The sequence below is a fragment of the Salminus brasiliensis genome, chromosome 4 (genome assembly GCF_030463535.1).
Source record: "Salminus brasiliensis chromosome 4, fSalBra1.hap2, whole genome shotgun sequence".
Lineage (NCBI taxonomy): Eukaryota > Metazoa > Chordata > Actinopteri > Characiformes > Bryconidae > Salminus > Salminus brasiliensis.
The window spans coordinates 24,453,659-24,525,747 of NC_132881.1; the positions used below are offsets into that span (position 1 = coordinate 24,453,659).

The window sequence follows — 72,089 nt, forward strand, 5'->3', positions numbered from 1 at the left end:
GAAGACAAGAGGTTGGACTTCCAGTTGAACCTACTGACTCTTAAATATCAAAGGCAAAAGAAACCTAAAGTATGTGTCATGGTAATGAAGTCCTGTCAGTGATAGTGATCAGTACAGTGGCCTCTCTCTCCCACTGCAGTATTTTATAAATAGTCTCAGAAAATCAATCAAACTATTAAACAAAAAATGCAGATAAATGACAAACATATCATCTGCGTATAAAAATGGACAAGGAAGCTAATCAAAAAAAAGGCCCAGCCCTTTACAAAAACACTGGTTGGAGAGAATTTAATACTGCTGAATTCAGCACTTAATGCACTCTGAAATCCTTTTCAAGAATGTCAAAATAATCTGTAGTTCCAGTGTTTGCCCTTATGCTTAATCCAAACAGGCCTTGGGTACACTACAAGACATTTGAAATGGTATTGAATTCGTAAAGACATAAGTATCTTACACTTCCATGGTGAATGAAAAACATCTATCGCACACAAAATGATTAGGGATCATACACTACACAACTTTAACCAGCTGATCCAAATGACTTGCGTGCCTTTTGTTACATAGAAGACATAGATTCACACAGTGTATTTTTTTTTTTTTTTTTGCTTCACTGGCTAAAGGTGCATGCAAATGTGAGAAATGGGTGGTACCGCCAGTGACCAAACAAACAGTAAAACAGGGCAGTAATCATTTGTGAACGTGGAGGTCATAAAGAGGTCTTTTAAAAATCTTGTCATCACTTTTCACTTTTCCATTGATTTCAATGACCAAATCCACTGGAGAGCAAACAGTGGCCTGTCACTAACGTTTTATTTATATATTATTATTATTATTATTATTATTATTATTATTATTTGGGCAGTAAATTATCCCAGACACAATTACAATAGACTTCTATACAATAGAGCAATAGGCAAAGGATTGTTTGTTGATGGGCTCTCCTCACCCATTTGCCTTAAAGCCAAAAATGTCCCCACACCGCTTTGAAACCAAGTCCATTTCTAGCTGGAATCCATGGTTCACATGTGTGTCGAACTATGAAGTGGTGATACATTACGCTGCTACCCGTCGCTGTCTGCTTTGTGTGTGTGTTGAGGTCTCCTCATTGATGTATTGGTCACTGCATGCACTGCACCTTTTTTCTACACAATAGACATCGCTGTCTGCTCCCAAACATCTAAAATCCACGCAATGGCATTTTAATGACTGGCCTACATGACACACCAGTTGACCTGAGGTGAACTTTTTTTTTGATGGAATGTGCTCTGATGTACCCATGCATCAGCAAGTGGGAGATGTGGTGTGGGCCAGGCTCCAATCAGACACGTTAATTTTAAATCAAAGGAAAGAGACACTAATTGCTACTCAAAATCCAGCTCTTATGACCGTAGGAGAAGTAGGACAGCAGATGGTTTGATTAAAACACTTACACACACACACACACACACTCTCACACACATCGTCTTTGCTTCCTTTGTTGAACAGATCAGCACTGGCAGTTTTTGCTTATGATCTCCTCCCACAATGTGTAAAGATGTTTTGTTTTATTTTATGGATATCAAAAATGTCTTGTGAACACCGCCTTGGCCTTCGGGAATTTTTTCAGTGTTCTCAGTTACCTCGTCAGTCATGCATGATGATCTCCAAAGTCCAATAAGCCGGCCTTGTGTTCACTGACCTTTAAAACACATCACGCTGACCCTGAACAAAGCTTCAGACTACTTCCAGAACCACACAACCTTGAGTAAACTTTGCATTCGACCTCTGTGATTTCCCTTGGATGTCCAGAGGACTGTCCAGTCTTGTCGTTTTTGTTTACGGAGATGCTGATGGCTGAGACGAATGCAGGGTCCCTGTGGACCGGCGGTTCGATTTAGCCGTCGCCCAGTGCAAATTAAATCTGCTCTCTCTTCCTAATTTCACATGAGCCATTGATCTCCCCATCAGACAAGATGTACTGTATACCACTGATGGGCAAGAAGTCGTGGGGTGTGAGCGAGGGCTTGCAGATTGGCGGAAACCGGTTAGGGGTTGAGTTACAGCTTGTTAACTGTGCAGTTTAGAAGAGAAGAAGGTTACCAGAGTTTAAGAAAAGTTGGAATAAAAAATATAGAAAGAATTGAGATCCATCCATTCATCTCTGTGCTTTTTATTGAACCGCTCAGTCGATGCAAGTCTAAATGAAATTCCAGGTAGACAGGATGTAAATGATGGCTCATTCTTTGATACGAAGTTATAATAACACTCTTCATAGCCGCATTCAGTGTTTTATTCCCGCTAGAGATTAAATCCTTTTGTTGCCTTGTTTTAGTGTTCTGCCTTTTTCAAAGGCCTGAGAAGAATTTGTTTCAGCAAATCTGAGCATGCTTATTTCCAGAATACTTAAACAGCGACCTTCAATGTGCTAAAAGCAGAGTGTGTGGGTTTCAGATCAGAACTTCAAGATCACATTCTTCTTCAAAAAGCTCAATTAAAATATGAAGACTGTGCTTTGACTGAACTACATTTAGGAATGTGAAGAACTGACAAAATAGTTCTCTGAAAGGCATGTGAGACATGCAACATCATGATCTTTCTGACGGATCCATCTTGGCATAAATACAGGACTATATCTGAACTGCTTCTCAGCCGCCACAGATGGTTGTCAGCGCAGGTTAATTGTACATTCAGTATGGTGAAGAACGCCATTATGGAAGTGCTCCACTGGCAGGATTTCTGTTGGTAATTAAGGTATTAGTAATTAGGATTTGATTCAGTGGTCACTGTGACCAGGTTCTTTGTCAAAAACCTGACCTCCGCTCATCAGCTCAATCATGACTGTGACCTGCTAGAGTGATTAAGACCTATCCTAATCTTTACACAGCTTTCAGATGTTCTGGTCCTGGCACCAGATGTCAAGTGTAGCCTGTTTTAACATCATTATTTTGTGATTTAAGGTTTAAGTGGTTATAATAAGTCCCTAAAAGTGATTTACTGCCTCTCGTGTGTTCAGAGGAGACAGCTTGGAACAGCAGGTGCTGATTGTGAGAGCATCCAGCTGCTTATTCAGCCTCATCATGATGGCTGTAAATCATCTTGGATGATCAGGAGTGCATGATTAGTCTGGTAATGTTTTCCTGCAAAAACATGTTCTCAAGCCAATTTCTTTCTTTTTTTTTTTTTTGGGGGGGGGGGGGGGCAGCAGCTGAGGAATTAAGTCTAAGATCTTCAGCTACTATGAGAATTTCAGCATTAATCTATTGGCACCATGCCTAATGCCAGGCGTGGGTTAGGGGGGTATAAAGTTTCCCAGCATTAAGCTGAGGAGCAGTAGAGCTGGAATGATGCTACCCCATCCAATACTTTTGGGATGGGCTAGGGTGGTGGGGATAGGGTGGGGTGGTGATCACCCAACATCTTGACTTCACTACTGTTATAGGTGCTAAATGCAATCAAATTCTCACAGTAGTCTAGTAAAAAGCCTTCTTATTGGAGGTAGTTACTCCAATAAAAGCTTGTAGTTACTCCAATCTTGCCCTTGTGTTTTCCCGTCCTGGTGTCTGTGTCTGTTTTGTCCTGCCATGTGCACATGGTTCCGTGTATGTTAGTTTTTTGTCTCGGTCCTAGCCCCGCCCTGTCATGAGTGTTCCCACCTGTGCCTCCTTTGTAGCCCCACCTTCTTGTTAGGTCTTGTGCTTGTTTCATGGCAGTTCATGGTGTGTTTGCTTGGCCAGTTTGTTCTATGTCTGTTTTGTCTCTTTGGTTAGTTTCCGTGTGTGTGTGTGTGTGTGTGTGTGTGCGTGTGTGTGTGTGTGTGTTCGTTCTCCAATTTGTAGTTCTTTGGTTCCTATTTCACCTTGTTTGGTTTTATGTTAAATGAAGTTACAGAGTTCGTCCGCCTCCAAACTCCACAAACCGTGACACAATGAATGAGCAGACGTCCCAATACTTTTGTACATATAGTGCATATGATAACGTGTACATTTTGGCAAATTATTTCCAAGTACATCACCATGAGTATGTGTTTATTTTTCACCTAAATCAGAAAATGGTCTGTGGGGGCTACAACCTCCCACAATGTATCTGTAATTTCCAGTGAACACTGTGAATCACTGTCAGCTGAATTTGACCATGTGTTGCATACAAGCATTGCAAATCTCTGGTTACTATGGAGAAGACGCTTTACGTTAATATTGGCTGCTGAGCCTAAAACATTATCTGATTGTCTTGACTCTTGAAAGAAACACTGCAAAAAGAAAGAAAGAAAGAAAAAAATAGCTCTGCATAATTAAAAACAAAGAACAAAGAATCAGGCAGTACCTGAATCCCTCCAATTGATATTTATTGATTTATTTATTTATTGTTGCATATGCTTTTCTGCATAATATGAATGAAGTAGATAAGCAGGCCCTCAAGGAGGATGTCTCTTATGGCCTGCAAAGGATCAGACATTGTGTGTAATACTGCACCCTAGCAGGAGCTAGGCACCCAATATTTATACTAGCACTCATGCTTGTCTAAGTGTAATGTGGTGATAAATATGACTACAATACTACTACTACTACAATATTTTACAGAGGTGGACAAATTATAGGCTATTGTATACGTATTAAACTGTGTTTATAACAGTACATTAGACCACTGTGTTATGGTCGTATTAGTTTTACATTGGGAGGTGGGGTCATGTAATTATTTCTGGTGTTTCTCAGTCATTTTTAACCCCTTAACACTCCAAGCTTTATTACACACTAAGGCATATTACTGAGTAACTACAAGGATGCTGTACAAACTGGTGGGGCTATTCTCTGGTAATAGAAGTTTGTAATAAAACTTTTGATAACATATTTAATAACCTCTATTTTAGCTTTCACATTCTCACTCACATTTTAATCATTAATGGATTGGTGTCACAGCTGCCACAGCTCTTAATCCGCTATTGTTTGTTTTTTTATTGTTTTTTTTTTTTTTTTATCATTTTTATCCCTGTAGTTCTGTCACATCCTGTGATATTCTGTGTTTGCCAGAGGAGAATGGGCTCCTCTTTTGAGTGTTGGTTCCTCTCAAGGTTTCTTCCTTTCGATCTGAAATCTGTAGTGAAATAGGAACTGTAGGAGTGTTGAGGGAAATCACACAGTGTAGGTGGAGCTATTTTCTAAATCAACAATACTGCTGGTTTGCTGTGGTTACAACAATTGCAACAATAAAACAACCACAATTTCCGGGGTGCAGTTAGAACTGACTAAAACGAGAGATGAAATGATCTCCATAATCACAGCTAGACCCTGACGGGTCATATTCAAGAATGATGATTTTCTTTATTTTTAGTGAAGGGTATTAAAACAAGTTTATCCTGCCTTTGTTGGAGTAACTGTCTCTACTGTTCAGGGAAGACTTTCCACTAGATTTGGGAGCATTGCTGTGAGGATTTGATTGCATTCATCCCCAACTCCTCCCCAACACATCCCCAACTTTTCCAAAAGGATTGGATGGAGCACCATCCATCATTCCAGATAACACCATTCAACTGCTCCACAGCTCAGTGCTGGGGGGCTTTATACCCCTCTAGCCCACTCCTGGCATTAAGCATGGTGCCAATAGGTTAATGTTTATCTGTTCCAAAAAGTCCTATTCTGTTGGTAAATTATAAGCAGTTTAGGATGTGGCAAGGCTCATGCACTTTTTCTTTTTTTTTAATGATTGGTGGTTTAAATGAAAGAAGGTATGAAGTATGTTGGTGTTGCTTGTTAGGTAACCTTATTTATGTATTACCCTAAAATAAGCGTAGGATGTAATTATGCCCAAATAATACAGATGGGCTTCCTTCTTCATACTTTTGTATCATTTGTCAGTTTTCAGTCCGCAGGTAAGTGCGTATTTTTGCTCAGAGGCTTTAGGCAGGTATTTGTTGTTCTCTTGTCTGTTCTATTATCAATATCTGATTGATTTTGCTTTGTTAGTTCAACCTTTTGTATGCAGGACAAAAGCAGGCTTTGAGTGCTTGAGGACAAACTAGGCTGTGTTTTGATTTTAAAAAAAATCTGAAATCCAGTGCGTTCCAGTGAACAAAAGAGACGCGCTAAACAACTTTCACACAAAACAGAACAACTCGGCCCTTCTCTGTGAAAATCTGCACTATGTTCCATGCCATCAAACTTGTTAGCTTGTTGAGTCATGTGCAGGCTGATGATTGTACCACACTGGTGTAAGAAGCCAGCGTGGTTTTGTTGTCTGTGTAAGAACAGAGCGCTCGTCTGACTTTTACAACTGAGCAAACCCCTCTCACTTCGGCAGTTGCCACAGAATATGAAATCCCACTAGAGAGAAACTAGAGAGTATTGAGTTTCTAGTATTTCACTGAAAACTGTACTGAAGTGCAGTGGCATATAATTGCCGCCATTTAAATTCTAAACTGCTGAAGCGTAGTAGCGATACATGCTTTGTATATGCAGCTCTAGTGATGGCTGTTGTAAGCGAACATGGTGCAGAATGTCAGATTTTCAAAGACGTTCCTTTTGAGCCTGTGATTTTACTTTATCTGTCGCAACGCAGTCAAGGCCAAAGCAGACTGGCTGCTGGCAGAAATGTTGTTTATTTCATTAAGGCAGAAACATTGACTGTACTACAAAGCCAGTGAATACAGTGGGGTCCAATAATTTAAAATCACATTGAAAATGTGGGCTTTTTTTCATTTACACCTGGAAATAAAGAAAGTAAAATTGAAAGGAATGAAACGAAAAATAGTCAAGATTTTTCTAGCTAAATACACAGAAATATAATAAATAATAAATATAATAATGACTATGTTGATGAGGGGAAGAATGTTTAGTTGGATTTAATCTAAACACCAGAGGCGTCTGCACAAACTTATGATGTCCATTCCAGCTCGAGTGCATGCTGTCATTAAAGCCAAAGGGACGGGGGGCAAATACAAATACCTAATATAGAGAATATGGTCAAATTCTTATTAATAATCAATATGTTCATAATAACGATCATTGGACACTTGTAGTTGCACTTGATGGTTAACACAAAGTTGATACTAGGTAATAGAAATGGTGGATATTGTTTTAATATCAATACAATATCAATAATTTTATCAATACCATCTCACAGAGGTATACATGATTTAGCAGCATTTTTTTCAGGGGTGGAAGCACCATAGGTTGCGCAGGTAGCTTCCATACAATCTCTTCCTGTGTTATTTTGAAACCCAAAAATTGATCCAATACAAAATTCACTTTGTTGAAGTGAACACTGCATAATTTTAACCAATCATTCAATAAGTGATAAATCATCAGTCTGACAACATCTGCAAATATTAAACTGCTCTGAATCAGGAGAGATTAGCTCAGTCTACAGGGCAACAAACTCAAATCTGGCTGATAGAAAGCTCACTTCTAAACGTTTAGATGAGAACGACTTAGATCGAGTGACTGTTGTTGAAAGGACAGAAAACTGATTTTTTTTTTCTCCATGGTTTTGGTTCTGTAGGTCATTCGCTAAGCTATCCTTTGCTGAGCTAGCTCGGCTACAGCTCCACCAAGTATCCGACAGCTTAGTTCAACTGCTGTTGACTTATAAACTGCTGAGCTCAAACAAACCTTGAGAAGATAAAATAATTGAAATATGGTGTTGGTTCTCCTTCCAGATGAGGGATGTTATTAAGTGGCACTCCAATCGTAACACTCTCAAGGGCTTTGCTGGTGATATCTGGACATATTATTTTAATGTTAAATTGTCTCTCAATGAAATGCTGATTTGTCGTGTTTGCTTCAATGAACATTCTATTGCAGTGTCTGCATGCATAGCCGTACACCAGTCTCTGTGCCTCTTTCTCAGGGGTCAACATAGGAATCACCTTTTGGAGGAAGAAGGATGGTCCTAAGTGGTAGCCTGTCCAGAGACAGTGGTTTATGGCTGGTTGAGTGGTTGAGCTGGAGGTGAGGCATATAATTACTGGATGCTTTTTAGCCTGATCCTGGATAATGGAAACTCTATGTCCTCAAGGGCTTTATTCTTTCCATGGCTGGTTCAACCTTTGCAGAGGAATGGTTTTAAGGGCCACACATTTGGGGCCCTGATGTTTGATTCAACAGGTCGGACAGTAAGAGAGTGTATTCTGACTGAGGTAATCCAACTAAAATTCTCATTCTGGTTCAAAACCTTTCACTTTGTTATGCAGATAGTATCATTTGTAATGAGGCTTACACCAGAAAAACATGCAAACTAGAAGTGGTCTCTTTTTTTTCAGACCCAACCCAGAATGCACCTGGCATGCCTTTGATATTAGAAGGATGTTGGACTCTGTCTGACAGAAAATGAATGTTGTGCTGACATCAAAGCCCAACTTTGCTAGTTCTGACCAGACCGTCAGCATATGATAATTAGGGAGAAGTCTAGAGAGAGGGGAGAGATCTCCGAGAACATTGGTCTGGAGTTCAGGTGGCTTCTACTTGTGATGGGAAGCCAGTCCCCTTTCTCTGATGAGTGGAGGCAGAAATGAAAGATAACAGAGTTAAAGGTGGAGAAGACGGGTTGTTGGAGGGTTGCGAAGGTGGACATGGTACTTTTTTTTATAGGATGTTAGATTAGGGGGGAGGGGCATGTTCCTCCTACCAAACCTTTTGGGAGTTTTGGTTGGAAATAAGTCACACATCCATCATAAATCAAAACTGGGTTGGCATCAAGCTCCAACATTAGACCACCAACATATATAACACCATGACTTACAGTGGGGAAAAAAGTATTTAGTCAGTCACCAATTGTGCAAGGTCTCCCACTTAAAAAGATGAGAGAGGCCTGTAATTGACATCATAGGTAGACCTCAACTATGAGAGACAAAATAAGAAAAAAGAATTCTGAAAATCACATTGTCTGATTTTTTAAGAATTTATTTGCAAATAATGGTGGAAAATAAGTATTTGGTCAATAACAAAAGTTCATCTCAATACTTTGTTATATATCCTTTGTTGGCAATGACAGATGTCAATCATTTTCTGTAAGTCTTCACAAGGTTGGCACACACCGTTGCTGGTATGTTGGCCCATTCCTCCATGCAGATCTCCTCTAGAGCAGTGATGTTTTGGGGCTGTCGGCGGGCAACACAGACTTTCAACTCCCTCCAAAGGTTTTCTATGGGGTTGAGATCTGGAGACTGGCTAGGCCACTCCAGGACCTTGAAATGCTTCTTACGAAGCCACTCCTTTGTTGCCCTGGCAGTGTGCTTGGGATCATTGTCATGCTGAAAGACCCAGCCACGTTTCATCTTCAATGCCCTTGCTGATGGAAGGAGGTTTGCACTCAAAATCTCACAATACATGGCCCCAATCATTCTTTCATGTACTTTCATGTCCCATCGTCCTAGTCCCTTTGCAGAGAAACAGAGAGAAACAAAGAGATGTTGCCACCCCCATGCTTCACAGTTGGTATGGTGTTCTTTGGATGCAACTCAGCATTCACTCTTCAAACAGCCTACTTTGGTTTCATCTGACCATTAGACATTCTCCCAATACTCTTCCAGAACATTCAAATGCTCTCTAGCAAACTTCAGACGCGCCCGGATATGTACTGGCTTAAGCAGGGGAACACGTCTGGCACTGCAAGATCTGAGTCCCTGGTGGCATAGTGCGTACTGACTGTAGCCTTTGTAACATTGGTCCCAGCTTTCTGCAGGTCATTCACTAGGTGAATGGTTCTGGGATTTTTGCTCACCGTTCTTGTGATCATTTTGACCCCACGGGCTGAGATCTTGCGTGGAGCCCCTGATCGAGGGAGATTAGCAGAAGTCTTGTAGGTCTTCCATTTTCTGATTATTGCTCCCACAGTAGATTTCTTCACACCAAGCTGCTTGCCTATTGCAGATTCAGTCTTCCCAGCCTGGTGCAGGTCTACAATTTTGTTTCTGGTGTCCTTCGACAGCTCTTTGGTCTTCACCATAGTGGAGTTTGGAGTGTGACTGTTTGAGGCTGTGGGCAGGTGTCTTTTATACTGTTAACGTTAACGAGTTCAAACAGGTGCCATTAATACAGGTAATGAGTGGAGGACAGAGAAGCCTCCTAAAGAAGAAGTTACAGGTCTGTGACAGCCAGAAATCTTGCTTGTTTGTAGGTGACCAAATACTTATTTCCCACCATTATTTGCAAATAAATTCTTTAAAAATCAGACAATGTGATTTTCTGATTTCTTTCCCCTCATTTTGTCTCTCATAGTTGAGGTCTACCTATGATGTCAATTACAGGCCTCTCTCTTTTTTTTTAAGTGGGAGAACTTGCACAATTGGTGACTGACTAAATACTTTTTCCCCACTGTAAGTCGAAGAACATCTAATAACACTGGAATTTATTAACATTAGTATTTATGAAGTTTAGCAGATGCTGGGTTTTGGTCACCGTATCTCACAACATAATGTTGATGTTTTAAGCCAATATGACATCAGAAAACATTGGATTTTGGTTACTTAACACCACAACTTAAAAGGTTGGTTAAATGAAGTGTGTTTAAAAACACCAAACGTATAATGTAGAAAACGGTCGAGCACCAGTGAAACCCCAGCCAAGGCTAATCACAAACCCCTCTATTCTCTTTGGTGCTTCCATTCCAAATTCTGCACCCTTTGATGTTTGGTTTGGTGTGTGCATGTGTGTGCATGTGTGTGCGTGTGTGTGTGTGTGTGTGTGTGTGTGTGTTTGTGTGTGTTCATGCCTGTGTGTAAATGTAAGAGAGAGGAGAGGGAGGGGGGAGAGTGAGGGAAAGGATGACAGGTGCACTCCGCTACTTCCATCTGTCTTTCTCCCCACACCTCTGATCCACGCATCCCTGCATTTCTCACTCTGTCTGTTCCAGCGCTGGAATCGCGCCTCCTTCATTTGCGTTGTTTTGGTGAATAATTTATGCTGAAAAAGATGAGAGAAGAGGGTAATGTGTCTGCACAGCTTTACATGCATCTGCCACAGTCCGTGTTGCTGGACTTCAGCTAGTTATGAAACCAAATGAGGAAGTGAGATCAGAAATAGTCCAATCATGTAATTCAGATGTAGTCCGGGTCAATTATATACTGTAATTAATCTGAAGAATTGTTACTGATCTCATTTTCAATCATATAATTATAACCAATTATGTTTGATAAACGGAATGTGTCAAATTACACTATCGTGAACTTAAAGCAGCATTATGTGAAAATTGGTCTTTTTTGCTCCTAGGCTCCCCCTAAAGTTGGGGAGTGTTCACGTTTCACTCACAACACTGCAGTAAATTCAAATCACACCAAGTTCCTCCTGATGGATAGCTGTACACTTGCGTATGTTGACAAGCTGAGAGATACAGAACCAGCATGTGTGCTGACGTGGTCCAGTAATATTACAGGTTTTTACACAAACTCATGAGAGGCCTCATGCAGCTCCACTAAAGCAATGATTTTGAAGGACCCAGAGGGTCACAGGTTCAAATCTCATTCCTGAGTAGATAGATATTCCTGGTTGGTGACAGGACTGTAGGTCACAGGGTTGTTGTTGTGTGTTTGGCTGTTGAATGGAATTTGGGAGATTACAACTTTCCACACTTCTCGAGTGCAACTTGGTGGCAAATCACCAGACGGAATGTTCTCTGATGGCACCTGAGCACAGTCGACCAGCGGCCCTTGGTTGTTGGTTTTCTGCACTTTCATGCAAGAAGGGCTTGTTAGTTAATTAGCTGATGAGTCGAAGTCTCCATGTGGAAGCAAGAAAAAACTGAACTGATCAGAGGGCCTCCAGGACCAGGGTTGAGAACCACTGCAGTTTACCACGGGTCCCACTGTATAGTTTACTTAATAAATTTACCATTTGCTAATGAACACCTAGTAGTGGCAATTTTCTGACTTTGAGATGGTGAGCACCAATCAAATGCACCATGTTTAAGGATCTTAGACACAATTAGAGGTGAGTTTTCCCAAAGCGTTGTATCGCTAAGTACTTAATTAATTAGTTCCTACGAATGTTCACTAATTAACAAGCATTTCCCTGTGTTTTAGTAAAGTACTATGTAAATTCACTCACAGGGTTAACCAATAACCTGATCTATCCAAGCCAACACACTCATGTCAACACACTCATATGGGTGTGTTGTTAATCTCAAATGGGTCCCATCTAGCCCCCATGTGCAATGTACAACCCAGATGGGGCCCTGTTTAACCCCTCCTGGTTCCATCACTGACCCTGGTGTGCTTCCATATGTGGGGTCCACATGGAATGGCTGGACAAACCCTTCTGGTTATCAGTTGGGCAGCCACATGGGAGTGTTATCTAGGATTCGCTAATAAGTACTTCTTTAGGTCTCCAGTTCAGCACCTAAATGCCACTGGGGTGCTAATTCTTCTGAGAAGGGATCTGCACGGAAACAGAGGAATACATCCCTTAATATTGTTAATGTAAATGCAAATGTCTGTTTAAATATGTTCGAAAAGACAAAGGTTTTAAGCTAATTAATGAGATTTGATCAAAGTTCATAACAAACAAACTGACAACTTTTTAAACAGACCAGTAAACCCATGACATAGACTGTGTACTTAATTGAAATCTTCATTTCCTAAAGGCTGACCTTTGGAAGATGCACTCCTTCAAATCCTGATCACATCCCTCTTTGATTGCTTCTCCCTGTGAGAAACAGGTCATGCTCCTGGAAGTGACATTTTACTTTACTCCTTGTGGGATGGGGTACAAACCTGCCACAAATATGCAACACTGACCCCATAAAGTCCTTAGTGTGTGTGTGTGTGTGTGTGTGTGTGTGTTTGTTGTGGGTTTATTATATAAGAGCAGGAGAGATGACATTTCTCAGAACAGAACACAGGGAGGAATGAGTTTGATGGGCGGCATGAGGTCTGTACACAGCTGCTTCCGCCTGGCTGTAATTTACTCTCCACTGTTTATGAATCGGGCTATTGTCGGGGAAATGTCATGTCGGACTGATGTAGCTTACTATATGAGATGAACCAGAGGAGGCACTCACACACACACACACACACACACACACACACACACACACACACACTGTCATAAGTCATTTTGCTTTAAAACTGCAGATTATCCTGTTTGCATCATGGCCATTAAAATGAACAACAGTCTGCATCCTTACAAAATCGAGCTTCTTAATGAACGTTGCAGCTTGTGAACCTAAATTGACCTCTCTTAACCAGCACCACACTTCAAAGATATAATAACTTTAACAAATCACATGCTGGCAAAAACGGAGCAGAGCGGAACATTTATTATTTTTCTCCCTTTGCACTCTCGCAAATGTCTGCCTTCATTAGCTGTAGCTTGATTTTATGAGGGAAATAAAAAAAAGGCAACAAGGAAGAAGATTATTGCCTCGAAGATGAAATTTGTGTGACATATGACCAAAGCCGACACCATGCAGGTGCTCTTACCCACGGTGTTGATTGAGATATGTGGCTAAATTACAGTGCCTTTGTGTTTTTCACATCTGTTGATTCTACATGCCATTAAGCATTGCTTGCTATGATACCCCCCCCCCACACACACACACACACAATGCAAGAAATTCATCTGCAGGAAGCTTATATGTGTGTGTGTGAGTGTGTGTGAGTGTGTGTGTGTGTGTGTGTGTGTGTGTGTGTGTGTGTGCAGTATTCTGTTTAAAGCCCTCTGTAGACTGGATGAAAAGACCTTTTATGGTCTTTTATGTTTTTGCATGTCACACAGCACAAGATGTTATGAGTTTGTTATGACCCTTGTTTATAATATCTCTTGGATTTTGATGTCGTCTGATTTTTAAAAATTCATTGTACTCAAGAAACCCAGTACCGGGCCCAAGAGAAACAAAGTCCCTCACTTAAGTCTGCATTTCACAATGGACCATTGTGTCAGATCTGCAGATTCTGAGAAGTGCAGTGTTTTCTAGCACTACATAACAAACCCAGCGGGATGATGCATATGCTCAGTGAGATTCATTTGAGAGTGTGTTTAGGTTCAGAGCACTCTCTGGGTCAGTAAGCACATGTTTGGTTGTTTTTTTTGTTGGGGGGGGGGGTATCGGCATAATGGGCCACTGATGTTTGAAGTGTACTGCTGTTCACATGTTGCATTTTCAACAGCAGCGGTTCATGACCCACAAATTGCTCAGTTCCTAATATTTGTTGTTGGATTACATTAATTGCATATCTAAACAAGCACTGTGAAAGTTTTTATGTTAAACTCGAGAGGCTATGCTGTGAGAAAGTAAACTTGTAGGGGAAAAGGAAAGTGTTCATGGCTGGGGAAAGTGGGGTAACATGAAAAGCCCATTCTCTAAAATTAGTCTAGGCAAGTCCTTAATCTAGCTGTCTAGTAGCTAGATATGCATTTCAAGGCCTGTCAGTTCCTTTAAAGCATCGTTATGTGAGAATGGGTCATTCTTATTCCTGGGCTCCCCCTACAGGCAGAAAGTGTAATTTGCACTTTGAGCCACCACTTTGAGTCATACACTTTACACATGCATTTCTGGACGAGCTGACAGGACGGTCACTGAAAGTGAGAGAAGCATGTGGACTGATGAGGATAAGTTATTCCAGGAATACCCTTAAATATGACTGCGAGGTTACACACAAAAAAACAGTAAAAAACAAACAAACAAACAAAAAAAACAAAAAACAGTAAACCAGTGTTTCAACCTTTGCTCCTGTTTTTGTCATGATTATTTTATAATGCTAGAACTTGTTCAAAGTGTCCTAAGGCACTAAATTGTCCATTGTGGAACTTTTCATATTGAACATTCAGGTGCATCAAATAATTATTTTACTATATGCGTTTTGTTGTGGCACAAATTGCAGTGTCAACTTACCTTAGACTACTGTTGCTCATTCAGACCATGCGTTGTGGAATGAGGAGTGATTGGATGACTGTAGGCAGGGATAAGAAACAGATGGCTTCTGCTTTCAGTTAGAAAATCCGACCAGACTGAGAAAGAGGACTGAGGGAAAGGGAGGAGATGAGGAGGTGGTGGGTATAGGGTGTAAGATTGAAGCATCTTCAGGCTTGTTTTTTCTACCAATCTAAAATGATTCCCTTAACTCATAACATGGTGATGTGGACCTGCTATGGATTGGTTTGATGTTTCCTTTATAGTCCTCATGCATTTTATGGACATGATCAGTTATTAACAATTAATATATTTATCAGATGTATTACTTATTAGATGAGTCTGGAACGATCCCAGTCAGACCCTGGTAAAATCACTTAAATCTCACACTACCAAGCCATCCCTTCTTCTGAATCTGACTATACTTCAAGCCTAGTTTACTGAGCATGTGTGATCACCATCTTCTTTGTCATGTAGTGCCTAGAACAAAGTGTATGAGATCTACAAAAGCTTCCTATCTGGAGATTCAGGCTTGCAGGGTTGTCTGATATCATCTGGCATAGTTTTGAAGATCTTATACTTATATGTGGGACAGACAGGAAGATGGAATAGATCCATCTTCAAGCTCCAGGGCTCAAGCTCCAGTGAGGGTCATGTTTGTCTTTGTGGCAGAGTCTAGAACAGCAGTTCTTGCTCTTCTCTCTGGAGACTCGTCCTCCACCACATATCCAGTGAAGATTAATAAAGCCGGACTGAGCACTTGCTGGAGACTGGGAACTGGAGCCACACTCGCAGAGCTTATTTCACCAACCTGCTTGTTATGAAACTTTAAGATCCAGGCCTGTCAGAAGAACGGAGAACTGAGTGACTGGTAGAAATGCCATAACGTCCCAATCCAAGTTTTACACACCCACAGAACCTGTGCAATTCTATGAAGTTTTATATTTGCCATGAAAATTAGCGCCTGTACATTCTGTATGACCGATACAGTATTTTTCTTTTATAAAAGAATCAAATATAAACCTTTTTTTTCAAAAGTTTCAAATTTGAATCCTTTATTTATATCATGTCAATGTGATACATAATGAGATACATAGTCAATGACATCTTACATATGTTTTTGACATTTATCTTCATTTAGGGCATTTTCCCAATTAATCCTATTTAACTGGACTACAAAGTGCAAGTGTGAAACCTCCCTTAGATTCAGGACATTTTAGAGGACACACTTATCCAGAGTAAATTACAATTTACAAGGTACAGAGGTAGGAGTAAGGTAGGCAATTCTTCCCCAAGAGCTGTTATTGCCATAGTGTGATGCCCACACAGCACAGTACACAGTATCCACAGCCACACAGTATCCACCACGAATCCAGAATCCACCACTTGTGATACTCACCAGGAAAAAGCAGATGGTAAGATAATGACAATAAGGTTAAATAAGGCCATTTCATATTAACATTCATATACTACTATGGTAATGCATGTTTATACACACATAAATAAAATAAATGTCATAGCTTAATGATAGGTCATTATTTATTAACAATGCTTTCAAACTTGCACATACATTCCTTTCATCTCTTTATACCTGCCTGGTCTGACTGCCAGCCTGTGTGTGTGCGCATCAGTGTCCTTTGAAAGTTCACAAGAGAATGGCAGATAAGGGGAGGTGGGAGCACTGGTGCTGATGGGGAGGTGGGGGTGAAATGGGGGTGGGATCAGTCATGTGTGGCCAGATGCCTCAAAACAAACCATCCTCCGCGATCTCTTACACAACCCCATTAGAGTCCCACCTCAGCCCATTTAGCTAGGGACTGGCAGTGGAGCCGAAGAAATGGGGAGCAGTGACCTTCCATTATACCCATACTGGCCTCTCCCTGCAGAGGTCACCCAGATGGCATGGAAAATTGAAACGAAATAAAAGCATTTCTGAAAGGGGTTGGGGTAAATAAGAGGCTGGAAAATACAGTTATGTGGGCTTTTTTCTTTTCACTCACTATACTAAGGTTGTTTCTGTGTGTAAAGGTAGATTAAGAATGAGAACAGTGCCAGAATGCACATTTACTGCCTTGTGCACTAGTCAGTCCACCAGAAAGGACAAAACCATGACATTCTCTGCTAATCACAATTGGCTAGAAATGTTTAAGCTATAACTTATAACCCCGTCTAGGGTCAGGCCGTAACAGAAAATGAGAGTGGGCCTGGGCCAGACCTGTAAACCACAGCTTTGTTAAAGCAGCATTACGTAAAAATTGGATTTTCTAGCTTCTGGGCTCCGCCTAGTCGGAAGTAGAACTTGCACTTTGAGCAACCACAAAAGGATATGCTTTTCTGGACTAGCTGAGAGATATAAAACCAAGACTGAAAGATAAAGAAGCATGTGGATGGTCGTGGTAGAGTAATATCACAAGATTTTACACATATACATTACATAGTTCTCGTAAGCATGGTCCTGCCTGCTTCACCAAAGTTACACAGTGCAGAGTAGCAATGATGGAGACCTATTACAGGTCAGTGGAGCATCATTATGCTTTGGAAGCTGTTATTTTAGGGTAGAAATGTTACATAATGGTGCTTTAAAGATTTGACTGAGAAGTTTGGATGAGAAACTGAGAGAAACCATGGCTTCAGGGATGAGCATGTACCAGAAAAACAAAAGAACTACTTGACACATCCTACTAAATCTGAAATAGAGGGGAAAAAGGCTCACTCCTTTCCTAGGTTTTCCTTCTTAGCCTGGTACAGTTCAGTGGAGGAGGTAAGGCAAGTGAAGAAGCAGGAGAAATAGAGAAAAGTAGCAGTAACTGGGGAAACAGGGTTGTGGATGGCGCCCTCAGTTTTACTTCCCATGTACATTTTTGTGGCCTTTTTCTTTGCTTTTCTATTTTTATTTTAAATCAATGTAACCACATTAAACACTGATAATATCAAATCACAACCAGAATACAAAAGCTGAAGCTGGCCTCCTCCATCCTCACTTGGCGTGTGAGCAGTAACAGTACTCGACAACTCTCATAAACACTTGCTAGTGCATGCTTGTGTATCCTCTGAAAGCCACTTCAGCAGCTGTTCAGAGCCACTTCTCTCATTTCCTCCAGTATTTGGACAGCCAGCAAGATCAGTCACACAATCAGTAACTTTTAGGGTTACTGGTTTCATGGGCCTGCGTCTACAGAAACACACACACACACACACACAGAAACACACACAGAAACACACACACACACACACACACAAGACCTCCACCCACACAGCAGCAATGCATACAGGTCCTCACAAAAAGTAGTCAATCATTTAGGAGCACAAGCTGGCCTATGCTGACCTGCTGAGTAGTCTATCACTACAAAGGCTCCTAACGCTAAATCCCTGCCCCTCAATAAGTCATTATCGAGCGTTAAAGCATTGCTGCTGATCCTGAATGTAGGTCAGCAGTTGAGAAAACATACACTCACTCTTACTGACACACATGAACACACTCCCCGCCAAGGCTAGTGTGGTGGGATTCCATGGCCCAGATACGTCACTTTGCAGAGCTAGAAAGTTTCTGGAATTGATCAGATCCCCCTCTCTACCCCCTCCATCTCGCCCTCTCGGAGAGACACTATCAGAGGCATGTTTTTTTGGCCATCGCTCTAAAGCTTCCACCAACAAGATTATTGTAACTTCCCACCACTTCAGCAGTCAGTGGCCACCGGGGAGTTGTGATTGGCTCTCTCTTTAATTAATTCAGCGAATTCTGGAGCCAGTAATCTGTGTGACTACAGGGAAAATCAGCTCTTCTCTTCAGTAGATCCAGAGCCTGGAAAGGGCAGCTGTGTCTGGCTGAACAGAGGAGATAGACGCAGACACGGTCTTATTAAAGGTCATGCACGCACAAACGCGTCATGGTCACAACAATGGGTGGTCGTATTTGATGACTTTCAGGCGTCAGTGTTGGTTTTTGGAGCGAATGAAAGATGCGGATGGCGTTGAAGACAAGCACTTTAATTAAAGCAACATTACATAGCAATTTTACCTTAAAATAACAGCTTCAGAATTACCTGTTATAGGAAAACCAGGCATCTGTTACAATCTGTAATGGGGAGAATAGCGTCTTTAGCATTGCTTCCCCAGGGCCTCAAAAAAGCTGCCACTGCGCTATGCTAAGTTTGGTGATGGCGTGGCAGGAGACCTCGCATAAGAACTGCATTAAGCTGCATAACACAAATCCTTTTTTGTGTAAACCCGGTTATGCCACTCTACCCTGCAGGCTCACATGCTTCTTTCACTTCAGGTGTCTGATCTGTATCTCTCAGTTAGAGCATGTCCATGAGGGGGAGCTCATATAGATTTGTATGAACAGCGGTGGTGTAAACGCATTTCTACCAGAAGACTCTGGACACATGAGGGCAGTAAATCGTAAATTTAATCTGGACCTCAGCCCAAGTCTTGCACCATCGGGCCTCTCGGCGGATCCTGCCAAACTTGGAAGGCCGGGGGTAGGCTCCACCCCCTGTTTCTGTCGGGACCAAAGCGGAGAGGGAGAGATGTTCTGAAAGCAGCAAAAAAGCGTTTAATTAGAAGTCTGACTAAAGGACGATGACTCCGCATTAGAGTAGAGCTTTCGAGTAGCAGCTTTCATTACACGTTCAAAAGAATTACACTCTCCAGCTGTAAGGGTAGCCACATAATGCTGCTTTTAATGAACTTAGCAAAAGCACAAGTTCAGTGCAGTGTGTATTTAGACCAGTTTAAAGGGGTGGTGGTGGTGGTGGGAGCCATTTAAGAAAACATAAGTTTAATGTATTTAAAATGAACTGCATTTACAGATACATACCTCTTCACAATATTTAACAATTTCCACCTCCTTTGTTTCTAGATCTATTGGGAAGATATTAAGGAGATGTGCAATTCAAAGCTTAAGGAAGGAACCAGAATAGAATTCAACTATTTTGTCATAATTCCTATTAAAATAAGTAACAGATGGCTGGGGAGGCAGGGGTGAGCATTTTAGTACATGCTCATTGATCAACTTCTAAGCAGGTTGCTTTGAAGGAGCGATAAAAAAAGTTGGGTTACATGGCCAAAAGTATGTGGACATCAGAAGGATTCTGTCCTTATGTGCTTGCTAAACATCTGATTCCAAAACCATGGGCATTAAGCTCTAAATTTACAAACACTCCAGCTCATGCTGTGTAAAAAAAAATAGCTTTTTAGATTCTATTTTTTAAATAGATTTTTCTAGGCAATAGCTCTAGAAAAATATATTCCGTTTTCAGTGTAAATAAGTGCAAATGGAGAATTTTACATATTTTATATGTGGTTTAACAATGCCATTCAGACACAATCTAAAGTTATCTTACATGCTAAGTATATTTTAAAAGGCTGTGTTTTGGGGGAAGCGTGCCTTACGTGTAAACAAGTAAGGATAGACAGGGTGTGGTTAACATGAATGTAGTTGTACTAGTTCTGAGATGTGTTCGGAGACGCTTCAATTTTTAATTAGTCAGAACGAGAACATGCACAGGCACACTAGAGGGCGCTTCTGCATAAATGGGTATAAATATGGTGTTCGCTGCTATGACACCCTTATCTTTCTTTCTTATGGGGAGAATTTACACTAGATTTTTGAACATGGAAGCATGAAGATTATGCACTAATGTTGGGTGACAAGGCCCAGGGCTCTGTGGAGGACAGTAAAGTTCTTCCTCTTAAAAAAACTCAGTAAACCGTTTCTTTGTAGTCCCCACTTTGTTCCTCTGGGGCACTGACTGGGTCTCCCTGAAACAAGAATGGGCAGTTCTTCAAACTTTTACCACAATAATGAAAGTACAAAATCATCTAGAATGTAATTATGCTGCATCATTAAGATTTCCCATTACTGGAGCCACAGGCCTTAGCCCAAAAGCATTAAAACAACCCATCTCCCAGTAGGTTTTCACATATTCTAAGGGTCATTTCAAATAATAGAGTTAAAATGTTCCCTGAAAACAAACTTCAAACTACACTATGTGTCTAAATGTTTGTGGACACCCCTTCTAATAACTGCATTTAATCTACTTTTTTTTAAGTTGCACCCATTGCTGGTGTGTGAATGCTTGTCTAGTTCCTGTAAAGAAGTATTTCCAATAGAATAAGAGACTCTGGAGCAGATGCACATGAACCTATTGGCTAGAGGGGTATAAAACCCCCAGGTAGGAGCAGTGGAACAGTGTTCTCTGGAATGATGGTGCTTCATCCAATACTTTTTGGAATGAGTTGGCGAGTATATCATCCAACATCCTGAACCTCACTAATGCTCTTGTTACTGAATGCAATCATTAATCAATTCTCACAGCAATGTGCCTATATCTGGTAGAAAGCATGTCCTGGACAGTAGGGTAAACTTTATTTATTTATTTATTTATTTTAATATCCTAGATTTCAGAAGAAGCAATGAATAAAGAGGTGTACCAATACTTTGTCCATATAGTATGTGTGTGTATACAGATGTATATACAGAGGTGTTTTTGCATCTCATTTTCTTCACTTTTTTATTATTAATTATCATTATTATTCAATTTCTCTCGACAAGTGTCTGAAGGAGTTTGTGTTTTCGAATGATTTTGCAGGGTATTACAAATGAAGTATCAACAGCAATTTCTGTAACCCACATCCCAGGCTCAGTGTGAAGGAGCTAGAATACCTCTGTTTAGAAACCCTGTAAAATTCAGTGCAGCTCATTACTTCTCCTCCACCAAACGTTGCAGTTGGCAATCGAGCAGGTAGGATTCTCCTGCATCTGCCAAACCCAGACTCTCCCGTCAGATTGCCGGATGATTAAACATTGTTCATCACTCCAAGGAACACGTTTCTGCTCCAATCCACTGCCAAGTCCAGTGCTGGTGGGCCTTACGCCATTACTCCTGCCGGCACTTGCACATTAACATTAGGCCTGTGTGTGTGTGTGTGTGTGTGTTTGCCTGACCATGGAAACCCAACCCAAAGGCATTGAATAGTCTTATGTTATGAGCTTGTGTTGCCTACCACCTACATGGCTCAGCTGTTCCAAGAGGTGTTCACTTCACAACAGCAGCAATTGTATCTGTGACGGTGCAGAAATGTGATGAACTGACTTGCTAGAAAGGTCATGCTTGAAGAGCATGTTTCTCCTCCTTAATGTTTGCCTCAAGTGCACTTTTATACTGTTTACTGATTAATAATTGACATTTACCACTCCAATGACTGCGAAAGCTTGGCCAACTTTCTAGGCACAGTTGAGGATACGTGTATCTGGGTGTCCTTCAGATAGAAAGGTCTCATTCAACTTTCAACCGTGCCATGTTGAAAGTTGAGCCTATTTCTAGTCTTGGTCTATGACTACATGGCTAATTGGCTAATGGGTACTAATGGGTGTGGATGCAAGGATGCAGAATTGGGTAGCCAGAGACTACTCTTTTGTTTTTTTTTGTTTTTTTAACCAAAACAATAAAATGCAACCGACCTTCAGTGTCTAGTCAACAGATCTCGTTCTCTTCTGAGTCCCGCCTCCCTTACCCACATCGCTAACAGAAGTGCCAAAGCAAAGTTAACTAGATGTGCACATAGGCTGAGTGACCTCTCCATAATGATTATAATATTACTCAATAAAGCCACACATGTTTTTGCTCACTGTTCATACACTGCCTCATTTTTCATTAGTTGCATTTAACTTAACATTACAAACTTAATTGTTACTAGATTTTCTATCAGGAATTACTAGATTTTCTATCAGGCAGTACAGAAAACAAACTGTGATGCTGTTGGTTAACATTATCAAAACTATGAGTGATGTTAAAGAGGCGGGAGAGAGCCATGGGCCTGGCCACGGCGCCACCCTACACCGCCCTGATGCCATTCACCAAGCACAAAGACTGAGATGCCCGAGACTAGTAAGACCATGCACGTGTGTTAAGATCATTAGAGCCCCACCTTGGCTGTTATGTTTCATTGGGTTTCGTTTGGGTGTGTAACTTGAGTCACTTGAGCCCTGTGTTTGTGTTGTCTCTGAGCCTCACTGCCTACAAGGTCACAGTGGCAACGCTCCGTTCCCCAGGGGCTCGCCACGTGTAATTATTGTCACAGGAATATACTGACAGGAAAAAAAATGCCCTTCATGAGTCTGTTGGCTACCATATCTATACATAAAGGTCTTAGAGGAAATAAAATTGTGGCCAGAAAGCCTCAGCTTCCAGGTGGCCCCTGTGGACCGCTTTTATGTCCACACTAATGTTGCAATCAAACCTACGCCCTTGTATTTCATCCACACCTGAGACTGCTACTTTTGCCATTTCAAGCAGTAGAACATAAAACCTCTTGAAATAAGATGAAGGATTTATCTTTAGTTTTGAAGAGCATGTTTCTCCTCCTAATGTGTGCCTTAACTGATTGATAACTGACATTTTACCACTTAAATGGCTGCGAAAGCTTGGCCAACTTTCTAGGCACAGTTGAGGACACGTGTCTCTGGGTATGCCTCAGATAGTGACCCAATTAAAGCAGTGCTGAAAATGGCAGTCTCTCAATATGACCTTACCTTCTGGGATTTAAGGTTTGTGGGTGTGCACACATTATCCCTGAAAAGGTATCCAACCATCCATCCACAAACATGCGCACCAAAGGCAAATGACACAGGAAAGAACAAATCTGGACTGTGCACACATATATATTTTCTCTCTGGAGATGTTGCTCAGAAGACTTTAAAAGGTAATAAAAGAGCCCCTAGGATCAAAAGCCAGAAAATAAATGAAATTTGCTGCAGCGGAGGTCTGGCAAGGTCTCAGTAACCTCATTTTCTGAGCAAGACATGTCACTCAATGGCACACAATCGAGTTCTAGAGCAATCTTTCTAATTTGTAGGAGCAATTGTTGTAAGACTGTTGGAAGAAAAAAGAAAAAGGGATTTACAGAACCATGTCAACCCATACAGTGAACCTCTACACCTCTAAAAGGCAGTTTAGATTTGCTTTTCAGATTCTGTTTTATTAGATTTACTGGGCTAAAACGTCATGTGATATGGTGGGGACCGTGAGTGGTGGGGTGGTTGTCATGCTGTAGCAATGATCACTCAATAGGTCAGAGCAGATTTCTGTGTCTTGTAGAAAAAGAAAAATAAGTAGCTGAGCACTCAAACATACGATAAAGGGAGAAATATGATTTGGAAAGGACTTTTTTTTCCCCTGATTGCATCTTGTTGAAGGTGTTACATCATCTGAGCTTTTTGTTCGGTCAGTTCGCACTGTCTCAGAATATTGACTCCTCTCTCTTTGTGTGCATTTATCTGTATAAATTTATGTATTTATTTATTTGTTAATATTGTTGAACGGTCAAATAGTCACATACATGTCTATGTAGGAAGACATCTAGTAGAATCATATCACATGATGCTGTAAGGAAAATCAAAACCAATTAAACTGCTGTTATTGTTAAATGTTGACACCTATGCAGAATCATTAAACAGTTCAACATTAAGAGCTGTAAACCTCCAATCTACTGATCATTTAACCCCTGAAACAGCCTATGGCCCGCCTGTACTAACTTGTATTACCAAATAATAGCCCCACCAGTTTGTACAGAAGTCCCTGTAGTAACTGAATAATACACCTTAGTGTGTAATAAGCCTGGTTAACCATATGAGAAGTTATAGTGTGCAACACACAATATAGTTTTTTAGTGTTACTTTCAAATTACATTCATCTTCTATTGATGGGGAAGGTCACACTGTTAGGGTAGATAATCTGTTGAAGTTATAGGTTTTCATCATCTTGTAATTGTTATAAAGTTAAAAAAGGAAAAAAAGGATTGCTATGCAAGCTAGGCCTTATGACAGTGACTTTTCCTGTGGTGTGTCTGCGGAAGAGTTACTCAAACTCTCAAATGAGAGAGGATGCTGATGTGGGAAGTGAGTTTCTGTATCTGCGCTTTGCTAACTACCTTGTACTCTTTTCTCCAACATCTGCTCCCCGAAAAACAAACTGGACTACCTCAGACTAAAATGAACTACATATCAGAAGGGGAACTTAAAAGTGCAGTGTAAGGAAATCATATCAGTAGGAAGTCAGCAGGTATCAGTGTTTGGGCTAAAACCCACAGCCTCTTCAGTTAGTTAACACTGAGGGGACACTGAGAGGACAGCAACACCATCCGGTAGCATATAACTACAAAAATAATTATTACAAAAAAAAAGAATTACAATATTTGTTATACTGTTAAAATTAAGTTATGCTATGCAATGCAATGTGCTACAAGGCTCCTGTAAACTGCAGTCACAGTGCTGTAAACCAAAAACCAAAAAGCATAGCCTACCATACATTCATGCAAAATGGCAAAATAACAGGGTTGTAAATAGGCTTGTAAAACCACATATGAGAATATATGTTTTTAATAATTACTATTTTTAGGCAAATATTAATGTTTTAACAGATTTGGAACATTGATCATGTTTTTCTTTTTTTCATTGAAACTTGAGCCCATGCAACTCAAAGGTTCTACTTATTACTCAGTACTCTGTGTTCCCACTCTCAAGCTGCTAATAATAATTTATAATAAATAAAAGGGTATGAAATGACGGCATTTTCACTGGTGGTCTCAGACTTTTTTCGACCTGTGCGTCCTTTCTGCACACACTTTTGAATGACAATAGATTTTACAAACATCCAACGTCTTTCTCTCTCCCTTTTCTCTTTTGCTTTCATCACCGGGCCTTCAATCCTTCTTTATGAAGCTCCAGATGGGGAGGAGGCTTAGAGTGCTTGTGGGGCCACTGAAAGGGGTTGTCTATGTAATGAAGTGAAGAAGACAGCCAGTATAAGTAAATAAAAGCAGCAGAGAGGTGAGAGGGGGGATCCCCAGCTTTTGCTGTAAGAAAAAGCCAGCCTTATCTACAGCCCGTCATCTCTGATGAGCTTCTAGCATCCAGCTCATTCAAATCGCCCTTATTTGCATCCGATCACACACAGACCCACTAACACACAGTCGGTCTGCTTTTCCATCGAGGTCACCGATCCACCAAGGAGAAGAGCGACGACGAATACATAATTCAGAACTCAACACTCCCCTGACTTTAAACTGCAAATACATTTGTGTCCTAATGAAGTCAGACTTCTGCAAATGACTTCAAATCGTCTGTGATGGAACGCAGATCAGCAGTGCGACTCAGAAGAACGACCCTCCAGGGCAATGTATGAATATGTGATCAAAATGCGGCCTACTTTTTAACCGGAATGTCTAATTAAGCCTCATGTCACTCACATTAGCAGACAATGGATATGTAAATATGACGCAAGCACACACGCTGCGGCATCATGACCCAGGTGTCTCATGTTCTCGTAATCACACACACCCACAGAGTCGCAGGGGGCCAAACGAAAGCTCAGTCGTGAGGCTCACCATTTTGGAACATCTAATGCATGCGGGTGAGTGTGAGTGGGCTTAAATTGAATGCCATAGAGAGAAAACGAGAGGGAGAGAGAAGGGAAGAAGTAAAGCGTACATAAGGGGGAGTAGGAGGAATGGAGAGTGAAAGGATGCTGAGTGGAAGAGAAAAACTGAAGAGATGAAATAAAGATGGTTGCTTTTAACTTTTGGCCCCAGGACATTTTGGCCGGGAAAACACTGTAAAATATTGAAATGAGGAGAGAACATTTAACACTGTATCAAACACACACTCTGAATATGACTATGCTCTTGAGTATAGTAGAGGCTTGTGCTTGTTCAAGGCCTACATTCCACATTTAGCAGCTTCACACTCACACTTACCAAGGGTAAGCTTCTTCTGGTCTTCAATGGCAAAGCCAGTGACCGCATCGGTCAGTAGTTCTGAATGAGAGCCATTATTGCCTGAGCATTTTATTAGTCAATAAATAATAATTACAATGAATAATTATTGTAATAATATTGTAGTAATAATCATTCATTTTAGTTTTAGTCTTAAGAAGACAGTGTATACATTTTATCCCAAGTCATTTTGAAGTGTTTCTAGTGGTTCACTCATCATAAGTTTGACACCATGCAAAGAACAACAGCCTCATTCTCACTTTTTGACAGTATTAAACAGCTAGAATGGAGATGCAAAGTATATTTGTATGCCAGCAGTGATGTAAAATGATATAACTGTTACATTATTGACAAATATTAGAAAACTTCTATTTACATTTGAGTGAAAATGGAGATACTTATGAAAACAGGAGTGGTATTTCCACCAGAAGACTCTGGAGAAAGGAGGGTAGTAAATCGTAAATGTTATCTTGATTATTAATGAGCTGGACCAAGTTAGAACTGTTGATCGTCTTTGGCGTAGGCCCCGTCGTCAGCCCAGATCTCGCACCATCTGAACTCTCACAGATCCTACCGAACTTTGAGGCAGGGGGCGGAGCCTACCCTGGGCATCCATCGGGACCAAACTGGTGGTGGTGGGGAGTAAGGTGTGAGAAACATGACGGCACTTCTGAAAGTAGCAAAAAGTGTGTAATTAGAGGTCTTACAGATTGACATAATGCTGCAACGTCATCCTTGTATATAAACTTTGCAGCTATCTGTTTAGAGAATGTTGCACATTTTGGACTGCCATTATTGTAAAAGTGCTGCTTATTCCTTCAGAGAAATCGCACATATTACAGCAGATTGTGGTGCGCATGTGTCCTTCATCAGACAAATCATTTGATTGAACTGAATCAAGGCATGTACATGAAATGCTACGGTCAAATGAATGACAGATCATTGTTTAACACTAATCAGGTTGAGGTTTGTGTTCAGCTAAGGGGAGCAGGGGTGGCAGAAGGCTCAGCAGTTGACGCTCTGATGAGGGCTTTTCCGTTCTCGGTCAGCAAGAGATGCAGGACTCAAACAAAGCTCGCAGCACAAAATGCATTCATTCACCAACACTGCATCCAATGATTCATCTCCCTGTTCTTCATCTCGGTCACTCCTTGATGTTATTGCTCCCTCTGGGCGCATGCTGGCCATGAATTAACTCCACAGGTTGAAGAAAGCCTTGAATTCTTTTCTCCCTGACTGCAAAAAAGTGTCAGTTAGCTTGTGCAAGAGGCAAATAAAAGATCACCTTCTCTGACAACCAAGACAATAAATAGACTATTCACTCGGTGTGAGTCAGATTTCACCTTATGGTTTTCATTCTGAGAACTGTCATGGTAAGACCTTTTGCTTCTTATAGCCCATTCATCCAACCCTGGCTGTTGCCATGCGAACTCTGGAAGTGAGAGGCTTCGAGATGTCTTACTGTGGCTGCAAACAAACACTTCTCTCAAATGCATTAAAGTCTGTGAACCGGAAATGGAGTTTTATTAACTTTTGTTGCTTCATGCTCATATTAAGCTTCTAGCATCTATTATCATCATCTAAAATACTTAATTATTTTTTTTCTCCATGGTTTGAACCCTGTAGCTGCTCTGGGCAAATGTACACATACAGGTTGTCTTGTCCCTGTAGAGAAGTACTTAGATTAGGACTCTCTGGAGCAGTTAAAATGAACCTATAGGCACCATGCCTAGTGCCAGGTGTGGGCTAGAGGGGTATAAAGCCCCCCACATGGAGCTGTGGAGCAGTGGAACTGTGTTCTCTGGCATGGTGGAGCTCCATCCATCATTCAACATCCTGACCTCATTAGCGCTTGTCACTGAATGAATCAAATTCCCACAGCAGTGCTCCAAAATCTAGTAAAAAGCCTTCTTCTCTGGACAGTACAGTCAGTTACTCCAACAAAAGCAGCATAAGCTCTTTTTAATACCCTTGATTTTAGAAGAAACAATAAATGAGCAGGTGGCCCAGTAATTTTGTCCATACTAAGCAGGTGAAGTTGGAGTAAGCAGAGAGAGGAAGAAAGGCAGATTCGGTACACACAAAACAGAAGACATGAGTTCATAGCTTTAAACGGGGTCTCCTGGTGTATTTGCCAACTTTTTGCTTAGTTCCTGTTGGGTTAACAAAGGTTCAACAAGAACGTCTGATGCATCTAAGGTAACGTGGCCGTAAGCCTCAAATGGAATGAAAATGCTGATAATAAACACAGAACATCTGCATGCTGTTTCTGAGAACCACAATTCTTAGCTTAGTCAATGATGAACATAGACATGTTGGGTCCTAGTCTAAATGGCAGTACTCTGTTGAACATGTTCTGTATGAAATATGCAATAGGGCCTCACTTTTAGCTGTCTGGAGCTGAACATGTGCCGGGTGCACTGAGATGCCCCCTCCCACCACCAGCAAATAAGTATCGTGGGTGATGGGCTGATCAGAGCGGGTTTTAGCTCTGCGATTACCCAGCAGGCTTCAATCACTCACCGTGACAGCAATGTTGAACAGCACCTTTCAGTGCACTCTGACTCAGAGATTAATTCTATGAATTACCTCTTGCCAAATCACTCAACTGCTGCTATTCAGTTCCTGAGTTTGCAAGCCTATGGAATAAGCTTTATAGGTTTATAGTATATAATTCATTGGTTCTCGGCCCTATTCCTGGAGGCCTCATTCGCTGCACATTTCAACATCATCTCTGCTCTAGAACACCAGATTTGAACCATCAGTGGTCTGTTGAAAGAATTTAACAAGGGGAGGCACTGTGGGCTTAGAGGGGCAGGGACTTTACTGAATATACACTAGATATACTGAAATCTCCACTACTTCAGCAATGATGAAGCAATGACATTACCAATTACACTGATTTACAAGGTTTTGGTTCTTTACAATTTGTGCTGTTCCAAATGAACATTTTGATGCTGGTCGCAGAAATGACCTCGACATTTTCACATCATGTACTGGTTTTGAAAAACGGGCAATTTTGTTTTACAAATATTGTGAACTTTTGAAACCTAATTGTGCGTACATAGATTTATTTGTTCGGCAGTAACTGGTTCCAGGGCAGAAAAATGTTGCACACGACCCATTGGTGGATCCACCTTTGCACATCAAACTCTGGCTAATGAAAAACTTCTTTGTTAAGGCAATGATCCACATTGGTCCACAAATCAGAGATGTGATGAAAGATAGATAGCCACTGATGGTCTTCTGCAGGGTGCAGAATGTCGTTTGTAACTTCTTCCCGGACAACCTCGGTGCCGTGAGTGATGAACATGGTGAAAGGTTTCATCAAGTTATTGCCAAGATGGTGAAACAGTATCAGGGCAAGTGGAATCAGTCTATGCTGGGTGACTATTGTTGGACTGACTTCCGTGAAGCGTCAGACAGTGATTACAAATGATTACAAAGTCTGTGGCAAAACCTTTTTGCCAGCATTACCAGCATAGTGTATGCTGCTAGACACATGACAATGCATAATGAATAGCACAATTTTCGCGCAAGTACTACGTGATGCAGAGATCAAAAAACTAAAACTTGTGGAGGAAACAGTGTTTCCTCTTTTCATTTCTCCTTCTATCTCTTGAGATACCCTGTTCTGACTGTTCTACCCTGGTACTGCCAGACCTGGCTCTCCTCTACCCTGCTGCCCACTGTGATGCTGTCCTGCTCTGGATCCTTGCATTGATTCATCCTCGCCTCACTACATAGATATGCATGGGACTGTTTACCTGCATGGACATTTCTCCCTGTTTTGTGAAATTTTGAATCAAAGGGAGGACCGTCAAATATCTCAGGTTCCACACCAGAGGTTCTGTATAAAAAGGTCCCTTTATTTCACAATCAACACAAACAAACCAAAAGCAAACTTGGCAGAAGGCTTTCAGCTTCACAATGAGACTTGCCGTTACCTACCACTCACTGGATCGGGAGAGCCCTTCAATCCTGGTAAGAGACGGCCGTCTCAGTAAACCACTGAGCCGGACCTGCAGTTCCACTCAGCCGACTCTCACCAGAAAAGGGGGATCCCGTCCCTTATATCTTTTTACAAAATGAGGAACTGTGCGTGGACGAGAGCGGGGGCCAACCGCTCCCGCCAGGCACAGTCTTCCACTATCACTTGTACATTCCAGTGGTTTCGCAACTGCATCCTCATGAAAAACAAGTTATATAATTGATTACATAAACGTGAGTTTGCAGTATAACATAATCTGTAACTTAAAACAGTTAGAATAGACCTGTTTTAACATATTGCCAATACATTATGACCAGCAAGCATACCTTTAATATAAGGTGAACATGGATGCATTAAATCCTTATATTCGGATATGTAGACCATATTAGCATGGTTCCGCAGTGCACCTGCACCACTTCATAATGCCTTTCATAGTACAAACACTCTTGCAGCCTATCCAAACGAGTAGGCCTCTTCCTAGTGGTTACATTTCATAACCGAACAGTAAGTTGTTCATACAATACAGTGTGTACTAATTGAATGGAGTGCACCCTAAGGCGAACCCTGGTCGTCAGCAGGGCAGAATTCATTCTTATTACATTTCTTTTACTTCTTATCGATTATTATTCAGTAAAATTGAAGCCAATATTTACAAGTGTGTACGAGTTTAAGAGGTTAATTAATTTATTATTAGTGGATGGTATGGAAAAGGCAGATTACAGTTCTGTCTCTTTTTTCCCTCTCTCTGATCCATCAGATCCATAAGCTCTGCTCATTAAGAAATCTTCAGCTTTCATAAATGGAGTAAGTTGTGCTTGAGTGAGAAAGATACAGAAATGAACAGTGCCTGGGGACCTGTTGGCGAGCCCCTGGAGCTGAGAACGAATATGATGGCTAAAATGATTGACATTGTCCTATTTTGTGCGGCTCAGTGCCGCTGTCAGATATTTCATTTGAATTGGAATTGAAATCTCCCACAAGGGCACTAAGAGAGAGGCTTCACATCCTATTTCAGGTCCTCCTGCAAGGATTGAGAGCAGCTTTATTTTTACACACAAACCACTTGCCTAGTCTTCTCTGGATCTTCACTGGAGGTGGTGTTGGGCCTACTTAGAAAGTCGTGAAGAAAGTATTGCTGGCACATCAATGGAGCAGGTCACGGTCCAGTAAAAGAAAATCGTAATGTAATTTATTCCAAATTCTTCTTCTTGGAAGCACATTAGCCATCCCAAACAAGGCAACATAATACTGATCACATCCTGCTCTGAGGCAAGGCCATATCCCTCTCAAATGTCGAACATCAATTCTATGCTAATTATCTGCTCCCCTGACACACATGCGCATCCAAATGTGACTGATAATCCAGTATTCAGAGGAGCTAATCTAATCACATCAAACAATGGGGCCAAAATGCTTTTATGTATTCATAATTACCGCCAACATGCACACTCCCATTCGAACCACATCCCGTATAAAGGCAGAGTATCAGATTACAAGATTGTTTTCAGTTGGCTCACACACTACACTAAGGAGCTGCAAAAGTAAGATTAAACAGAGGCAACCAAAGTGAGGCCTTACAGCACAGGGGTCAGATTTCACTATTTGGAGGGTGGGGTGGGTTTATGTCCTCTGCTCCTACTTATACCAACCGACCCATCATATGTTTCATATAAAATGCATATAATGTTTTTAGGTCTGTAAAGAAAGCTTGTGTTTATTATTATTTAGTTGTGTAACCAAGAACTCATTGGTTCCTCCCAAGGTTTCTTCCTCCATCTCTGAGGGAGTTTCTCCTTGCCACTGTGGCTTTTGGCTCCTCACTTGGGGTATTAGGTTTGTAGCCTTAGGCTTATTGATCTCCTGTTCTATTACTGATTATGTAAAGCTGCTTTGTGACAAAGCCAGTTGCAAAAAATATTATACAACTAAATTCAATGTGATTTGACTAGCTCCGCAGTTAGTCAACAGCAGCTGCACTGGGCTTTGTCCTTTCAACAGCAGTCAGCAGTCAGCGATCAGAGTTATTCTCGTCTAAACTTTTACAAGTGGGGTCTCAGTCAGCCAGACTATGCTCTGTGGTGAACAGATTATCATAACTGGGCTAATAACTGGGCTAATGCTAACCAGTTGCTCCAGAGCAGTTGTTGGCAGTTTATGTATGAAAACATTAATGTATTGAATTATCGCATTATGTTTTGCAATAATTTATAAGCAATGATTGGTGGCAGATAGGGGTTTATTTTGTGTTGTGTGTTTAAACCCTGACTGCAAGATAGCAGTATTGTACCCTACTGTTCTCATGGCTTTTTCTTTTACTTTTTTTCTTTTACATTTTATACATATGGTAGTTTTTATACTATTCCTAATTTGAATATATTGAACTATAGCACCTATGTTGTGATTTGTATCGTATCCCTGGGTTCTTGCCAATACATAGCCCTAATTGCTAGTGAAAAGCACCTGGACAAACCCTGAACCTTTGAACCTAAGTTTCTTTGTTTCTGGCTTAACAATATCACATTTGACAGTAAAAAAAAAAAACATACCAATATTCTAATATCATGCTGTTATTAAAGGAATTTATCAAAGAGTGGTGAAAAACACGGCACCACTGGACTCTGGAGCAGTGGGAAAGTGTCCTCTCTTTCTGGGTTCGGCAAATGCCAGGAAAACGCTTCCTGCCTGATTGCATTGTGCCTAGTGTAAAGTTTGGTGGAGGAGGAATAATACTATGGGGTTGTTCTTCAGGGGTTGGCATATAGGTCCCTTAGTTCCAGTGAAGGGAAATGTAAATGCTTAAGGGTATCAAGACATTTTGAACAATTTTATGATTCCAACTTTGTGGAATCCAGGAGTTTGAGGAAGGTCCTTTTCTGTTCCAGCCTGATAGCAAGGTCCATAAACGCATGGTGAGCTTGGAAGAACGGCCCACACAGAGTCCTGACCTCAACCCCATTGAACATCTTTAGGGTGGGGGGGGGGACTTGAACTGAGACGGCGAGCCAGGCCCTTTTGTCTGACCTCACAAATACTCTTTTTGATAAATGGGCAAAACGTCCCAAAGACATACTCCAAAATCATGTAGATGAGCGGAAGCTGTTACAGCTGCAAAGGGGGGTGACTACAAATTAATGACTATAGATTTTGAATGGGATGTCATAAAAGCTCCTGCAGGTGTCCCAATAGTTTTGTCCATAGTGTTTCTTGATACAGCAGATGTGAATGTTGAAATTTCGGACTTCGTTTGCACTGCTCCTATAATCTCTAAAGCAGGAAAACCATCTTATCAAAATGTAATATGGACTAAATAAAGAGGTTCTGGAATTGCTGTATCCTGAATATGTACATTCTGTTAAATCTCCACCCTGGTAACTTTTGAGTTAGTTCCTGGAACTTCAGAGTTTATATGATTTACTCTTAAAAATAGAGGGAAATACTCAGGTAGAGGCTGAGTATAACTGGATCATCAGGAGGAGCAGGGGCGTGGTTGGGTGCAAGTTTTCGTCACGAGAAGGGAGGGGAACGGTTCTATAGTGTGTAAAAATGGAGGGGAGGTGTTTGGGCGTGGTCCTTCTCCCAAACTTTCAGTCAAAGAAGAACCACTTTTGATTCCACAATGAACCATGTTTGAAATGTGTTTTTTGAGATGGTGAATTTAGACTTTTAAAAAGTTCCTCACACTCATCCTCATGACCAACTCGATTCTTCATAGCACAAAAAGAACTATTTTATTGTTAAGAGTGTAGAAGTGTGGGTGTGGAGATCTAAACAACTTGCTATTATGGAAAAAAACACAAACAAAACATGAATTCTGTTCTTTATCGGTGCATACTTAAGTAGACTGTCCACATAACTGTCTATCTGTCCATGAACTGAAGCTGAATCATAATCGGGTGATTCAGAAAGACAATGAGCCAAAACAGAGAAATCAATTTACATGTGAATAGCCCATAAACAAATGTTTCGGAGTGTCCTGATTTGAACTCACAACAAGCAGTTCTGCAAAGAAGAGCGGGCTCAATTTGTCACACAGCATTGCTTAACATGTGTTGTAATGTAACTGTTTTGTTACCACTGTGTGGTGAGATGCTACTTCACTCATTTATATATGAAATGGTCTAGCGTGGTATGTTTAGTAAAAGTAAGATAATTATATTATAGTTAATTATGAACGATACCAAATTATCTGACCACAAAAGTCCCACTTTTGCTCAATAACACTGCTGTCCAATTTCTGTCTGTTTTTAATGTTCTCCATGGTTTGACCCCTGTAGCTGCTCTGTACACTGTGTAAATAATTCTGGATGGGTGGACCAATAGAAATGCTCCAAATTACTTGGAATAGACTCTTTATTTTACATTGAATTCCATTTAAAGTTCAGGTCATTTTTGCCATCTCCAGCGATGATATACTAGCAGCAAGTCCCCAATGTGCTTCATTCTATTTTATTTATATAGCACTTTTTACAACAAATGTCACAAAGCAGCTTTACAGAGATCCAGGTCCAAGCCTCTTTTGAGCAAGCTAGTGGCTAGCTAGGCAACAGTGGCGAGGAAAAATTCCATCGGGTCAAGAGGAAGAAACCCTGAGAAGAAACAAGACTCAAAAGGGGAACTCATCCTCCTCTGGTCTACACCAAATGATGATAAAAATCAAAATAGGAGTAAGGACAGCAATATAACAAAACTGAATTAAGCCCATGCAGATAAACAGTCAGAAGCATAATCTTGCAGTGAGGTGAGGATATGAACATGTCTTTCCTATGTAGTGTAACAGAATATGCTTCTCTGAATACATTTAGGTGCACAGTGCATTTATTATCCAACCATTATCCAACATTTTGGGGGAATTCTGCTGAATGTATGCCTACAACTTTTTTTTAATGGAACATAATATATACAGTACATAGTACTGACTGTCTGCCGTATGTAGACATAACTCTTGTAACAGGGATAAGAATATATACTACCCAGCACATATGAGGAAAACAGCTTCAATCCTATTTTGAAATCCATTGTGCCACATTAAGCCACTCTTCAGGACGAAGAGCATTCAAGTTTCTGAGACATGGAGAAGGTTAATAGATCCATGTTCCATAATGTCCCATAAATGTTTAATGTAGTGTAGATTTGGTGACCTGGGTGACCCTGCAGTTACTATTCGATGCTGCAGTTTTTCTGGGCTTGGCTATTTTGTCATGGTTCATGAAAACTCATTTTCCACTTTTGGAAAATACACCAATAGTCCTGCAATTTAGCTGCCCATAACATGACCTCCTATTAACTTACAGAGTGGAGCAGAATAGTAATGGACCAAAGTCCAATCGTGGAGTTCAGTTGCCACAGGGGTATAAAATCGAGCACCTAGCCAGGCAGTCAGCATTTACAAACATTAGTGGGTTGTTTTAAAGAGCTCAATTCCAGTGTGGTACTGAGTAGTAGGATACCACCGTTGCTACAAGTCAATTGATTAACTTTCTTCTCTCCAAGATATTCCACCATCAACTGTGAGTGGTATTACTGAGAAGTGGAAGTGATTAGGAACCACAGCAACCCGATCATGAAGTGTCAGACCATGTACAGTTACAGAGCCCTGACCTCAACCCCATAAAACACCTTTAGAATGAACTGGAATGGAGATACACTCTCCCACAGTCCCTTGAGCAGGAATACCACATTTTTTTTAAATATAATATGGACTAAATAAAGAGGTTCAACTGCTGAATCCTGAATATGTATATTCTGTTAAATCTCCACCGAGGTAACTTGAGTTTGTTCCTGGCCCTTACTGAGCTTATATGACACACTCTTAATACTTAAAAGTGAGTCAAAGGGTTTTCTTGAGACTCTTCACAATCATCTCTATGACAAACAATGCTCTTTATAGGTTCTTAACCGAGTGTGTTGAATACTCACAATGCAGGACACACTTCCTTGTTATTTTTTTTATAAACAATATATTTATTCCCAAGAACAATTACAAGAACATCATTTACACTCAAACATGTCGTTACAGGTTCATGGCCATGTACACTGTTTGAAAATACGCCCCCTCCCTTTTTTATTAGTGTCCTGAATAACTGCAGATTCTGGACATCAGCAGGACTGCAAGCATAACTGCACTGAAGTTGTGGGCTCTCTCCAGCTGACGGAACAACAAAACAAACGTGGCCAAGAATCAAACACCACTTATGGTGCCAGCTGCTTGTAAGGTGCCTGCTGCATTAATTTTTATTTTTTTTTATTCGCATTTGTTCTTCAAAAAGTGTTAAAGCAAGTGTGTGTGCCCACACGCCTCTGTTTAACCAGCTGGATGTTTGGTTGTAAAGGCAACAGCACATTACAATCATAGCAAGCACTAAACCTAGTTAAACCCTCCAAAGTCTGTCAAACAGAGGAACCTGATGGGTATTTTTTAATGACCATTATTTCACATGTTTTGAAAAGATGTACTTGCAACACTTCTTGAGGTGGAGCTGATACCAGCAGACCTCTGGTTATAAATAAGGGTTAAGAGGAAGAAGAATGAACATGGCAGGAGTAAAGCAATTAAGCATCTGTCTTTGGAAGTACAGTCTTAATAGTCCACTTTGCTGGTCCCACCTGTTACAATTACACTCTGACCAATCCAGATGGGGAAGAGGACTGAGGTCACTGAGATTTTCTGGGCTGGGCAGCAATGTACAGGGCTACTAGGCAGTAGAGGGTTCCCCCAATTGTCAAGCCCATTGTCGTCCTGTACAGCAGTCTGTCCATGACTCCACGCTTCAGGTGAACGGGCACTCCATCAGCTTTCTGTCAAAGAACAATACAAGGATTTTTAATACAAAGTATTTCACAGATGATCTCCTTTATCTGTCATTTTCTGAAACCTGCTCTTGATTATTTTTTTTATTTTATTTTTTGCAAGTTTATCAGAATTAATTGCTGCAGATCTTCATTCAATTTACATCAATTTACAAATACAAGCTGAGCCAACAAAATATGGTTCCTAAAAAATCAACTGCCACCTTAGTTACTCTAATTGCGTATTTTGGGACCAATTCAACCAGACACACCCAGGCTTGATTACTACTGAACATTTCCAGCAATGTGAAGGAGGCCAAAACGTCTCAATAACTGGCACCCTATGACAGTCAAAAGCTGAGAAAGAATCTTCCGTCTGGACAGGCCGCAGTGAGTCATCTCCAAATGTGGAGTTCCTTCAAAATCACAGCAACAACTTTTATTTAGAAACAGAACCCACATGATGCTCTCAGGAACTGCGGGCACACTTTCAAACAGTCAAACATGATTGTGCTAGTGGGATAGTGTGGGGAGGCGCTGCCACTTCAGGGTAGCTTTCAATTATTGACAAACATGTTTTTAGCTCTGTACCAAACAAAAAAACATACTGTTATCAGTCTGTAAGCTCAAGGAACTGGGTTGTGCAGCATGTCAGAGGTTAAAAGCATAAGAGCTAGTTTGTCTCTGAATGACTCAAAAGACAACAAATTAAAGTCTTGGAGTGACCCGACAAAGTCCTGAATTGAACCTCACTGAGATGTCAAGGCAAGACCTTGTTTAAGACCCGATTCATGCTCTTGAGTGGGACAAAATTCCTCTACAGTGACGTGAAACTGAGCTACGGTTAAAGGAAACATTTCGTTAGTTGTTGCTGCAACTGGAACAACCTGTTATGTTCAACGGGGCAGTTACAGGTGTTGCAAAATGATAAACACTGAGATCTTTTATTACATTGGTGTGTGTGTGTGTGTGTGCTTATGCATGTATAAGTTTGTGACATGCAAAAACATCAGGAAGATTCTGATACTTTTTTTACGGCACTATATCCAGTATACACAATATACATCTGTCAGATTCACCAAAGTGATTCTGGGCAGATTTATCTGAATGTGAGAATGCCTTAAAGGACCATTAAAAGGTTGCACAAACCTGCTGTAAATTTTCATACCCCTTTTTTGGGTGACTAACAAGTTCCATTTTTTGTTAAAATTGCCTGTGTAAGCATATTTAATGTTGATCAGAATCTACAGCTATGTAACAGCATCAGCATCTATTTGATCAACAAGCATCTGTACTGTTAACACCGTGCTTTACGAACCCTGATTACAGATTGAGATTGTTGCCCATTACTGGTGAAAGTCATGTGGATTTCATACAGTAACAAAATGAAACGTCCCTGGCACTGAAATGCTGAAGTTATGAGGACAATCTAATACCTGAAAGATCTTCTGCAGTTCAGGGACCCTGTTTGATCCCATATAGTCCACTACAGGGCCTGCTTCCGATACAACCTTGGTGGGAGAGGCAAAGATCATCTGAGGGGACTGTGGGGGCAAGGTGGGCTTCAACCCCTGTGTAGGAAAGTATAAACAAGAATAAATAAATAAATAATCATCTGCAACTTTAAATGAGTTTAAGTTCATCAGTAACTTGCAAAGCTGATGTACAGTCAAAGCGTACAGGGGACTGGTGGGCTTAGGACTAGAAAGAAAACAAGGTCATTATGGCAGCTTCCAGACCTCCACACCTAAATGTGACCTAGAACCACAGGTTTACAGAAACACTGGACTACTGACTACTCAGATATGTGATTATATTTGGAAATTTGAAGTGATCCATAAAGGTTATTGACCAAAAACACAATTACAGTAAGGAAGCCAACTGTCTGTGTAGCAACCTGTCCTTCAAAACAACCGGATTCATGAGAAACTACACGCTTTCACATCGTTGATGAGTTTAAAGCTCTCAGTGCAGTGAAGACATTCACAGTTTCGAGAGCTAGCTAGCTAGTTTTGACAGATGCCAGATAACCGGCCTTACTGATGCTACTGTCAAGCAGTTTCCTTAGAAAGCAGGTCTACCCAAAGCCTACTAAAACCGCCACGTTTACAAAACGACTGTTTAATGAAACCAAACATTAATTCAGCTCATCTTGCGCAACAGCTTCATCCGAGTTAGCCTAGCTGCTAACTCGCGTCCTGCGGCACGGTGAAGGTCACTCTCACTGAATCCTCCCGCTGTCCTTCAACAAATATCTTCAAACCGGCTTACCTGAGGGCAGTAAGCGCCCAACGGTGTGGATCCCGCCAGTCTCCCCGTCACTCCGCTGACTTTGTAGTACATCTTGGAGGTCTAGGTGTCTTTAATGAACAGAGAGGACAGCGCTGCACCAGCCGCCTGCTGCTCTCCTCTAACCCGGAGAACGAGGCCCCTTCCGTCGTCTGCAAATGACGTCACAGCGGCGCCCGCGCTCCTGGTGAAAAATGCCAGACTCGGAACCAGGAGTCTTCAGAAACTGATGAGCGGATCTGAGGTTAAATATTATTAAATGTTAAATTACAAACTCATATATTTCATAGATTAGTATCTTCAGTCACGCGTAATTACAGTAAAATAAATAAATAATATTAATAAATAATAAATACGTTTTCAGCAGATTAAAGTTTAATTATGTTATAATTATTAGCCCAGATTTTTTCTTTTGGCTCAGATTTTTCTTATATGCCCTTTTGGAAATGTTAAGAAATAGAAACAGCAATGTTATTATCTTGTAGCTTCTGATAATCTAATAGTAAAAAAAAATGGAACCAGGTTCTTTCTCATACAAGATACCTTCATGCTTTGATTTGACAAGGGCAGATTCTCTTGTCTGTGCTTGTGTTCCTGTGTTCTTGTGAAACAGCCCAAGTATTGCTCCATTCAGAAGTTCGCATCTAGCCAAGTACAGTCTGAACGCCCGGATGTGTTCTGGTTCCCCTCGTCTTCTGGAGGATGCATCAGGACTTGACTTGTGTGGACTTGGCTCAGCCAAATATAAAAAAAACTGTCAAGGTAGACTTGGAGGCTAATACAGGCTTTTTAAAGGGCTACAGTATGTAACCTTTTATTTAGAATATACCAGACACCAAAAATGAACACCCGGACCAATCACATTTAGTTCCTCATAAATTTATTCATACTTATTAATCATTTTTTTATAGAGCTGCTGCGGCCTTTACAGAAACAACTTTATGCTACTTTATACAAAATAGACTTTCTATTTTAAAAAGATAGGGAATGCTAAAAACAATCAAAAAGATTCTGCATTGTTGGCATTTTAAACATAGGCTTATCTATACTTTCACAAAAGTAGTCAGTTTATCTATTCTGCTATAACAAAACATTGAAACCCACAACACCTTTCTGATTAAAGTTCCCCACAAAAAGCTCAAGCCATTTACAGAAAGCTAAGCAACTTTGTGCTGAAATAAAAACCTATATATATATACGCACAGTCTTATGCAGACATTTGGACACTCCTGTTATGAATGTTTTTTTTCTAAAATTATCTTTAAAAACATCATGTGTTTAATGTGTCATTGCTTTTACATTTTTTTTTACTAATATTTTCAAAGACGTGAATAAGCAGTAATTACACATTCGAATGTATAGAAGTGTGCCTCTGTAGAGGATGCAAACTTATTTTCACTTAGAAACTCCTAATAAATGACAAATGAAATTTGAATGTGGTGCCTAAACGTTTGCATAAGACTGTGTGTATATGGGGGTGGCATAGCCTAGTCTGATAAATTCACTAGTCAATGTCGAATGTGAGCCACAGTCGACTTGTTGAATGCAGTGTCTGAAATACAGAGGTAGAAAATACAGTACAGTACAGGCAGGAGGAGAGAAGCACAAAGCCCAAATATCAACATAGCATAACGTAACGCAACATAAACAAACACGTTAAATAAAGCAGTCTGCAAATGCTAAGCATATCGTCTTTCCTAGATTTCTTCTATCTTCTAACAAACTACTGAAATTACCTTTTGAAAGTGACAGGAATGTTTTCTGGGATTGTATCCCACTCATAGGTGTGCAGTGTTGACGTCTAGAATTTCTAAACGATCCTTTCGTTTAGAAATTGTAAAAATTGTAAAAATTTCCAAGCCAGTTTAAACATGGGAAGATTTTAGTGTGCTGAAAAAAGTCGGCTTCTGTGAGTACTCAGAGTGTGTGATGTAAACTAGTAGTGCTCACAGAAGCTGATACATGCTAAAACAACAAAAAGTCTACAACAGTGCATACCTCCCACCTCAAAACACAGCATTTGCCTGTAATGGCAGTCTACTTACGAAATGCTGGTTCTCAGACATTTGGAACACTCATGGTTTCTCTACAGAAGCTGACCAATAGTCAAATAGTTGACTGCTTTTTAAAAGGACTAATTGATAAGTAAAAATTAATATAGTATATTGTTGCGGTCATGCATAAACCTTGTGTGTCATGTTTTGCTGTTACTGACCTTTTGATAATTTGTAAGTGGCAGTTGTCTTTTACATTGTGCTAAATAATTTTTAATGGCTGGACCAATAGAAATGGTCCAAAATGACTATTCAATTCAGAGATGCAAGGTTTTTGGACAACACAAAAAGACAAAAAGGCAAAAAAGGCATATATATATATATATATATATATATATATACACACACACACACACACACACACACATTTTGTTTTTTGGTAAAAATCGTTTTCTAAATGAGAAACTGCAACCCCCATCTGAAACTTGCAAATGATAAAAAATCTACCTACAGTAACCTATAAGGCCTCCAGCAATTCATCATGATTGATGGTAAATGGGGGTTATGACATTAAAATGCTAGAAATGATCAAACGATAGAAAGTCACACAGTTGGTAGGCAGCAGATCCATCACAGTGAGCAGTGGCAACATGACATTTTTCTTCTTCCTTTTTCTTCATCTTAATCTTTTTAGATTCATTTTTTAAATATTTTATTTGTTAAAGGTATTTTTTTATATGAATGAATTCACTAATTATTTAATCCGTGGGGGGGGCAACACAAAGCGGTTCTCCTGGATACTAGAAATATGGCATTCATTAACTAGGCACATTCTTCAGCTGTGTCGATGAGAGGACTCAGGAAATATAAGTCATTAAAATTCAGCTCCACTGATGAAGCTACGTATCTTGCTTATGAGATTCCGTGGCCTTTGGCACACACGCTAAGGTCCGTGGAAATCTTTCGTGGAAATCTTAAAGCTCTTCACTAGAGTCTGGTTTGGCTTGGCGGGTAAAGTAAATGGAAAGCATGTTTACAGCGGTTATTGAAATGGGCTCAGTAGAGAAGCACTGGGATTAAAATCAATTTACCAAGCAGTGACTGACAGCTTGAGCGAGAAGAAAAAAACACTGAGCTTTGCACTCTTTAGCTTTCTCACTTCTCTGTCTCCACTGGAAAGGCCAAGAGAGACGAGTATAAGTATAATGGAGTTAATGTTAGGTGGAGCAGACCTCTCCGAATAATCAGGGGTTTAATTAGCGAGGAGGGAAATGCTGCAGCACGTCAGACACATCTTCATTGCTGTCATCAGCCAGAAAATGGATCATCTACCAATCAGTCTCGTATACACTCAAAGACACAAGGTGCACTCAGCGTCTCCTGAGGAAAGCACTTAACCATGACAGCAATGAATGAATGAAGATGCTCATTAGTGACAATAACGGCAGTAACGGGGAGGTGTATCAGCTCGCCTCCAAAGATGAGGCAAACATCACAGTATGCGAGAGAAATCTGTTGATGATGTTAACTTCCTTTTTCAGAGTGTGATCTTCAAAGATCCTTGAAGATGCTCTCATCCCCTGACTCTCAGTGTGATATCGCAACTTCTTTTGTTTTGAAATAAGACGTTTGTCTGTGGTTGTGTGTGTGAGTGTATGTGTGTGGTGTAAGAATAGATATTTAGAACTTTTAACAAGTGCCTTTCCATTATATTAAACATGTAGGCCCTTCTACTCTGAGAAAAATGACCTTTAGACTTTAGATCTTTACATAAACACAGCGCAAAAATACTGTATACCAGCAGTGCCCAACCCTGACCCTGAACTCTCACTTTCCCTGCACATTTTAAGCTTCCTCTCCTCTAACACACCTGATCCAACTAGCGGAGTTGAACAGGGTGAGCTGGAGCAAAGAAAACTCTAACATGTCCAGGGCAGGAGTAGTTTAGGACCACATTTGGACCTATAATCGCTGTCCAAACAAAACCACAAACCCACAAATATGAATGTATTTCCTTTTTTTTTCTTTCGTTTGAACACACCAGCTCCTCTTTATACTGTGTGAACATTTCACTGTGAGTGAAACAACGGAAATGCTCCAGAATTTCTTACAATAAAAACAGAGTGTTAATTCATTCATTTTTGGAAATACATGATTGTTTTGGACAGCGATGATGTGCTTTACCTGTAGGTTCCACATCGATACCATTTCTTTGCCGTCCAATCTACTTGAAATCAAATATACATATAGATGCACATTTCAATTAAGCCTTAGTGAACAAATAAATATCTGCAGAACAAAGCGAGTGAACTATCATGAAATAAAGCAATCAGAATCCAATATCAGGCCAAATCAGAGTGAAAGCCAAAGAAGACACAAAAGAGAGCAGATGGAGCCACACTGGTGAACAAATTCCCGTGACTGCAACTGGGAAACACAGGGGAACAGAAATATTCCAATAAACAGGGTCACAATTATCACAGTTGGGTAAGAATCTATTAGCGCTGTGATTTTTCACCAAAGACTTTTCTTGGACTGGAAGTGAATGCATACTGATTTGCAATGAAAGCAGCCTGTCCGTGAAGCACATTATTGGCCTTCTGAATAAAAAACCTCTCATCCTCAAAAGGTGCCACAAAAGGTTTTGATTGCCGTCATAAAATAATAACCTCTTTTGGTGCTCTAAAGAATCATGTCTGAAAGTGATATTTTGATATCCCTTTAAATTGATGGTGCTTGTAGATGGTCACCTGACATTCAACTAACATTCAATTGAATGTCTCTTAAATGCAACTGAACTCCAAGTTAAATGTTAATGATTGTCTATTGAATGTAACCCTGCACCTAACCCTAACCCTGCCCTTGACTTGACTCCAAATCCTAACCCTAACCTTAACCTTTCCCTTGAATCAACCCTAAATCTGAACCCTAACCCTAACCTTCCCCTTGAATCAACCCTAAATCCTAACCCTAACTTAACCTTCCCCTTGAATCAACCCTAAATCTGAACCCTAACCCTAACCTTTCCCTTGAATCAACCCTAAATCCTAACCCTAACCTTAACCTTCCCCTTGAATCAACCCTAAATCTGAACCCTAACCCTAACCTTTCCCTTGAATCAACCCTAAATCCTAACCCTAACCTTAACCTTTCCATTGAATCAACCCTAAATCTGAAACCTAACCCTAACCTTCCCCTTGAATCAACCCTAAATCTGAACCCTAACCTTAACCTTCCCCTTGAATCAACTCTAAATCTGAACCCTAACCTTAACCTTGAATCAAACCTAAATCTGAACCCTAACCTTAACCTTGAATCAAACCTAAATCCGAACCCTAACCTTAACCTTGAATCAAACCTAAATCTGAACCCTAACCCTAACCTTCCCCTTGAATCAGCCCTAAATCCAAACCCTAACCTTAACCTTCCCCTTGAATCAGCCCTAAATCCTAACCCTAACCTTAACCTTCCCCTTGAATCAACTCTAAAGCCTAACCCTAACCTTCCCCTTGAATTGGCCCTAAATCCAAACTCAAACCCTAACCTCACCTTCCCCTTGAATCAACCCTAAATCTGAACCCACCCCCTAACCATAACCTTCCTCTTGTATCATCCCTAAATTCGAACCCTAACCCTAACCTTCCCCTTGAATCGACCCTAAATCCAAACTCAAACCCTAACCTTAACCTTCCTCTTGAATCATCCCTAAATCCTAACCCTAACCATACCCTTTTATGGTTGGGTTTAGGGTTAGATTTAAGGTTTAGGTTAAGGATAGCATTAGGAATTTTGATTTGAAGGTTGATTCAAGGGTAAGGTTAGGGTTCGAGTTACATGCAGGGTCACATTCAATTTACAATTTACAATTTACATATTTACTTGGATCTGCTCATATGATATCAAATATTAGTAAAAGCAAACCTTTTTTAAGGTGTGAAGAACCTTCTAGAAGTTAAAAAGGCTTCTTCACACTCGCACGTCACTTACAAATATTTCAAGGGTTTTAAAGGGAACCAAAAGTGGTTCTTCTGTGGCACTGGCATTGGAAACCCGTTCTGGGACCTTTATTTAGAAAAGTGTAGATATTTATCTGATGCCAAAAAAGGACAAAACAAAACAGCAGGTGCAAAAACAACATTACCTAAACAACTCTGTAAAAAGTGCTTAAAAACAGTGTGTTTGGACAATCCGCACTCCTGCATTAGCCAAAAAAACAGTGACAGTGTTTTCATTGAACACGAAAAATCTGCTTCCTATATGTGTGCAGACCAACAGTATAAAAAGTAGGTCAAGGATATTTACAAGGCATCGTGGTTCCCAAGTTCCATTGATTTTGTTTTTCTTTCTTTTTGAAACTGAATCTTCCCATCGTTTCTACTTCAGACATGTGAAAAGGAAAACGCAGGAAATAACACAGAACACAAGATCTCAACGCCCCCTATGTCTGGCTCACAGATGGCAGAGCAACTACAAAGCCACCGCGTATATATGGCGAGTTGAAGGGAAGAAGATGAGACGGAGGACATTGTGGAGAGGAGTGTGCCTTTAGGCAATATTGTGTTTTATGATCGTTCCTGAACATTAAGTGTCCCGACAAAGAGGGGGGTTTAACTGAAAGCCGGGCGGTTGGTCATGGTGGAATTCCGATGCTCGAGCCTCCTCAGTGCTCCAGCATGAAGGCGTGTAGAGCTATTGAGGAGACTGGCAGGTAGTGAATTGTTGGGAGCTCTCTATGTGCACTGCATAGTACCATCCAAACCAAACCATCTAGCGGCACTCGCTCATGACAACACTCGCGCTTCGTGGCCCACCATGTCCCACTTTACATACGGGCTGCGGCTGCACGGCTGCCTACACAGCTAAGCTCTCTTTACTCTCTCTGCTCCTCTCCTGCTCTTGCCCTCCATCTCTCATTATCCCTGAAGGATTTCTGTCACACTCAATTGGATTCTACAGAACAATTTCGATAGCTGGGATGAGCGAAGAATGACGCTGCTGTTTACACTCTTCACCTTTTGTCACAATTATAGAACTTCTCAACACTTCATTGTCTTTGGGAAAGTTTTAGAAGTTAGTTGTGTGTGACAGACCCAGGTATTTGAGAAGAACTTTGTGGCGGAAAACAAGTTTAATTATGTTTCACCCGTGTGCTTCTGCCAAGACTGTGGGCTGACTAGATGGCATTCAGAAGCTAAATCCCTTCGGTGGCTGCGAGCCACATCTTGAGGCTGAAGCGCATGTCTGTAGGGCTGTGAGAGAGAAGCTTTTCAGCCTGTATGTGTGTGTATGTGTGTACATGTGTGTGTATGTGTGTGTGTGTGTGTGTGTGTGTGTGTGTGTGTGTGTGTGGAGTGCTTTCAAGGCCTCTAGGTTGACATGACAAAGCTGCCCTCCGCCAGCGTGCCCCTGACAGGGACATCTGGCCTGAAAGCCACTGTCGCCATGGTAGCCTCCCCCATCACTCTGGAAGCTCCGTAACAGTATCTACTGTATGGTTAAAAAAAAAAAAAAAAAAGAAAACCTACAAACAAACAAAAAACAGCTGAGCAAAACCTGACATGCATCACTTAATCCTGTTGCTTCCCATAAATAAAACTGTCAGAGGAGAGCCAGCTGGATAGACTGCGGTGGGCTCTCGGCTTCGGACCATGGAGGGGCACGGAGCCCACGGGTATACATTCCAACCTTGCACCACAAAAACTGACTTGACTAAAGGTTCCAATCAGTGTTTAACCCCTGAAACTCTGAAGACCAGTAACAACAATGATAACCCACCTGCACTCTTTTTACAGTACGTGAAGGTTCATACTGAGGTTCTAAAAGGGTTCATATCCTGCATATTCTACAATATTTTACATAGCCAATTACCCAACCCACTCGTGAGAACTCTCCCCAAACACATGTAATGCCCCAGCCCCAGTGGGAGGGGGACACATGCACAACCAGACACTGCATTTTTTTTGTTGAACTGGTGCCAATGTATCATCACCGGGCAACCAATGCACTCAAAGGAAAGCACCAGGTACCCAGCTTTGATACACTGGCTAGCAGATGCCCGTGCTGGCCAGCATTACACTGAAGTGACGTAGCCATATAACCACTCTACGAGAGCAAGGCCAATTGTGTCTTTCAATAGTGAAATATTCCAATCACCTCTGATGTGTTTACCTGCGTTTTATTGTGCTTCAGTTAAAAAGCAGGCTAGGTTAGACTTATTACACTTCCATGCAATAGCAGTCTACATAAGCGAACTGTTGGCTGAATAATGAAATCATTTCCATGTAGTGACTCCATGGGCTGGGCATGGTTCGTATTAACATGACCATATTCCTTTTTGCTTTTTAGTCAAGTCTATGATATTGAATGTAAACATGGTTATGTGCCCTTGGTAGGTTCTCTAGACAAATAAAAGCAGTTCTCCTGTGGCATCACTCCTGAGAACCCTTTCTGACACCTTTATGTGTAGTAGAGTGTAATAGGTGATAAATGATTCATAGATGTTCCTGCAGAACAGGGTTTTAGATTTAATATGGGAAAATAAGCCTTTTTAAGGAGTTTAAGGGGTTAGGTGGGGAGCCCCTTAGTGAAATCAGATGATGTGGAGCAGGGCTGAAACTAATACCTGTAGATACTTGGCTCCTCAATGGCCTGAGCCTGAGAATCCCAGAGGATCAATGCCATTACATGCATTTAAGACCAAGTCCCTAAGCTCTACCTGAGACCAGAGGTTTGACTGAGATCAGACCAGTCATTAGGCCAAGAGGACCAACCGCTTGAGTCAGTCAAGGTGTCAAGGAGCTGTCTTTTTCAGGCAGAGATTCTGGTCAGTTGAGGAACTCGGCCGAGAGGCTCCTGGTGCAGCGGGCAGAGCGGAACTTGAGTTCGTGGTAGCACTGCACAAAGCTGTGGTAGATGAAGGTGATGGGCAGCGCCAGGAGCACAATGCCGCTCACGACACACAGGCCACCCAGCACGCGCCCCGGCACGGTGATGGGGTACATGTCTCCATAGCCGACAGTCGTCATGGAGATAATAACCCACCAGCAGGCGGCGGGGATGCTGGCATACTCCTCGTTCCCAGACTTAAGGTCCAGCCCGTGCTCTAGCAGCTGAGCCAGGGCACCAAAGATGGCCATGGCCACGCAGATGAAGACCAGCAGCATGACCATCTCGCGGTAGCAGCGTCGCAGAGTCAGACCCAGCGTCTGCAGGCCCAAGAAGTGGCGTGCCAGTTTGATGACCCAGAAAATGCGCATCATGCGCAGCACACGCAGGGTCACACCGGCCCGCTGCAGCTGAGAGTTCTCCCCGGTCAGGACCGTCATGGTCACCGAAACGTAGTATGGTGCTATTGCTAGCAGATCGATGATGTTCAGCGGCCGCCGGACAAACTTGCACTTGTCACGGGAGATGATGAAGCGCACGATGCACTCCGCTGTGAACCAGCCGATGCACACCGCCTCGATGATCCTGAGCAGACGCATGGTTATGAGGGGGGGAAAGTGAAGAGAGCCATTAAAAGAGAGGGAGGCATTGATTTAGCTCAGCTTGAATTTGCGCTGACAAGCAGCATGATCTAAGTCAAACAATAAGTGGAGGAAAATTAATCAAATCACAATCAGCAGTCCAATTAAAAGGGCCTGCCTCTTGGGAGCACTAAATAAAAGCATCTTTGTGAGTGGCTATGGCGCAACCTTCTGTGCTGCTTCAAAGCAGCACAACAATGATAATCAGTTTGCCAAATTGCACTCTAAATAACCAATGACTAATTTACAATTAGCACAGACCTTATTATTTACATGATAAACAAGCACGCCAATTTAGGCGTCAAACTGAGTTACGCTAATCTTGTGAGAACTACTCTACAACGTTAACCATGCAAGCGCCTAAGGACCCTGTGAGGCCTAGCAACATCTCTGGCTCAAGAACGCCATTATTATTTAAGGAACTGTGGTCAACTGAGATACACAATGTGCTATATCATTTTTTACTTCGTTTTATTTTATTTTGTTTTATTATTATTATTATTATTAGATTATTCTTACAGTCAAATGCAAAAGTTTGAACACCCATGGTCAAACCATATTTTGTTGATTTTCAAAGTAGACAAAGTCTCTACAGGAAACAGTAATGTTTTTTTCAAGCACATTTCTGAGAAAGTGTTTGCTTAATGTAACATACCATCAGTCACGCCAGCCCTTGTATGTCTATTTTTTAACTTTTGGAAATAATTTGAATCTGGCAGTTGTTCTTTACATTTGATCAACAGATCAATAGAAATCATCTAAAATTACTTCAAATAAAATCTTTTTTTATTGACTTCAATTGAAAGTTACGATTTTTTTCCCTTCTGTAAAGCTGCTAATTTAAAGATACAAGGTATTTACTATTTTGCCAGCAACGATATGGTAAAGAAAGCATAACATATTTTAATGTGACATTATTTTACACTTATTATTTTTTATAATTATTTATATTGCATGTATTACGTCGTAGAAAATATCCACGCAATCTGACCATGGGTTTCCACATTATTGGATGTGACTGTATATCAATAATGCTAATTGAAGAAAGCCAATGACATCTGTCAGCCAACACATTTCTTTACAAGCTTCAGTAATCAGATTTTATTGCCAGTAAATGTTATTGCCATATCAATTTTGTGCATGAGGATGTCATTTGTCTTTTGACACAGTGGCCAATTCAGCAATGCAAATTACATTACGCATAATCTTGGGTAGCGTTGCTAGGCCTAAGAGTGTTAGGAAAAAAGTACAAACTAAAAATGAAAAGCCACCAAATCTAATCAAGTCCAATTCAGGGCCCAGTCACAACTGAGGATTTCAGTCTAATATACTAATATATTATAACACATTGAATATTACTATTATTATTATTTATATTGTCATTAATATTGTAATGTAGTAAAATTAGAACCTCAGATTGTTTCTTGATTTTTTTTAAATATATTTTTTAACTATGTGAAAATGGCAGCGCATATATATATATATATATATATATATATATATATATATATATATAATTATTTATATTATTTATATTATTTTATGGCAGATAACAAATTTGCTTGGACTAACATGTGCTTACATCATAAACCTACCAAATAACATTTTTTACCAATTCATCCTGGTTACCACAAGACTTTTGTATGACAGCGATGATACAAATATTTTATTTGGAGGAGTAGCTACTAGAAATAGTACAAACTGCAGTATAGCAAAGATGCAAGTTTCCAGAGATACAAATCATTTCAGATAAAGGTCCTTTGTCAGCTGTGCAAGCACTTTGCTTTACTCTGGATTATAAAGCACATTGCTTGCACAGCTGAAGACGCTTTTGTCTGAAATGTCCTGTTTCCCTGGAAACTTTGTCAGCTACACCACAATTTTGCTGCCTCTTTCTCTCTGGCTTCTTTATTAACAGCTATTAATATTGTTAATAAAACACACATAGCCTTTTAATAGGGTCACAGCTCTGCTGGGCATCCTGAAGAGGAGTCAGACAGCAAGAGATGGCAACAGAAGAGACAGGTAGAGCTGAGGTGTGCAAAGTTTTCATTTCTAGAAATGAACAATTGCAGCATGACTGTTTCACATCCACTTGAATTGAAAATTGCTGTACAAATGACATTTAGTTCCTCTTAATTCTGTGACCGGATTAAGTGCCCTTCCGAAGGGGGAAAATTGGCACATCCGAACAGTAATATTTTGATGTCAAGTGGTGTGGAACTAATGGTGACGTCAAAGAGACAGATTGTTCATATTTGATCAAAGGAAATGCCTACTGTGAAGACACTGAACTGCAATAAAAGCACAGTTTTACAGAGAACAAAGCTGGAAAATGCCAAGAACATCTTCAGTAATGGGAACCTGTCATTTATTAATGACGTGACAAACCTGACACTTCACCAAAACAGACCTTTCTTAGAACACACACACACACGCACACACACGCACACACACATATAAAAATGGCTGTCCGCTCCTCAGGTACCAGTACCTTCAGAACAGTCCACGTGGCAGTATAGATACAAGACAGACAGACACAGAGGTTAAAAAGACATGGAAACACCAATGCAGAGATGATAAAGGGTTATTCAATCCCTCCATTACCCCCAATAGTCTACGACGTGTTAACATCTTAGAATATGCTTATCAGAATATGCTTTATATGCTGAATTTACTTTACTGTGCGTAATGAGACAAAGATTTTCTGTATCTTCACTGAGTCTGAATTAATCACTGAACTGCTATGACAATAATTGCAAGTGTAGATGGAGCTTATTGACAATTCAGGACCTTGGAGAGAGATCATTTCCACATGAGTTACTTGGTGACATTCTAAACTTAGCTCAACTATGCAATGAGGAACACTGACATTAATGATTTTTGCTTATTTGATAAAACCAATTCCCTATATAAGAATAAGTGACTTAACTAAGTGAACTAAGTAACTGATGTCTAGAAAGACATTTGGCAATATTTTTATAATTCTACAATGTTTATACAGCTTATAATGAGTTATAGACAATAAACCAACTTGCCAACAATATATATTTTTTTCAGTGACAAGACAGACATTCAAAAACATAACACAAGACATTATGCATAGATGGATTATTAGATCATACAAAACACCCAAGTTACTGTCCCTGAGTGTTCTCGCTAAAACACTTTTAAGGATCTATTCTAATATTCCCTTTTGCTTATTTAGACAGAATACTCTGAATATCCAGTACCTCCACTGTGTTACCTGATGGGCATCAGGGTCTGAATCCATGCTATTAATGCAAATCTTAAGGGTTAGACTGTATGAAGCAAGAATGAGTGCTGGTGCTCATCTCAAAAAGAAACACCACAGACTGACAATGAACATTTGCAGGGAGAGGACGTCACACATACTCTAAACACTCTGAGCTCTTCTTCTGTAAACCCTCATTATCTGTGCTCTTCCACTAAACACTCTGTGCTGCACCCCTCCTCTTAACACTCTTTACACTTTGTTTAAAACACTTTGTCCACCTTTTTTAAACACTCTACACTCCTCATCTAAACACTCTTCACCGTATTCTTAACACTCTGTACAACTCTGCGCAGAGCACCTCCTCTTGTGAACAGTCTATGTTCATTCTCAAAATACTCTGTACTCCTCCTCTAAACACTTTGGATTCCGATTCTAAACACTCTACACTCCTCTAAACACTATGTACTCTACCGCTAAACAATCCACACTTTTTCTCTAAACACTTTGGATTCCTCCTCTAAACACTCTGTACTCCTCCTCTAAATACTCTGTACTCTTCCTCTAAATACTCTACACTCCGCCTCTAAACACTCTGTACACCTCCTCTAAACCGTCTACACTTTTTGTCTAAACATGCTGTACTCTTCTTCTAAACACTCAGTACTCTTCCTCCAAATACTCTGCACTTCTCCTCTAAACACTCTACACTCCTCGACTAAACACCCTGTACTCTTCCTCTAAACACTGTGTACTTCTCCTCTAAACACTGTGTACTTCTCTAAACACTCTACATCATATTCTTAACACTCTGTACAACTCTGCACAGAGCAGCTCCTCCTCTAAACAGTTTATGTTTATTCTCTAAACACTCTTCACTCCTCTTCTAAACACTCTACACTTCTCGACTAAACACACTGTACTCTTCCTCTAAACACTCTACACTCCTCTTCGAAAACACTCTACACTTCTCGACTAAACACACTGTACTCTTCCTCTAAACACTCTACACTCCTCCTCTAAACACACTGTACTCTTCCTCTAAACACTCTACACTCCTCGACTAATCACACTGTACTCTTCCTCTAAACACTCTACACTCCTCTTCTAAACACTCTACACCCCTCGTCTAAACACTCTACACTCCTCGACTAAACACACTGTACTCTTCCTCTAAACACTCTACACTCCTCTTCTAAACACTCTACACTCCTCTTCTAAACACTCTACATTCCTCGACTAAACACACTGTACTCTTTCTCTAAACACTCTACACTCCTCTTCTAAACACTCTACACTCCTCGACTAAACACACTGTACTCTTTCTCTAAACACTCTACACTCCTCCTCTAAACACACTGTACTCTTCCTCTAAACACTCTACACTCTTCCTCCAAACACTCTACACTCCTCCTCTAAACATGCTGTACTCCTCCTCTAAACACTATGTACTTTTTCTCTAAACACTCTACACTCCTCCTCTAAACACACTGTACTCTTCCTCTAAACACTCTACACTCTTCCTCTAAACACTCTACACTCCTCGACTAAACACACTGTACTCTTCCTCTAAACACTCTACACTCTTCCTCTAAACACTCTACACTCCTCGACTAAACACACTACTCTTCCTCTAAACACTCTACACTCCTCCTCTAAACACACTGTACTCTTCCTCTAAACACTCTACACTCCTCTTCTAAACACTCTACACTCCTCGACTAAACACACTGTACTCTTCCTCTAAACACTCTACACTCCTCTTCTAAACACTCTACACTCCTCTTCTAAACACTCTACACTCTTCCTCCAAACACTCTACACTCCTCCTCTAAACATGCTGTACTCCTCCTCTAAACACTATGTACTTTTTCTCTAAACACTCTACACTCCTCCTCTAAACACACTGTACTCTTCCTCTAAACACTCTACACTCTTCCTCTAAACACTCTACACTCCTCGACTAAACACACTGTACTCTTCCTCTAAACACTCTACACTCCTCTTCTAAACACTCTACATTCCTCGACTAAACACACTGTACTCTTCCTCTAAACACTCTACACCCCTCGTCTAAACACTCTACACTCCTCGTCTAAACACTCTACACTCCTCGACTAAACACTCTACATTCCTCGACTAAACACACTCTACTCTTCCTTTAAACACACTGTACTCTTCCTCTAAACACTCTACACTCTTCCTCTAAACACTCCTCGACTAAACACACTGTACTCTTCCTCTAAACACTCTACACTCCTCTTCTAAACACTCTACATTCCTCGACTAAACACACTCTACTCTTCCTTTAAACACTCTACACTCCTCTTCTAAACACTCTACACTCCTCGACTAAACACACTGTACTCTTCCTCTAAACACTCTACACTCCTCCTCTAAACACTCTACACTCTTCCTCTAAACATGCTGTACTCCTCCTCTAAACACTATGTACTTTTTCTCTAAACACTCTACACTCCTCGTCTAAACACACTGTACTTCTTCTGTAAACACTTTGGATTCCTCCTCTAAACATGCTGTACTCTTCCTCTAAACACTCTCCTCCTCCTATAACACTTTACACTCTTTCCCTGAATCCTGTGTACTCTTCCGTTAAACACTTTGTACACTTTCTTTAAACACTTTCCACTCATACTTTTATTAAAATTTACACCTTAAATTACTCTACATTTCTCTACTAACCACTCTGTACTCTGTCTCAAAACCCTATGTGCACTTTCACTCGTCTACATACTCTTTTACTAAACACTTTACACCACTCTTTAATTACTCTACATTCCACTAAACACTCTACACCTCTATATACTATATACTTATAAGTCTATATTTCTCCTCTAAACACTCCATGCACCAGCACGTCTCCAGTGCACACTCCACAGTACATTTTGGTAACCATGCTGTGTACCCGTACCCCTCCTGCATACACTCCACACTGCTGTAAACAGTCCATGTACCTGTACTCGTCCTTTTCTAAATACTCCGTGTACCTGTGCTCCTCCACCTCGTTGCTCTCGGCCGTCTTCCAGTCGGGCAGCGTGCTTGCGCACAGCATCACCATGGACACGATAACGAAGATGACGGAGACGGAGGCCAGGATCTGCGCGGCCACGGACGAGGTGGGCTCCTCGAACGTGCGGCGCATCCGCTCGAGCCACTTTGCGTCGCGGCGGGCGCGCGGAACCTCGGCGTCGGCGTGGCGGTCCTCCTCGCCGAAGCGCGTGTACGTGTCGGACATGCGCTCGTCCAGGCGCCGCTGGCAGCAGAACTCCAGGTGCGAGCTCTCCAGCCCCCAGTACAGCATCTCGTTGTAGAAAGACAGCTCGCACATGTGCGGCGCGAAGCGCAGGGTGCCGTGCTGCGCGTACAGCATGAGGAAGCCGAACGCCTCCGCGTGCCGGTCGAAGAAGAACTCGTTGCTCTCGCGGTCGTAGTCGTCGCACACCTCCAGCACCTCGCGCTCGGACGCGCAGCTGTGCAGGCGGCTGAGCCTCCGCAGAGGAAAGTCCTTCATCACGTCCTGAGGAAACGCGTACCGTGTGCCGCCCACGTTGATGATACACACGCGCTTGCCGAACTTCATCACTGCTGCTGCTGTTGCTGCTGCGCGCTTCTCGCGTCCACGCTCGGCGGTTGGGTGCGCGCGGGCGCGGGCGCGGGCGCGGGCTGGGGCTGGGGCGCGAGGCGCATGGCTCAGCCTTGTTCAGGTCCAGGTCTGGACACCGCGGGGACTGAGAGCGGAGCGCTGGGAATGCTGCTGCTGCTGCTGCTGGGGGTGGACGAGGAGATGCGCGCGGACATAACGAGCCAGAGGAAAAGTTCAGTGGAGCCCAGAAGAGAGAGAGAGAGAGAGAGAGAGAGAGTGAGTTAGAGAGAGAGAGAGAGAGAGAGAGAGAGAGAGCGAAAGAGTGAGCTCAAGTGGTGATGTCACACGCTTTCTCTCTCACACACACACACATCCACACTAATGGATGGCGCTTCTCGGGTACGCGCGCGCGCACACACAATTACACACGCACACACGCACTGACAGCTCTCTTCATCATTAGGCTACTGACTGTTATTTCAAGTCAAACAACATCAGGGTCCACAGAACTCAACAGCCAAGCAAAGCTCAGATAATGAAGAACCACGTTCGAGACGTTACTGTCAGCCATTACGTAAACACTGGTGTTGTGGAAAGCACTTTCAGGGCATCCAGAGAAGAGCAGGCTGGTGAGATCTGCTCCGAACAGCAGATCAGCTAGAGGGCGCCTGGTGCCTTTCTTCTCCTCTTGGCTCAAACTGTGGGCAAAATCCAGGATTCACTACCCTGCTTCTAGCCACTGTAATTAAGAAAAGCCTGTTAGGAGGAACGGAAAAGGTCAAGTTCAGGGATGGAAAAATTTAAGGAAGGAAGGAAAATACCTTTCATACAGATTTCGCAGACTCTAGAAAGGTGGTGCACTGTTCTACTGTGCAGCGGCACCTGCACAAATATGACTTTTAATGAAAGAGTCATCAGACGAAAAACGCTCCTGCATCTTCACCTCAAAAATATAGGCTCAAAACAAAGCAAAGGATGAAAGCATACCTCTGACACTCTATGATAATAGAGAGAACAGTGTCTCTATCATTGCCAGACTCCAGGCTCGTCACACTGTTAATTATTTAACTTGGGTTTAACGATCAGGGCAGCACTGCTCCTGTGTAACACTGCTTAACCCGACTCATGCTTCTTCACATGCTTCTTTCACTTTCAGAAGGGGTTCTGTATCGCTCAGCTTGTTCAGAAGAGCATTTCTTTCAGTGGTGGCTCAAAGTGCAAATTACACCTCCTGACTGTAGATGGCGCCCAAGAGTGGGACCTGCCAATTTTCTATAGTGTTGCTTTAAAAGAGGAGGTTATTTGGTCAGGGCTGAGTAGGGCTGTGACGTTAATCATATCTCAGTTATTACCCTACCATGGTCATGTGATGCCTACTGCAGTAATGAGCTCACTGCCATGACCACAGAACATTTCTGACTAGTATCTAGTATAACACGGCCAAAATAGCTTTCATTCACAAGCATTTAAGATGGCCACAGGGTGGGGGGTGCTCACTGATTGGGGATGTTACGGTCTGAAAACAGGTGGGGAAAAAAACAAGCCCACCACTTTGAGTTTGAATAAAGGAAAAGCAAGCAAACCTGGATGAACCAGGTTTACCAGGTTCTGTAAGCTGTACCTCAAAACAGTCAAAAGCACCCCTAAGACCATCCACTCAAATTCATGCTCTCAGATATGAGGCTCTATCTTCTAAACCTGTGTGATTTCGGCCTCAGTTAGCTGGAACATGGACTGTGCTGTGGTGATTTAGCTAGATGGCTGGCTAGATCACCGGCATTGAACTGTCTGATACTTGGCAGACCTGTAGCCAAGCTAGCTAAGATCCAAATCCACAGGGGGAAAAATAGTTTCCCCCTGAGCTATTTCTCGTCTAAACACTTAGAAGTGGGCTTTCAATCAGCCAGACTTGAGCATTTTCTGTGATGAGCAGAATGTTGTCATGCTAATAACTAAGCTAATGCTAACCAGCTAACCTGTGCGTGAATGTCAGACTGACCATCTAGCATTTATTGAATAATTGATTTAAAAGTGTGCATTGTGTTTACTTAATCTGCCCCTTACACTACCACCCACCCCCAGTAATAGTTTATACTGCAGTAAAAGTTTGAGACCGTATTAAAAAAAAGCAGTGCCATTGTGCATTGCATTGTGAACGCAGACATCACTTCATTTCAGCTCTGACCTGAACTACGATAACAGACGCTTTGTAATTTGAAAAGGATGATTATTAAAATGCCAACAAGTGGCCTTAAGTTACTGCCAGGGGCATTCATTTACCGCTGGCGATGAAAAACATCCTGTTTGCTAATCTAATTTAATTAAAATGCAATTTTAATTCTGGAGGGCCTCAAATAACAGGTATGCAGAGTAGCTTTCTGGACCTGCGCTTCTCCACTGGAGAAGTACTTTATGCATACAGAATTAAATGTAGCCTAACAAACACAGCGCCTGCTCTCCACCAATGCCAGCATCAAAACACTTGAGTTGTGGAGAGAGTTTGACAAATGGTTTATAAATCAAACAGATGAAAAGCTGTTTGGCAGCCTGTTGTGTGAAGCCCTGTGGCTGTTAAGCGACCCATTGATTGAGTGACTACAGACAAAAATTCATCTTGCAGAATAAGAGAAATGTCCATGAAATAAACAAGGATGCTAGTATGCCTACCTTTGTCTTATCAGAAGAGCTAGTGCTATCATGCCTCGCTGCTCCAGGAGATGGAGTTGATGAAACCACAGGAAACATGATCAAGGTCTTTTTTTAGGTGTCTGGCCTCTCAAATGTCTACATGGAAGTGGGAAACCAGTAAGATCATTGCAGACAGATTCATATAGTAGCTTTAGAGTTGAAGGAGTGTGAGATTTAGAGATTAAGAGATTTTAATTAGACTCTGCCTTACACACACACACACACATACATAAATACACACTGGGTCTATTTTTTAATCTGTCTGAAGTTCTATGTAATACCATGAATCTTATTGTCCTTTATCAGTCCTTACTGATTATAACCGGCTACATAATGAAACTACATCTGACATCACTAGGCATTAGTCAGGATTCACTGGATTGGATGGGGACATTCGTACTAATTCCCATTAATCCAGGCATGTTTTAATGGACGGGTATCTGCTATTTTAATCCCAATCCAGTTTCGAATCTTCGAATCGTGTTCAGAGCACCATGTAGTGTCCTCAGGGCACCAGCAACATGCATCATTACCCAGCCGGCAGCAGTGTGGACGTTCTCAGTGGGTAAATGAAAGAGTTTAGAGCAGTTTTACCAGCGGGAGAACCGCTCGCCTTTCTTTGTTTTTAAACCAGCACTGAAGAGCGAGTTCCCAAGTGGAGGCTAATGCTAATGCTAATACACACACGCTATAGAAACCCAATCACAGTCAAGGAGGAGAGTCAGACTGGATTATAAAATATTAAACATACTACAAAACAGTCATTTTAAGAAATGTCTCTACTAAACTAAATCAATCAGTCCAGAATGCCTCATCATAGAAACTGTTACTAAAGTGATTTTACTGCAGGATTAATCAGCAGCTCATCTTATCTAAACTGTGTGACTGTATTAATTATACAAATATAAAGATCAGATTGTTGCTGGCTGATACTCAGAGAGAGACTCGGATCGGATCAGGGGCAAAATAACCTAATCAGGACGTCCCTAGGTATTAGCCATTCTTCCATATGATGCAAATAAAAATATAGCATTCAGCTTCTGCCTCTTGAGGTATTGACACACGCTCTTCGAGATGTATTTAGAATAATTATCCTGCTGTAGAAGCCAGTCTGTTTTTCATCTTCAGCTTTTTTTTTTTTTTTTTTTGGGGGGGGGGTAGCTGTTAATAGCAAAACATACAGACCTGATAAAGATTTTAATCCAGCACCAAATGGAGGTAGAATCTGTTGTTTTTCAGATGTCATACTAATCCTAATTAGTATTAATAGGACTCAAAAGAGGCCCATACATAATCAAAGAGAGGCTTCTAAGGTCGTATGTTGGTACTGAATAGGAAAACAGAGCAGGAGATTAGGTCGCTTCTTTAAAAGCAGTACTTTCACTTCCAGCATATGAGTCAACATATGAGGATTTGTAATCCCTTGTAAACACGAACACTGTAAATTAACGTTGAGTGCTCAATTTAACTATGAAGCACTTCCTGTTGAGTATTTTGGCTGCTCCAGCACACCTGCACTTGAAGCTGTGGAGTACAGTCAGGTGTGTTAGAGTACAGAGAACACTGATCGCTGGCTGTCTCCTAAACACACATGTTTAACCCTTTATACACTGTGACTTTTATCACACCCAATGCAATGCAACCTGGCTGAATTATTCCCAAGTTATAACACTGAGGCAAAAGGCTCTGAGTAGTTCAGCTATATAATGCGCTGAGACTATGGCCCGGGGATCATGAGTTCGAATCCTGAGCCATGTCGCTTTGCCATCAGCGGCCGGAGTCTGAGAGAGCACAATTGGCTATGCTCAATCATCATTATTAAGTGATGTTGGCTGGTGCAGGCATCAGTTAGCTGATGTGACAGAGCTGGGGACCTGGCCCTTTTCTTCTGAGTGTGCTAGCTGCCTGCCACTCATCGGTGGCAGTTCGAAAAAAGGCGGTGGCCTTCGCACGTACCAGAGGAGACATGTGTTAAGTCTTTATCCTCCTTGTGTCGGGAGCAATGCTAGTGCTAGGGAGAGCTACAAATGGAAGGGCTAACAGTATGCACAACCTTTGTAAATTTGAGGAGTCAGTCTGCTGCTATTATCTGTCACCCTCTAGCTTATCTATCAATGTATGACCTCCATAAGACTTTCACTGACATATTTATTGGGTGGGCCATCATTTTCATGGTAGTGGTATCCATTCTTCCCTCTACCAATGAAACGTTCTCTGTGCCACTGGCTGTAACACAAGCCCAAAGCATGACTTTCCTTTGAAAACGCCTGACACTGAATTTTGAAGTGGGGATGCAGGTTAGTTTTTCTTTGGACATGAAGATCATATTTGTGCATGTGCTGCTGCACAGTAGACCAGAGTCTGCTAAATCTCCCTGATGCAGTCAAACAGGGCTTCTAGCAGGCTTACAAGCAGTCCTCTTTTAAAGTTTTCGTGTTTTTTCAGACCTTAATTTGACCTCAGCTGTTCCTTTTAACTGCCATTTCCTAATTACATCCCGAACCGTGGAAAAAAGGTACCTAAAAGAAAAGCTTTACTATCTTCTTTTAGCCTCCTTCTGCTTTGTGGGGCCTAGCAGAGGAGCAGACAGTTAATGTAAAAGCAAAGAGCAAACAGAGATTGGGTTTGAGGCTTCCTTCCTCTTCTCTGCAGTGTGGCTTTCTACAGGGAGCCACAGTCACTCCTATCAGTCTCATGCATAAAGCAGAATGTGATTTACTGTGAAGCATAGAGGAAAATGCACAGAAACATACCTCTGTTCACAGTTATATGTTATTTTTACAACCTGCTTTTGACAACCTGTACAGTAGAACAGTGGACCACCTCTCCAGTGTCTGATAAATCTGTCCTGAGGTTGGGGGTGAATAGAGGCTATGCACGGTTTGAGAGGGTAGGGTCTGCGTTTTTACTCTTTACTCAGGAAGATTACAATGCTGGGGAAACATGCCTAAATATCAGAGTAGATGATAGGATACATATATGCATATGATTGTAGCTGTATTTCCCTTGAGAGGTTTATGTGGACATGGTCATGTAAATGGTAAATACCCTATCTGGACAAAAGTATTGGGACACCTGCTCATTTGTTGTTTCTTCTGAAATCAAGAGTAAAATAGTTTTAAAAAGAGTTTGTCCTTCTTTTGATGGAGTACCTATCCCCTGTGAGGATTTGATTGCATTCAGCGACAAGAGTATTGGATGGAGCCCCAACCCAGAGAGCATTCCAGAGAGCATTCCAGAGAGTGCAGATCCGCTGCTCCTCAGCTCAGTGCTTGGTGGCTTTATACCCCTTTGGAGCCAACAAGTTCATGTGTATCTGCTCCAGATAGTCCTATTCTATTTTATTCTAGCCTATTCTACAGGTGCAAGTCTGGGGGGGGGGGGTTATGTATGGGTTGGGTAATTGGCAAATTGGGGGAAAAATGGGGTGAAATCAGTAAAAAAAAATAATAATAATAAAAAAAGAGAAAAACAAGGTTTTTGTGCGACAGCAACATAAGGCAACATAAGCAGCATAAGGGTTCCCTTTAAGTCTGGTGATTATGCTGGCCATGACATCATCTGAACTTCCTAAAGGTTTTCTTATGACAGTGAATATATCACGATTGTATTCTGCATTCAGAGCCTCTGATTAAACCCTGCCTTTAACCTCTTCTGCTCCAGCACCGTGGGTGGCTGCATCCTGCCCACGCTGTCCTTTCACTTGACCAGTGTGTAAAAGAGAACGAAATCTCACTGTTTTAAAATGCCATCCATGTTGACAATGAATATACGAATGCGGGAGATGCTCCCTCTGGCCTCCCTTCAGAGGCCTTGCTTTCGATGGTGCTAGAGGGGTCATGTGTGTGGTCAGCCAGCCTGGTGCCACGAGTGCTAATTAGGCTCATAATGGAAATCCACGAGGGCTCGTCATGCCTTTAATTATCTTCTCATGGTGCCTGGTGGTCCTATGTCTCAGTGCCGTCTCCTGTTAATGAGCTGCATCTCAGTAAGAGCTTGCTCCAGATCACCACGATTAAGACGTTAATCATGGCAGGAAGTGACCCTCTGTGCTCTGTGGCCGACCGGCAGGTGGAGATGACCAAAAAGGCAAACTCGCCTCAGTCACCCTGGTTTGTATCTTTGGCCTATGAGTTAATGACTTGACAGGAGACCTCTCCATCTTAAGCAAAGGTCTGACCTCATTCATAAAAGTTTTGATCATTTGCTCTCCTGATGTTCTCTAGGCAGTTCAGCAATGGTAGGGTGAAAATCAATTCTTTTAAGCCAGGGGTGTCTAACATTTGAATCCGGCCAATGGAGGTAGAATCTATGGTAATACTAATCCACAGCAAACCCGCTGCATCTGGGACGAGCTGTCCAAACAAACTAGTAGGTGCGTAGGCAGCACAAATAAACAGAATAGGAGTCAAAAAAGAGGTCATTTATGCAAAATACTGAACAGCAGAAAAGGATAGGAGTTAGGCAGCTTGTTCAATAGAAGGAAAAAGAAGCACTTTCCTAACTGCACCTCCCCTCTCCATTAAACAATTAGCAGGAAGGGGGTATCTTTGTTAGAACAAAGGGGGTATCAGAACTTCCAAAGGCAACAACGAATCCGTTGAACACCATATAACTAAATATCCTCCGCCTTCCAAAGAAGACGACCTGCACCTATGGTTAAAGGAGCTAAATCTAAAACATCCACCCAAACGTTCGGAGGTATGCTCGCACCATTACCAACACCAGAACATCCTTACTCAGATAAAGGTCTCAGTCATGAAGCTCCAGAGAAGTGGACACATCGAGTGCTCGTGTGGCTTTTAGGCTTGCTCCCATGCTAACGTCTTACCTGACAGCGTCGCAGGCACCTGACGCTCCCGCATCACCAGGGCTTTATAACCAGGGTAGGCGTTTGGGTAGATTTAGTGCCTTCAACCACAGACGCAAGTCCTCTTCTACTTTGATATGGTGCCCAACAACACTCTCTTCAACAATCACAATCTTTTTTGGTGTTATAATGGAAAGCTAGTTAGTGATGCTCTAAAAGACGTTATAATAACCTGTTAAAATGTTGGGTTAGCATAGCTAGCTAGCTACTTTATGATCAGTGCCCAAAACAGTAGCCTAATTCAGACTGCACTTGACTCTGAGTAAGATGTAATTTATCCATTATATGGGACAGCTCTGGCCTAAGGGTTAGAGAAGTGGGCTTGAGCCCAGAGCGGGTCAGTGGTTCCATCCCCTGTACCAGCATGGCTGACGTGGCCTTGAGAAAAGCCCCCAACACCATCCTGGGTGCTGAGGTGGCTGCCCACCACTATAACTGGCAGTGAACGGTTTACTGCAGAGGCAATGATGATTTTAATATGTAAAAACTTTTGATCAAAATCAAATTTATAAAGCACATGAGGATTTGTAATCCCATAACAGAGACCCCTGATTCTCTTAAATCACATGTTTACAACAGCTGTATTGATACATGTATAAAGCAATACTTAAATCCTGTCTGCTGCAATTATCAGTCACCCTCTACCTCATCCATCAATGGAAGACCCAAATGACATGATATTACTTGGGTGGTTCACCATTCTCAACAGCTCTGTCACACTGACATGATAGTGGCATGGTAGAGTGTGTATTGTTGAAGGCGAGAGCACACCGAGCAAACATTCAGAGACAAACCCCCAACAGTCTGACGTCAGCAGCTGTTTTAGAGTGTTCTGAAGAATACCTGTCCGTGGCTCACCGGTCAAACACCACTGAACAACAGAGCTTCATTATTAGAAAAATGGGGAATGGTGTAGACGTCTATGATCTTTTTCATGAGTGTTTTTCTTCTTTATCCTCTGAGATATTTTACAAGTGGAATTACCTCCTGTTTTTCACTAAATTGAGCGATATTTGTATGATAATTTTACACCCATCTGGATTCATATGTTTGCATTTTTCCAGGCAGATGTCACCTCACATCGGAAATAAAGGGTGTTTTGCCGCTGCTGCGCGCCATATTTAGTCCGACCACCCCTATCGGAGCCCCTCTAGTGGGTGTTAAAAACTTTCCGAATCGCGAAAGAAAAAATGCAAAATTACAATAAACCTGGGTTTATCTTCTTCATGCAGTTTGCAGCAGAGCAGCACCACCAGCTTTTTTAAAAGGTTAGCTTCATCACATATAAGCTGGCAAAACACCAATAATAGGACTGCATCTCCCCAAGGGAGCATCTGTGTGTGTACTTTTAAGTTTTTTATGGCAACAAGTAAGTCTCTAAGTAAGACTCTCCAAACAAAACTATGCCTTTATCAATAGTATTGCTTAGTAGGAAAAAAATAGGAGCCAGACAACAGAATTGGTGAGCTGTTCACTATGGTAACCAGAAAGGAACCAGGAAAAGTCATGTCCGACTACCTGAACATCATCAATCACAAACAATCACGAATTCCACATATCAAATTTGACCAAACATTTCCGGAGAAACGTGAACAAACACAAACAGCCGTGGCACACCAACTCAACATTTGTGTTTGTTCGTGTTCGTCCTACGTATGTCAGGCTAATGTGTTGATTCTGCAGTGTTAAGTAATGTGTGATTAGAGCAACAGAGCAAATGTCCTTATGAAAGTCCTAATGTCCTAAATGAAAGCAAAATAGATAATTTGGCGTTATATTACATATGTATGTGATTAATTATGACTAATATTGGCACAGAAATTGGCAAGAGAACTCCAGACACATTCATTCTAGAAGTGTAGGTTGAGAGTGATGCACTCACATATCCAGCCAAGACTGGCTCTGTGGTCAGAAACCGACCATTGATGAAGAGCTGGAGGAGGACTAACTGCGTTAGTCAGTGCAAACTGAGTAAAATGACTTACTGTTAATTCGCAGATTTTTACAATAGTTTTACAATATGGTAGTTCAGCAAATAAATGAAATAATTAGCAGAACAATATTGTATTTGAGGACTGGGCAAAATGTCTAGGTAATTAGTTTTCTATTTATATTGAAACAATTATTTGATTATAAAACAAATACAAATAGTAAAAAAAACACCAAAGCATGTATTCATTGGGTATTCTACATTGTTATTTGATGTAAAAAGTAAGTATGTGACTGTTTGGGGTAAAAAATGCTCACATGCGGTTTTACAACCCTGTTATTTTGAGTTAGACTTGCTACGGTTTCTTTAATGGTAGGTTTGTGAAAAGTCAGAGCTGCATAGCATAACGTAACGTAATGTAACAAGAACAAATACATGCTAATATTATTTCCAAGTCGTACCAGATAGTGTTGCTGTTCCCATTATGACCTCTTGATGTCCAGTCAGCACGAGTTGTAAATATCTAGCTGAAGTGGATTGAAGTCACTTGACTGGGTTAGCTTTAGCTTTTTCAGCTGATCCAGAGGCTTCCAAAGGCCCACTGAATTAACCTCCTGTAGCTTTTAGCCTTTCAGCGGTGGAGGTTTCCTAGCGCCAGAGAACCACAGGTATGCTCGCTCCAGTCGGCCTAGTGTTCGCTTTTAGCCATGTCAGCCTTGTTTCCACATTCTCCTGAAATGGCTGTTGCATTTAGCCTCTAAAAGCTTTTGCTAGTGTGCTGGCTGTATTTAAATGTTGGGGATGTAAATAAAATGGAATTGGCCTGTTTTACAGCCCTGTTTTACCCATGTTTTGCTTTTGAAAGAGAACACTACAGTGCTTGAGGCTCTTGATAGATACACGTTCGTTCATGTAGCAAACTCTCATTATTGGAGCATAATATCCAGGAAAATACAGTTTTCCATTCTAGGCCACTACTTACTTGAAGAAACACAGTAATTTATACTGGACTTGTATCATCCAACACCTGGTTTGGTCTGGTTAATTGGCAATTATTGACTCTGGACCCATGTTACTCTAACTAGCTCACAAATGCCGTGTTGAAAAATTGCATTAATGTTGAGCAATATTGCAACATGTCCCTACCCATCCATCAGTCCATCCTTCTGCCACAAATGGAGCCCTTAAAACTGTTATTGTCACTTTAGTTCCTCTTGCTCTCTCTCTAGACTATCCAGCTTACTTACCATATTAAAGCCTGCTGTGTTCCAACCACAGGTCTTTAAAGGGCTCCTTCTTTCTGCTCTCCCATAATGCCATGTTAGGGATGTGACTAATAAGGTGCACATGTTGATTAAAAGACCAGCGTAAAAGCAGCCTAGTTAGTCAGCCATAATACTTCTAAACTACTAAACATGCATATGCAATGTGGAGAGCCACTTTGAAGTTTTGCATTCAACCCTATTCTGTCTCATCATTCTGCACCCCAGGCCTGTGATACTAATTGGCAAATTCTGTCCATGTTCAAGCATGTTACTTGTTTCCAGAAGAGAGAGAACAAAGTCCTCGCTCCATGCAAATCAGCTCAATGTGTGAACCAATCAGTGCGCCTGCTCACATTCCAAGGACCTCTCTACCATTTCTTAGAAGGTAGAGAGAGAGATGGGAAACTGGATCGGCCTAAGAGTGTGCATAGCATTCATGCAGTAGGTTCTGGAAGTTCAGGCTAGTTTAAATACACATTAGGTGGATTAATGGCTCTTGTGTGAGTGAGAAAGCATATAATGATATGAGAGGTAGAGTAAGAGGTAGTGGTTTGGCATCCTTCATGTTCTCCTCCTCTCGCACTCTTTCCAATTCTGGCACTCTTGGTATCAATCACTTTAATCTACACATCTTCCATTACACAGTGCTGAGCCTGAGGTTTGTGTGTTGTGCTGAGTCGGAGATGTTCTTTTGGAAAGCTATGATACATCACAAACGCACTGCCCGGTGACTTTCCCAACTAACTTTAACCAATGTGTACTTTTACCTTCTATTCTTGCCTCAAGAACTCAGATTAGGCTTGAACTTGAACTTGAATGACACTAAAGTTTATTTAATAGTCAAGTTCCATCAACATTAGACCTAGTTTAAACATAATGCGGGCTAGATTTTCATCCTGCCTTTAGTTTCATATTTACATTTACATTTAAGGCATTTAGCAGACGCTCTTATCCAGAGCGACTTACAAAAGTTCTTTGCTATTTACCCAAGAAGAACCTCAGCTAGTTTGAAAAGGTTAAAAATTCTAAAGATACCTCTAATTTTGGACTCTACTAGACACAAGTCAATAAGGAAACCACTCTGCTATTCGCCCAAGTATTCTCGTAAGAGGAGGGTCTTCAGTCTGCGTTTGAAGACAGTGAGAGACTCTACTGTTCAGACACCCAGGGGAAGTTCATTCCACCACTTTGGTGCCAGGACAGAAAAAAGCCTGGGCGCTTGTCTTCCGTGGATTTTGAGGGATGGCGGGTCGAGCCGAGCCGTACTTGAAGCTCGAAGGGCTCTTGGTGTGGAACAGCTTTTGACCATTGCCATCAAGTACGGAGGGGCTGGTCCTTTCTGGGCTTTGTAGGCCATATTAAACCTAGATTAATACATCTACAAATGTTATTGACAAACTTGTAAACCTTAAGAATACGTCAGCTTGTTTGCATTGTAGTCACTGTACTTATAGAATTATTGAACTGCTGTTTGTACTATAGATTATAGTACTATACATTTTAAAGGGATAAATGTGTTTACACCTTAAAATGTGTATATTGTAGCTGTCCAATGAAAAACATGTATCTCCAAAATGGTGAGCTTATGGGAAAAGGCAAAAATGTTCTTAACTTTGAATAGAAGACAATGTAAAATAAGAGTCTATTCCAAGTCATTTAGAGAATTAGCAGCGAAATCAATGCCGTTGCACAAAAGCCTTTTTTGCCATTTTCCACAATTTGACATAATCTGAATCTGGCAGTTGTTCTTTAAATCATGTCAAAGTTTCATGATGAATGGACCATTCGAAATGCTCCGAAATGCTATGGGGCACTACTGTAGTGGTATTTTGAAGAGCCGTCAACCGTGCACCACGATGCTGGATTTAGGGCGTCAGTGTGTCTTTGCTATCACAACGACGTGTATTCATGGGTGTGTTTTGGTGTAATGTGCAATAAACCAACCAGCATGTCACTTGTTATTCCCTTAAAGAGCCAGGTATGGTCTATTCTTGTGCGATTGCTATTTCAATGGTTTTAATCGGCGTAGATATATTCGCAAGCACCGCTGCTATTTAAACAACACAGACGGAAGGCGTGAACATAGACGGTTGGCGAGGGCAGTGAGGCACCCTGTTTTAAGAGAAAGAGAGCATTAAGCAGGCTGGAGATTCTCCATGAGGGGTAGCTATATTAGCACTCAAATAGTTTTTGTGCTCATCACTGAAACTGAAGAAAACCACACCAGCAGGATCTCATTAATACACTGCTTTGCATTTGCAAATTATGTGTACATGAAATAAATGGCTTACTAGATGTACCCTAGGTACAAGCCCCCTTAATCTTAAAACTTTAATAATATAGTATACTCAATAAATGTGTACTTTGGCACCTTTAACAAAATATACTGTTCACTTAACTCAAATTGACTGGACCAAGTGAACTAACTTTCTATCATTAATACATTTATTTCATTTATTTATTTATTAAGCGTAAGACTGTTCTGCTTACACTGGCAGATGCATCATGGCAGGCAATCAAAAATTATTCACAGGTTAAGATTTCAATCACAAATTAGGTTAGATTTTGTAAGTATTTGTGAGAGTAGTCCAAGTTGAAATAGTACAGTGCTGCAATACAACTTCATTTTAAAACGACACCCAGGGTGTTTCATGCTCTGAGAGCGGTCCAGAGAATGGTTCATCACAGTTAAATGCCTTAATGACTTCAGAGAGCCCTGCTGCCACCTGAGTGTTTGTATCCAAGGAAAATAAGGAAATAACGGATGAACCAAAGTCCTACCAGAGTCGGTCCTCAGTGGGGACTCTGGACAAGTATGAAAACGTCCCATAGATTAACAAATCCTCGCTTAGCTCTAAACTCTGCTTAACTAGTCCTAACCCACCCTGTTTACCATGGACAATGCCATAACTGCAGCGAAACAGGGTGCTCTGTACTACTGGAATAATTTGAGAAAGGTGAGTCTGGGCACTAACCGCTGTGCCTCTCACAAATGCGAGACAGGAATGATCACATTTTCGAATTTCTGCATATCGTATGGGTGAATTTGCATATGTAAAGCTCAGAAAAGTGCATTTGAATAATGTGCTCTCATTTTTTCCATCCCTTTCCGAACCAGATTCTCAAAGGCCATCCACGGAAAAGCTGGGAGACAAATTCTACATTCTCCTCTGAAGCAGAGGTGCTTCAACCACTGAGAGCTCTCATTAGCTCCATAGTCTTCAGCACAACCTGCTGGGAGGCCTGTAGCAGCATACACACCAACCCACACACTCTCTACCTCTCTCTTACTGTCTCCTTCAGACTGGATCACCTATAATCAGGATGGAGAGAGAGAGAGAGAGAGAGAGCTTTATGCCCACTGCTTAATGTTTGATCGGCCTGCAGTCATCATCTCCTCAGTGAACATGAATCAGTTCAGTTCTACTGTGCTACTCACGCCTGGGGATAGATTCCTTTTGGATACAGTGGATGATTCAGAAGTATCTTCAGGTGAAAATGGGGCTATAAGTTCCGCAGTGTGTTTGTTGATGTTACATAACTGTATGGTAATTCTGACATTTTGCCGAATGCTGCTAGCCCACTTGATAGTATCTCAGGTTTTCTGGCCGTAAGTCGTGCTGTACAGTCTAGAGTATAGCCCCTCTAGGGATCTTATTAGTCTCTAAGTGGTTAAGTAAACAGGCCATGCTAAGGAATCACATAAGAGCTTGTCCAAAAGAATATATGTTTTTATTTCTTTGTACTGTGTGCTGCACTAACATAACAGCTCTACCTAAAGGGGCAGCCGACTCCAGTGTCCAGGAAACAGAGAGGGTGAAGGGCCTTGCTCAAGGTCCCAACAGTGGCAGCTTGCCAAGCCCGGGTAACAAACCCTCAAACCTGTCATCAATAGCCCAGAGCTCTAACCACTGAGCCACCACTGCCCCACCTGTGTCCTTAAGCCAGTTTTGAGTGACGGTGACAATATTAGATCATTTTCAGATCAACTGTAGATCAACTGCTAGGAGGACGTAGTGAGTGGTATTGTGGTATTTGCTGAATGAAGCAATCTAACCCATTCTACAGGACCTTGTGCTGATCTTCTGGGTCAACCATAGTCCTTCCTGACATTTCAATGGTACTTCAGAGTGCTCTGAAGTGCATTCATTCATTTTTCTGTGTGGCTGTAAGCTGGTCTTGTCTTGCTAAGAAGACAATAACACAACAGTCAAGTGTCTTTTAAACTGTAACAATGACTATAGATGTGGGAGCACTAAAGTGTTACCCAAGCAAGCTACTGTTATTGTGCATCATCGCCAACGCAGGACCAGCCATCCATGAAATTGCACTGGGCCAAGGAAGTGGAATGCTGCACCTTGTCAGGCTTTTGGGGACAACTCTGCTGCGTATTGCTATATTGCTAGAGGCCTGTTTCTTCTTAGGCTGGATGAAATGCAATTTTTTCACTCCACTAGTTCATATTCATATTTCTTTGGATTGCTCAACATGCAGAGCTTTAATCAAGTCTGAAATTTTGGTCCAAACCCAAATACAGCCTAAGGACTTTCTGTCCTGACCTGACCCAACCCACAGCACCATGTTTCGAGTCCAAAATCAACACAAGCTTAACAAAATTCTGTCCAAAACCATTGATGAATTGGTCATCATCTTTCAAAGTGGCAATTAAAACCTGATTTTCCCAAAATTACAATGGTTAAAATACTGTGTGGTAACAAATAAATAATATAGTAAGTATAAAGTTAATCATGGACAGTAATAAACATTACTGGTCAAAAGTTTTAGAACACCGCTAATTTGTCCCCAGTTTCTACTGACATTTAGACAATTCCAGTGAATAACCTGAAATGGTACGAAGTTGAGTGATGTCAAATGGTACAAAGGTAAGCATTAAGCAGCCAGAGCTTTTGAGGCAAAATTTACCTAAAAACTAATAATATAAAAAAGGGGTTATGGAACAAGTCCTTGGTTAACACCTTAAAGCTGTCTGTAGCAATGGATGTAGGTTAAACTTTATAAATTGATGTAAACAAGGTATAATTTACTAACCCTTTGCCTGTATAAACGCAGTGTTGCTGCACTCTCTACTGCAGTGTTTTGACAATATTGCACATACAGATTGATATCATAAAGACACACAGATAGATCCTTATCGATTTTAAAAGTGAAGCTCTTTCCTTTAGAGAAATTCCAAATAAAGCCAGAGTGTGGTGAGTTCAGTTTCCTACACCATCAAAAGCGTTTTGGAAACTGGAGAAAACTGAGAAGCTCTGGTACAGGAAGAGGTCTGACAGACTCATATCCACAACAGCATCAGAAAAT

General features: G+C 41.3%; 2 protein-coding genes across 4 annotated transcripts; both read right to left on the minus strand.

Moving 5' to 3' along the window:
• Nucleotides 1-34,916: 34,916 nt before the first annotated feature.
• Nucleotides 34,917-39,804, minus strand: LOC140554563 (cytochrome c oxidase subunit 7A2-like, mitochondrial). The gene is made up of 3 exons (XM_072677696.1): nucleotides 39,638-39,804; nucleotides 38,803-38,937; nucleotides 34,917-37,375 (listed from the first exon to the last, which is right to left on the minus strand). The coding sequence occupies exons 1-3, from the start codon at nucleotides 39,707-39,709 to the stop codon at nucleotides 37,232-37,234; spliced, it is 351 nt and encodes a 116-aa protein (XP_072533797.1). The 5' UTR covers nucleotides 39,710-39,804; the 3' UTR covers nucleotides 34,917-37,231.
• A 714-nt stretch (nucleotides 39,805-40,518) lies between these two features.
• LOC140554564 (voltage-gated potassium channel regulatory subunit KCNG3-like) lies at nucleotides 40,519-56,290 on the minus strand. 3 transcript variants are annotated; one of them, XR_011979628.1, is made up of 3 exons: nucleotides 55,386-56,290; nucleotides 44,829-49,119; nucleotides 40,519-44,613 (listed from the first exon to the last, which is right to left on the minus strand). XR_011979628.1 is itself a non-coding variant. In XM_072677698.1 (2 exons), exons 1-2 carry the CDS (start codon nucleotides 56,009-56,011, stop codon nucleotides 48,474-48,476), a joined length of 1,239 nt encoding a protein of 412 aa, XP_072533799.1. In that variant the 5' UTR covers nucleotides 56,012-56,290; the 3' UTR covers nucleotides 40,519-48,473. The 3 variants fall into 3 exon arrangements, 2 of the variants coding, with proteins under 2 accessions (XP_072533799.1, XP_072533798.1); XM_072677698.1 differs by having other exon boundaries at nucleotides 40,519-49,119; nucleotides 55,419-56,290; XM_072677697.1 differs by having other exon boundaries at nucleotides 40,519-49,119.
• Nucleotides 56,291-72,089: the final 15,799 nt, after the last annotated feature.

Coding starts and splice junctions, on each gene's coding strand:
- LOC140554563 (XM_072677696.1), bottom strand. CDS start 39,709: ATGTACTACAAAGTCAGCGGAGTGACGGGGAGACTGGCGGGATCCACA. Junction 38,938..39,637: donor TGGGCGCTTACTGCCCTCAG/GTAAGCCGGTTT, acceptor TTTCCTACACAG/GGGTTGAAGCCCACCTTGCC. Junction 37,376..38,802: donor AACTGCAGAAGATCTTTCAG/GTATTAGATTGT, acceptor GTTCTTTGACAG/AAAGCTGATGGAGTGCCCGT.
- LOC140554564 (XM_072677697.1), bottom strand. CDS start 56,011: ATGAAGTTCGGCAAGCGCGTGTGTATCATCAACGTGGGCGGCACACGG. Junction 49,120..55,385: donor TTAGAAAAGGACGAGTACAG/GTACATGGACTG, acceptor GCGTCTGCTCAG/GATCATCGAGGCGGTGTGCA.